Genomic DNA, 71676 nt, shown 5'->3' on the forward strand with positions numbered 1-71676 from the left:
GAAAGCAATGATGTAAATGTTTGAACATGGATGTAATCAAATTTTCAGTTTTATGGATATGGATTTCTTATGGTAAATGTTGGATGGCCAATATTTTTCATATGTTCCTTTGCAAAGCATTTCATTTGCATCATAATTGCATGATTCATTTAAATAATATATGGAAAATAATAATAAATAATATATATTTGTCAACATTATTTTAATAAAATTCTAACTTATGCATTTGACCCACAAAGAACAAAATTCCAGAGAAACAAACCCTACACAAATACAACACAAGAGCTCGCTCTAAGATCATGGGGGACGAATATTTGAAAAGAATGGATAAGATCGAGAAAAAGCTTAAGTTCATTATATTTATTAAATTAAATATTTTATTCCATGAATGTTACGACTGGCCCATAATCTCTTCTTATCTTTTCTCTATCTTATCCATTCTTTTCGAATGGTCGTCCATCATGATCTTAAAGCGGGCTCTTGTGTTATATCTATGGAGAGTTTGTTTCTTTGGAATTTTATTCTTTACGGGCCAAATGGATAAGTTAGAATTTTATTAAAATAATGTTGACAAATGCATATTATTTATTATTATTTTTCATATTTTATTTAAATGAATCATGCAATTATGATGCAAATGAAATGCTTTGCAAAGGAAAATAGAAAAAATATTGGCCATCCAACATTTACCATAAGAAAATCCATATCCATAAAACTGAATATCTGATTACATCCATGTCCAAAACATTTACATAATTACCAAAAGGAAAAACCAACTCTATCATACTGGTCCCGAACTGTCCTAAAGTGATCAATCAATCGCTCACTCAACTCATCCCTCGAAAGGATCTCTCACCTGAGTTCTTCTGTCTTGTCCGCCATCGCTCATGCCCTAAACGTTACTTCTCTCATCTGCCTCAGTATCTATTCCATTTCGGCTTCTTTTCTTTGAAGGCTTTGCGTGCACAAATCATTTCTTTCCCTCATATGAAAATACTCTCGCCTCACAGCTTCATATTGTGCCTTGTAGCCCTCAATGGCGGTTTTCATCAAGTCACAGTCGTTTCTCAACCCTTGGATAGTGTGTTCTTGCCTTCGTACTTTATTCTACACAATGTCATTGATGCTTTGAATTACTTGCATCTTGGCCATCAAAGAAGAATTTGCTGCGTTCGATCCCTCAAACTTGCTTCGCCATTCATCTCACTCTTCCAAAGCCATCCATACCTTTCTTATTGTCTCTTTCTTCATTTCTTTTAGCTCATCCTCATGTCCCCGCTTCATGTTTACCATCTCTTTCTCAAGTTTTTTCCTTGTCAACTCGCTCTCTAATAGGACATCTTGGGGTTCTGGGTTTACAAGATGCTTTGATGCATTTTCTAGGGGGCACACGACATCTTTCACCCTTTGTGCATGCCAAGTCACATATCCTGTGGTGACTTCATCGGTAAACCTCCCTTGATCTATCCTGCTCGTTTTCTTCCAATCTTGCAAAATTTTCTCAATTTTTTTCAGAGTTTTTGACTCTCCGTATGCAAACTCTAACTGATTAAGCTGGTGAATCATAGGTACGAATTGCTCGAATCCAAATTGTCTTTGTACCATTATCGGTGCATAACTAATGGCTCCCCATGGTCCCATCAGCGGCACCCATGGCTTGTCCCCACACTTATACATCGCTTGCATCTGTGGCATCCAAGGGGCTCTCCAAGTTATTTCGACGTTTATCAACCTCCTAAGCCTTGCGATCCACTCTTCTTTCCTCTTGCTATCCGGCCATTCACTCTTGCAAAACTCGAGGACAAGACAACTCGTAGATAGAAAAGGCTTTCAAAATTTGCTTACCTTACATTCAAAATGGCTTTTAATCCATAAGGTTAGAAGTTGGGCACACTCGATGAAATGCCCCTCACCTTTGTGTCGATAGTAATTCAATGATCTAAAGGTTTCGGCTAAGATGGATGGAGCCGGGTTGATATTCCTTGTTACCTGGTCGAAGAAGTCTATAACTGATACCTCCACATGACCCAGAACCTTCGGAAAGACCACTAAGCCATATATTATCATCGCGAAAGTTAGGAAACCTTGCTAATCTTCCATGTGTTTTCTAATGTACCCATTCAATAAGCTCCATGGAAGGCATCTGTGTCCCCTTTCTTTTTCAAATGTTGATCCACCTCTCCAGTAGTCATACTTAGCAATTTGGCCAACTTTCGCCGGTGTCCAGTCTTCTGGGCCCTCCAATATATCTTATTTGGCTGCATCTGCTCTATTTAGAGTAGAAAGGAGTATTCTTCTATAGTCAGGGTCATGTCCACCTTGTTAAACACAAAGCAACAATACGAAGGATCCCAAAACTGGACAATAGCTCTGAGCATTTGGTCATCTACGGGTACATAGAGGAGCCATGCAATATGTCCATACTTGCTCTGAAAATTATCTCGGTGAACGCGTCTTCACTGTTCCCAAATACTTATCATTTTCGTGAAATCATTTTGCTGAAAATCAAGGTGAACTCTCTCTAGCAAAGTTGAAACATGTCCTTGAGTCAAATAATCTCCTTTTTCTTGCTGAGCTTGCCTCATCTGTAACTCTATCTCATAGTCATTTCTGTACTTATTGAGTGGACTTGCTGATGACGATGTCATGGATGTAACCGAGATTTCTTCGGTTGAGTGTTGTGCAGCCAATATTTCTCCTATATGCAATTGTGATGTATGCAAATAAGCATGTAAAATGCATATGACAAGCAAAATAAACTTAAGTTAGTATAGTAAAAATAATAAAATGTTAAAAATAATGAGAGAATAATAATTAGAATCATAGGTATTACTAACGTCATTAGACATTATCTACTCCACGATACTTTATTATCTCGTGGGAAAATTTAAAACAGAGGGAGTAGAAGAAGTTCCTTCATGTGTACCTATTTATAGGGTACACTCTCATGGGTAAGGCCCTACCTAGGAATAAGCTGCTCTTGGTATTCTATATGCTGAGCTGGGATTATAGACGGAGCTAAAGGTTCCCAAATCGTTCCTCACTATCGTCCACACGGACTAGTAAGGCACCCCGGTCCTCACCCATTACAGCTTTAAACGAACTAGGTTCGATTTGAGTGGGAGTCTTCACTAGCCCGTGCAGAGGTTATCACCTCACGAGAGCGTAGCTACTAAACTCCCTCCTAAAAATGGACATAGCCCGGGTAGAGGGCTTATGAATGAATGCAAAATGTGCTGTGTGTGTGTGAAGGAACACAATGATTTTGGACCAATAATCTCACATCCCTCTATCCTAAATCCCCACAATTATTAAAAGCTATAAAGTAATAAATACGAAATAAACAAATGCATCAAACAAAATATGCAGAGCAAATCATTAATACTAAGGAAACATTAATTATTTAAAGCCTTGGATAACCTATTATTATTTAATGGTTCGACTCTCAACAGTCCCCAGTGGAGTCATCACCTGTCATAATGTGCGAGTTTGGGAACCCGACAGTCAGACGTGATGAAGACACACTAAGAGTCGCCACCAATCTTTTTTCTAGGTGTGATTAGCTACCTATTGACTCGATTCTAATCGACGAAGTCTTAAATTAATTTTAAGCCCGTCGAAAGAATCTTAAATTGGTCTACGTTTTTCTAGATCTAGGTTCAGGAGTACAGTTACGCCCAAGGAAGGATTAGCACCCCCAAGACGCTCGTTCCATGAATGGTACCATTTTTAGATTATCCTATTGGGCTTTAATCTTTAAGTTCATTATATTTCCTTAGCTATAATTTGCTTATTTTATCTCCAATTTATTAAATTATTTTATTTGATTCTAAAATGAAACGCAAATGTGAGGTAAGATGAAATTCATGGCGTGAGATAAAAAATATCGGACGAATAACCTTTTATCGAGGACGTTCTCTCGGATCCGCCCTTCATACTGGTGGGATCTAGGGGTATTCTCTCACTTAGGGAATTATTCGAGAAATTCACCTTCGTAAATTCGACGAATAAATCCCATAATCGGGGTTATCATACATTTTTTAAAAAATACAATATTTTCATGAATTTGAACGTATTACGACCAAAAGTCTTTTTATTAAAGATATTTTTCGAGCCCTCCCATCATACTGGTGGGATCCGGGGACATCTTTTCACCTAGGGAGTTTTTCGAGAGAAACTCGCTTTCGCAAGATCTTCGAAAAATCCCATCATCGGGACTTAACTAGTGAACAAAAATGTCTATATGCCATGATATGCATGATATGATAGAAATCTATACTAGGCTTGTGAAGCTTATCTTTATTTTATTTTTATTATTATTATATTTTTTATTTTATTTTTTATATTTTATTAATTTTTTAACTAATTTTTATGTAGTAAAATTTTTAATTATTTAAAATAAAAATCTCAAAATCTCGAAATGGAGGCTCTCCCATCGTATTGGTGGAGCTTTAATTCGGATTTCGAACCTAGAAAAAATTAGCCCGGGATTACAACTCCTTGCATCCCGACCAATCATCCCATCATCGGTATTGAATTCATTTTTATCCCATTTTCATCATCTCTCTATTTTTATAAAACTATTTCTTTGAACAAGTTTATCATCCACAAATGAGAATTCTATTTATTATTTTTTTATTTTTCATAATTCATTCCTATGTTACCTATATAAATTCACATACTTATGTGTTTTACAGTTTTATCTAAGATCCCAACCTTCCATATAATTTATGTTTTCTTTTGTCATTTAAAAAAAATTTATAGTATATCTTTTATTCTAATTAAGCTAAATTAATTATTTTCCTATTTAAATAATGAATCTAACACAATATCACAAAGTTAACATTAGAGAAAGTAAGAGGTATACCTTCAATGGGCTGACAATAGTCTAACCCAGATAGCCTGCCACAACTAGCCTACCCCACAAAAGCCCACTAGATCTCCCCTGAAATGCACTGATTCAATGCTTAACCGGCAGCCACTCCCAAGTGCCCAAGAACAACGCCGTTCAAAGTGATGAAAGAGAGAAACTCTTTGGAAGGCCAAAAAACGACGTCGTTTGGTGTTTTTAGACTCTAACTATGTTAGCTATTTTTTGCACTTCACTTTCTACTTTTTCTCCTCTCAAAGCCGCCGACCCTTCGCACCCCTCTAACTCTCCAGTCGCACCTTTCCTTTTTCTCCCTTCCTTCTGCTATCGTCGACGACAACTGAGCTCCCAAGCTTGCAGCGCCGGCCCGGTCCTCTTCTCTATCTCTTTTTCCTGCCTTTTGCTCGACAACTCTAGATCTCTCTCAAAATGTCACCGACCGACTCTCCCCTTTAGTGCTGATTGGTTTTCTCTCTCTATCCTTTCTTTCGCTCGACAACTCTAGATCTCTCCCAAAATGTCGCCGACCGACTCTTCCTTTGGGGCCGATTGGTTCTCTCTCTCTCNTCTTCCTTTGGGGTCCGGATTGGTTCTCTCTCTCTCTCTCTCTCTCTCTCTCCCTTTCCTCCCTTTCGTCGGCCACCCAAAAGCTCTAGATCTCTCCAAACGGTAACCCAAAACCCCCAAAATCTCTCTTTTAACCGACGGCAGGAAACCCAAGACTCTTCTCCTGAAACCAACAACACAAACCCCTCCAAATCTCCCTAAAAACAAACTAAAAATTTCCCAAAAAAACACAGCCACTTGCTTTCTCTCATTGTGAATTTTTTTATTTTTTTATTTATTTTTAATTTTTTTGGTATTTTTTTATTATGGATTGTGGTTGTTTCTAGTTGCTAGACTAGAAATTTGATTTGCAGGTTGCTAAAGATTTTTTAGGGTTTTTTTATTGTTGTTCCTCCCTCGTTGTTGTGGCTACAGTACCTTTTTTATATGCTCAATTTTTTTGGTTGGGTGTATCAATCGAGTGTCATCTCCACTACTGTGCTAGACGCCATTTTTATGCGTTTGGCGTTGCAATGCAGGTACTGGCGAGGTGCGTCCACGCCCTGCCAGTACTCTTTTTTCATTTTTCATTTTTTCTTCTTTTTCTAATTTTTTCATTCATTATTTTTATTTTTTTGTTTTGTTTTTTTTAAAATTTATTTAGTTTTTAAAAGTAGAAGTCAGGTTAAATAAAATTTTAAAAATTTAAAAAGTATTTTTTATATAATATAAATTTTATAATTAATTATAAATTATATAAAAATAAAAATGAATAATATTGAGATTATTTTTAATAAATAAGGATATTTTTAAAGCAAAAAGAAAATTTTTCTTAAAAAATTGACGTGTTTTTAAAAGAAAAGCTCTTGAATTTTTTTTGAAATTTTTTTTATGTTAAATTTTTTTTAATTAAAAAATTATTATGAAGCTTTTAAAAAAATAATTTTTAAAATTAAATTAAATTTGTTTGGTAAATTTATTTTTATAAATTTTTTTATAGATAAATCATTTTATAATATAACTTATAAAAATTTTAATTTTAATTAAAATTATCATAAAATGTATTTAATAATTAACTATTTATTAATCACAAGTTTTTTTATTTACAATGGAAACAAGTTAACTTAATTTTTTTATTTATTAAAAATAAATTTTAAAAATATAAAAAATATTTTTATATAATATAAAATTTATAATTAATAATAAAACGAATAATATTAAGATTATTTTTAATAGATGAAGACATTTTAAAACAAAAAGAAAATTTTCCTAAAAATTCATATTTTTAAAAAAAATTAAAAGCTTTTCGAAAATCTTATTTGATTTAAACTAAAAAAAAAACAAACAGACTAGATATTTTCAAAAAAATTGCTTTTTTTTTTACTTCTTAAAATCTTATTTAACTTGACTTCTACTTTTAAAAAATAAATAAATTAAAAAAATCAAACCAAACAAACTCTTTCACATGTTGATTAAAAATAAACCTTACCCTGCTAATTTGTTATCCAAGTTAAATTAAAAAATAAACCTAACCCTGCTAATTTGTTATCCAAGTTCAAAAGAAATCTATTTACAATTTAACCCTGTAAATTTAAAATCTATTTACAGAAACCAATTTCTTTAAATAAGAATCAGGCATTTTCTATAAACTCAATTTAACCTGAGCTGCTGGACTTATCTTCAAGGGAAGATCAATTGGCACTGGCAAGATTTTTATCTTTTGGGGCAGTTTAAGATTAAAAGTCTTACTGCTATTAAACAAAAGGTGCCATAACCATAAAAATTAATTATAAGAGGGGCGTTCCTACACCTCCACATGGAAAACCAAGAACAATAATTAAAAGCTTATCTTTAAAGTTGGATGGAATAGTTCCACAACTTTTGTCTTTGTAAATTCAGATCATTATCCATTCCAGAACTACAAATGTGCAACAAGAGAACAGGGCAAAACAAGCTTGAATCTAATCAGAAAATTGTTTTAAAAAAAGAAAGAAAACTTCCAGCATAGGAGCAGCAGCTGAGAAAAAGATAGGAAGCAATGAATCACAGCCTTCTTCCACGTCTACCACCCTTTCTACGGGTACTGTCAGTGGGAATGGGAGTCACATCCTCTGAGGTGAAGAATACGTTACATGTCAATTTACAGGAGTTGAGGTGAATGAACCTAACCTAAGAAACCATGAGAAATAAAAGGATGAGCGCATTGTACCTATGCGACCAATTTTCATCCCTGAACGAGCAAGAGCTCTAAGTGCTGACTGGGCACCAGGACCAGGTGTCTTGGTCTTGTTCCCTCCAGTTGCTCGGAGCTTGATATGCAAGGCAGTAATACCCAACTCCTACAGATAAAAACATGAATAGGCATAAGTTTACTGCATAACTATGTATTGCACCACAATTCAGAGGGTCAGTGATCAAGAAAAAAATTCAGAGAGTGAGCTATAAGACCTTGCAACGTTGAGCAACATCTTGTGCTGCAAGCATGGCTGCATAAGGGGAAGACTCATCCCTATCAGCTTTCACCTTCATGCCACCTACAATTGAAAGACACAAGGAATGAGTTAAAAAAATAATATTCACTGAAATAACTCCAAGCTGAGTTATGAAGATCAAGGCATGTTGCAATGTTAAATTAACATTTTTTTATCACAACATTTTAACTGGATTTTATAGTAGTAAGCAGTTGGTTCCTTTTCATAAATCCAACTTGGGAGTTGGGCAGTAAAATTATTAGAACCAACGAAGACAATTGTAAAAATCTAGAGATAACAATAACAGCAGAAACCCAGGATAGCAAAAGAAATCAGTTTTCAAAAGGCAAGCATCAAACATACCAGTGATGCGAACCATTGTTTCCCTCCCAGACAAATCAGTCACATGCTGCAAATACAAACATAGCATTTTAAAGGTAGTGAACTAACAGAAAATCAATGTAAATAGAAGAGGTTATTACTTACGATAAATGTGTCATTAAATGAGGCAAAAATGTGAGCCACCCCGAAAACATGCTCGCCCTCTCGTACAGCAGGTCCAAGATTAGTATTCTCCTCCTTGGGCTCCCTAACCTTTCTCCTTGACTACAAAATACCACAAATCAATCAATACATCACATCGGCTATCCTATTTGCATCTCAAAAAACACCACCGACAGAGAATGCGAGGTTAAAACCTAATGCAATTAGTAAATGATTCCGATTTAAACTTGCCCATTTCAAGACTAAGACAGAGCATCGCACATTTCCTATTTTAATTTTACTTCAGTTTATCTAGCATAGAAACATACTAGAGCTGGTGCAAAGTAAATAAAATCAACCTTTCAAAAATTAAAGAAACATAAAATCACATTGTTTTTTAAATTTAGTCTGTAAAATTGATTCCTTTTCAACTATTTTCTATACACAAATCCCAAACATTTTCTCAGCCGCCGGACAAGCTTTAGTTACCGGCGAGAATCGAATAGACGAGAAGAGAGACTTACCATGGCTTCCGGCTAATGAATGAGAGCTGGAGAAACTAGGGTTTCTGAGAGCGCTTTAGCTGATGCTTTAGCCTCCAAGGACTCTGGCTTTCGAAGGGAAGCTTGGATATCAGCGGCTATGATTTATAGCTAGGGTTTTGGTGGCCGTGATCTGAAATGACGAAAAGGACCTTGCATTGGTTTGAGGTTGGAGCAGGGTAAATGCGTCCTTGTAAATTTACTTTTTGCTGATTGTTAATAAACGTTTTTGTTTTCCAAGGTATTTATTGAATAAAAGAATAATAAGTAGGGTTCTCAAATTGCCCTAACCCAAATCTTATTTGATAGGTTACTCGAGTTTTAAAAATAGTCTATTAAGTTTCTATTCGAAATCCGTATTTAAATATTTTAAATATTATTTATTAAATATTTATATCCATTAAATATTTGATTAAAATAGCATTTAACTCATTGGTTAATGCATGATCTCCTACTTAAGGAGTAAAGTTTGAATCCTCTCTCCCTTAATTATAAAATAAATAAATAAATAAATTTTTATGTATATTATTAATAAAAATTAACTTAATAAATTAAAGTAGTTCATAAAAAAATTTAAAATTTAAAATCATACTTAAAACAATTAATGAATTTTAATAGGTATTACATTAAGTAAAAAATTATAAACAAAAAATAATAATATATAAAACTAAAAACTAATATTTAAAATCATTATATATAATGATTCGGGTAGTGAGTGTCCTAAGACCACTATCTAAACCCTACCCGAACTCATGATGAGTAGTAGTTTTATTATCCAAATTTAGTCGAACCTAATTATAGGATAACTTAATATTGTTTAATAGGGTAAGGTAATATACAGGTATCAGATTATAATGTACTTATTAACATCCCTACAAAAGAATGTTTATAGGATATTTTATTTCCAAAAAAAGATTGGTATTTGAAAGAAATTATAGGCAAAGATAATTAAAAAATAAATTCTATGAAATAAAAATTTAGCAAGCCCCCATAAGTATGAGCCTTCTGTGAGGCATAAAGAATGAAAATAATTAAAGAAACGGAATATTAGTTCTACTTCATTTTTGAAAAAGAGAAAGGAGAAGTCTTGTACAATTTTTTGTATGGGAAAGAAATCTCAAGATTACAAGTTGTGATCAATTCAACAAGAAATAACTAGATTAATTAGTGGTGTCTGGATATACTCTAGTGGTAGTATCAAAATTACCTAACTTCTGATTTTGGTTTCCTTTTAGCTTATATCAAAAGTATTTTAATTGCGCAGATTGTGTTAAATTCAAGAGTTAGAGCTGGTGGAGATTTGAAGTAAAAGTTTTAGACTTGTTGTATCAAATAATTGCATAATTTTGCATTTATGATGATAACCTAATCCATTATAAAATTCCAAGCAAACCATTATAACTCTTTAGAATTTGAGAGTGGAAAATTTATGAATACATCCAAATGCTTCACTGAAAAAGCAATGGTGCCATGGATATTTTGGAACATTTTATTGACATCCCAGATGATGAAGGAGATATTCCGGAAGCTTGGCCTGCAGAAAATTTGACAGCTACCATGGATGATGTAGAACATATTCATGAAGCTTGGCTAGAAGAAACTTTTATGGACAACACGGATGATGGAGATATCCATGGCGCCAACAGAGATATCTCAATATTAGATGCTTCGTTTCTTGATTGAGTGAGATAGAACTCGAAAGGTAGACAGAAATAATACGAGAAAACGATTTTTTCTATCACTTTTCTAAGTTATGAAGCAAACATTATTTTCTTTCTTGAAACATTTTAATTATAGTTTTAACAAAACTCAGGTTAGCATCCCAGAATAGATCTTTCTCGTAGTCAATGTTCTTATTGAGCTTCTATCAGCAGCTTTCCTCTGTGAATAAACCTCAATATGCTTTAATTGCCATGTTAATGTCGTCTGCGGCTGCAATTACACGCATCCTCGAGATTGTTTGCAAGGCCGGAAAGGAAGGAGTCTTCTGGAGTTTGGAAAGCAAGTTACCCTGGTTTTACTATTCATCTCCAAGCCACAGGCCCTGAAATGATCGGATTAGCTTGCGCCATGCTGCAGTCTATTTTATCAGCAGTTGCATACACCTTTTACCTTCAACATGCTGAATATCCCTTCAAAAGTATCTTTTTGGCCACTTGTCTTCGCTCTAGATCTATTTTGCTCTAACGTTATGTAGAATCCCTTATCAGAAGGCCTTTCATAGAGATTATAACCTACACTTCGGCATTCCACGTTTCAACAGAATGATTAACTGTTACCTTACTTACTAGGCAGTTGCCTCCCCACCTTCTTCTTCTTCTTTTGCATTACGTTAATACGGGCGCAAGGCTCCTTGGTAACTAGAACCCAGGGGCCCGGCCTCGGGTAATCATCCCTCTAAGGGAGGGCATCAATCGACCACTAGGTCAAATCCAATTATTCTTTGGCACTTGCTATTTCTACTTGATGTTAAAATGTAGGGGGAGGAAAAGAGATAGAAATTTGAACAATAGTACAATTTATCCCTTGATGTTACTAGAGCCCAACATCCCACCATACATGAAACAAACTGGAATACATCATACGTGCATCTTTCATTGTGACAATGCTGTATTGAGACCAGAAAGATAGCTCCAGGGCATAACTCTGTCTATGTGTCTACAGCCATGCAATGAAAACCTTTTAGACAGTATGAAGCAGCACATTCATCATAGGATTTGAAAATGAATTAATAACCATTCCAAGAACTATAATAGTCATCTGATGATGCTAATGAATTAAACATATTCAAAATAGAACAATATAAGCAGAGATAGCAGTTGGTTTCAACAATACCAAATAAAACAACAATAATAGATATTGCTTTTGCCAACAAGATTATTGCAATCTTAAGAAATTTCATTCAAACGTGTTCCCCCAATTAAGTCACCCCAGTAGCCTAATGACTAAATTAAGAGTGTTTTATAATCCCAAAGCAAAATGGGTTTATACCTGTATCACACCATCACTGTATGCCCCAAAAGCCTCTTAAAATTACATCAGAACAGGCACTTCACCTTGGGTGCCACAATCTCAAGAAGGCCCTTGGGATTATCCACATGAACCCAATGGCCTGAATTGGGAAGAACATGAACTGAAATTTTCCCAGCAGATCCATCTCCTTTCTGACCAGCAAGCCTTTGAAGCTGATTAATCACATCTGTGTCCCACCGGTCACTTTTCTCTGCACGGACAATTGCTATCTCCAGTCCTTTTGGAGGGTGCTCCAACAGGGACCAATAGGACATCTCCCTACAAAATTTTACATTGATTAATTCACTAATAAGCCTGCAAAGAAAAGATGTGGGCAAATTAAAAGTGGGATAAGTTTATCAATGTGGTATCATTAAATATTATAACCTGTAGGAATGAAACATCTGGACAGCACCTTCAAGATTAAAAGCCCATGTCTCTTGTTCTCCGGATTTCTTGAGGTTGGTGCCTATCCACTCCGACAATGACTTAGAGAACCCAAGTTCAATCATATGGTTAACAAGCCACCTGAGAGCAGATAATATAAGTACACAAGAGGAGCATATTTTTGATCTACATATCATCCAAAAGGACAAAATTATTAGTCAAATTATGCTTCTCAACTTCACTGTCATATCACAGAACAAAGGATAAAATGATCTACCATCGCAATTCATGCTGAATGACTAAAGCACAACTGAAGTATTGGCCACTGACTCATTAATACTGTAGAGATGCATTAAAGTTCTTCCGTGGCTCTAAATAACAATTTTCAATGGGCAATTAATAGTTTAAAACAAATAGCAAAATGCCGAACAATCATCTTCCCTTGAATCCAAACCATCTTTAGATTTAAGATTCTAGTGATTTCATTTTAAGGCTCAATGATATATATAAATACAGGTTTGAGACGAATTATCCAATAGATAACAGGGCCATTAAACAAAGAAAACAATGCATGAAGATAAAAAAAACATGCCACACGAGGAGCAAAGGCTTTACTTCCGTGACGGCACCATTGAAGGTAAATTTTGCAAGGTCTGTAAAACATTTTCTACTTCACCATCACTATTTTCAGAGGTAACTTTTCCAGGGACAGAATCGAGTACCCACAGCTGCTCTGCACCAGTAAATAAAATAAAATAAAATTCGCAAAAATTAAGTTCTCAAACACATACAATCAGCAAAAGCAACAAGGATTTTTGGGAATTCGGGCAATGAAGCAGTAGATACCTGTTTGGGAAGTTTGACATTTTCACCATACTCTCTATTGACACAGCTCTGGGCAAATTGCAATGCAACTTTGCCACCCATAGAGTGGCCAATGACAACATCAGGCCAATCCCAGCCTTTGGAATTTACCAAATTTCCCAAATCTTTGGCTGCATTTACCATATCATGCGGTGGATCCAATCCTTCTATCTCCACTGACTTCCCATGATTCCTCAAATCCGCCAGCACCATCCTCCACTCTACAGAATAAATAAATAAATTAGAGACTTTTCTTTTATTTCCAATTTTTCTCAGGAAACAAACCGGAGGGGGGGTTAATTACCAGAAGAAGGGGAGGTGGAGAGACAGGAGGCGAGGTTGCGGGAAAAGGAACGCCAGTTGCGGGCGGAGCCGAGGAGGCCGTGGAGGATCAAAGCAGTGTGAGTGTAGGGTTTGTTTGGATTGGCTTGCATTTCTTCGTAAGCTAGGGTTTGTAGCGATCTTTTCGAGATAGTTTGGGGATGAGTCAGCAGGGAACTCGGTGAATTAAGGAAGCGAGTCGAGAGATTACTGGGAATTACTTTGTTTCTAATGAGTCGAGCCATGTGGTAACTGGCTTGCTTCTTCCGAACTCTGTAATGGCTGCCAGATCAATTAAAAGGAGAAGGGGAAAAACAAAAGTTCAACGATGTCGTATTAGCTGGGAATAATCAAAAAGTTAAACGACGTCGCGTTTAAGCAGAATGGAAAAAATTAAAAATATGACAGCTGTGGGATTTGAACCCACGCCCTTCCGGACCAGAGCCTAAATCTGGCGCCTTAGACCACTCGGCCAAACTGTCTTCCGGGCAGTTGTTCAACAGATAGTTAAATATTCCTTGTTTACAGCTCTACCACTTGAAAATAACTTAACTGCCCGTTAACTGATGGATGCAATCGCTTGACTTAAAAGTTCACCCTCAAATAAGTTCTATTAACTAAATTATTTTTGCTAAGTTTAAATTTATATTCAAATGATGCAGTTTAAATAACGGACCTTGATTACATTTTCGCTTGTTACAACTTCTTACAATAATAAAGGAACATACTACCTGATCTGCAGGAATAGATAAAAGGCAAGAACGAGACTGTATTAACCATTATGACATTTGCAATCATTAACCAATCATACATTTAACATTCCTCCCACATTCCCTACTTTTCTAGTCTTCTATTTTCCTTCTTTTTTTACTTTCATTTAATGGGGGGTGGAGGTAAGGGGCTCAATAGCTTGTCATCCTGAAAATTTGAGGGGGGAAAATGGAGAGTCTTCAACCTTCTTTAGTCAAATGGATCAATCCGTGGGTCATGTTCGCTAGCCATCAGCATCCCGGTGCACAGACAAGTTGGGCACATCACCTAAGTTAGAACTGACAATTAGCTTCTGAATTCTGAAAACTCAATAAACCATATATAGGTGATCTTAGGATTGTGTATATACAGTTTACCTTTCCTGAACCGGAGCAGTTCGGACACCTCTGAGTAGTAGGCACTTTCAAAGGCTGACCAGAAGCACTGGATAGTGAGATAGGATCAATGTTCAAGCATACGCCACTCGCTGAACATTTTGCACAGCCCAAATAACCTGCTCTTAGGATAACCACAAAAAACCAAATGAAAATTAGTAGAAACTCAGATGATTTTTCCTTTGTTGAGGGAAAGAGTGCATTAGGCAAAAAAGTACTACTTCAAATAGTCTGAAGGAATAAAATAGAGTTACCAGAAGTAAATAAAGGAAAAGAGCATGTCCTCAGAACAAACAAATACATACCATTTCCATGGCAATATTTACACCTTTTCTTCTCTTGTTGCTCAACATTGTTGGCTTCAATTAGCATCAAGGCTGAAATTACACCCACCACCCCTCCTGAAAAGGATGCCACGATGGGATCAACTTGACTGAATCAAGAAACCAATAAGTTTTCAGTGTAATTCAAAGACTTTAATTATCCAATTCCATGGTCATTTGCACCAAAGCAGTAGTTACTCTAGGTTTCAAAATTAGTAAATGAGGATAAGCGGATGAATACCTCAACTGCAATGGCAGATGCATGTTGCGTATAAAGTCTTCATATGAAGTACCTCCTAAACCTAATTTTAGTTCCAGCTGCCATGAAAAGTAGATTACAATAACAAAAACAACCAGTGATTAGAGACAAATATATTTAGATCAACTGTGATACAACAGGACATGCACTTGGCATTCGAATCAAGTGAGACATTGGTTGGTTGTAGTTAGCCTAGGCACTAAATCTAACCGATTAACAAACACAGAATAAAGGACTTGTTCAAATGAAAACGAGAACATACATCACTTCAGTCCAGCCATGGTAACCTTTACTTTGGTCCATAGCCCGTTCTCTATTTTTTCATATATTTTTCATATATAAGTAACTAAACTCTCATAATTTAACCATAAACAATTAGAAACAAGTCTATGAATGCCATATATGATAGTTAAAAGAAGGAAATGACAACTTTAAATCAAATTTAAGCATGAACACTACAACTTGTATTTATGAAAAACTAAAAATAAAATTAAAAGTACTTAGCACCTACTGTTGGTGCAATAAGACCTCCAAATACAATTATTCCAGATATAAATGCTAGGCTTGTGAAGTAAAGCTGCTTCATGGTCTTCGGTGTCTGCTTCAACAGAAAGATGAAGAAGATTAGTAAACAATGAAAACATAAAATTCATCACTAACAACAGATCTCAATATAGGGTTGTTTTTTTTATAAGGCATGCTATTTCCCAGATAGATAGCATTGCTTTTTAAGGCATGTCTTCCCTATACGTGCCTCTACTAATTAAGCATAAAATGTCAAACTGACAATATATCTGGACCTTAAACTCACCACATAAGAGAGAAAAGGAATTGAAGACGGAATGTCGGGCATCTCATCTATTTCTTCATTGCCATTCTCATTGATAACTTTCACATTCTTTATTCGCTGTTGTATCCGCAATCTCCTTACCTATACAAATTATATTTTAAAATGAAAATAAAAAAGAGAACAACTCAATCGAATGCAAAAAAGCATTATCCTATTTGGCAACCCTTTTTGACCCTATTTTATGGACGGATGGTAATAACCCAAAACTACTTCCAAGTCTATATGTGCATCAGATAAACAGCTTCAAGGAGCAATGCGAAGGATTTATAATACTGACTTGTTGTCACATACAAAGATTCCTTCTCTATACAATATGTACTTTCAACCCTTACGAAAAGACCCAGATTAAATCAAAACAATTTTTTTATAGATAAAATAAAACATTACCTCTTCCATGAGAAGAAAGATCCTATTGCGCCTACTCCTTATATTATCTTCAATTTCCTGCAGCTGCATCTGCCCAAAATCCCGAACAGTCTCCGGTCCCTCAATGATGCAAAAGTTACTGAAAGTTGAGAAACAAAAAACTTTTCATTCATTTGAAATTAACAATGAGAGCAACCAAAAGTAAACTCAAAGTAAAAAAAAAAAAAATTACTTATAAGACAATCAAAATGAGAAACCCATTTAAAAAGTAAGTAGTTAGTACATCGGGATTTAAAAAAAAATCAATAATTCAACAACTTTCAGCATAGAAATATTCGAGTTTTCCATTGCCATGCAGTAGCAATGTAATTCTGATTTTCTGGGTTTCATTACCAGAAACTTGACTTCGATAAACAAAAAAAAAATTGATAAGAAACGAAAATGAAAGGGGAATTGAGGAACGAACCTGGTATTGTTATCAGCAGAAGGGGAAGGGTTGTTTTTAGAGGAAAAACAGAGGAATGAAGAAGGAGAAGAATGTCTAGGTGAAGAGAGGAATTTAGAATTTCCATTCAATGGAATCAGGGTTTTGAAACTTGGAGAAGTCGTAGGAAGAGGAAGAAGAGGAGAGTAGAAATGGAAAGTGGTCATTTTTTTTTTCTTTCTTTTTCAATTTCTCATTGAGTTAAGAATTAAGATAGGGTTTTTACGTGATATTGGCCTAACTTCTTGCTTCCCCTTGTTGTCTCTACTCTCTACCCTTACCCATCACAATGTAAGGGTCCGTTAGTTAATTTTTATTTTTATTAAACAAATTATTTTTAATAGATTTATATTGATATAATATTTTAAAAAATTTTAAATTGCTCAAAAAAAGTTAAATAAATTTTTATTTTTATTACCTTTAATTAAATTTTTATATTTTTATTTTTAATTCAATAAATTCTTATAAAAAAAATAAACTAATTACATTTTACATTTTATACTTACAAGAGACTGATTGAAAATATTTTCAGTTTTATCTTTTTATTTTACATCATTTGGACATGATGTTGCCTTGTTACAGGCTTTTATAAATAATGAAACAACAAAGTATACTCACTAATGGACTCGTTACAAGAAAACGCACTCTCATCATAAACAACAATCCAGAATCAAGTTACAGATTCAACAAAGTAAAAATGGTTTAAATTGGCCAGCTAAGCTACACTTGTTATCCTTTGGCATGTATGTGGATTTTTCAGCTTGAAATCACAGAAGCAACTGAAAAGCATTTCACAGTTAAGAAAACTAATGCAACCAAAGCAAATAAAGGAATAAGCCTGGTATCTGAAATTAATGTATCAAAAGTTAAAGAGGATATGCCTGAGTTGCTGATACACGATAATTTTTGTCGGTAGAATTCTTGGCATTATATGGACACCCAGCAAGACAATTTCCACAAGCTTTGCAGATATCCAGATTTTGATGCATCAGTAATCTGGATGGGGGCTCTCCAAGATCAAAATTCATGCTTAACTTCATTGAATCCTGAACCATTTCTTCTACCTCTCCGTAATCTATTTCTTTCATAACTTTGGCAATGGGGAACTGGCCAGGAACACTTCGTATTCTCAACATTGTCGCAGCAGAAGCTTCACCAACTATCCCAGTCCCATTCCCATTCCTTTGGCCGTTTCGAATTTCTTCTAGTAAGAACTGGGTTTGGCGGCATTATTCCCTCATTCACTAGTGAACCTCCACCAATCCCACAAGCCACAGTTGCCAGTGAATCATTTGGGTTCATTAACCTGTAATTTCATTAAATAATAATAATCATAATTTTGTTTACACTATAGTTAAGACAAATTATGACTTTAATCAGGTTTCAAACTCATGTCATAACTATGAAAATGATTGTCAGCGCCAAGAACAGAAGCACAGTCTTCCTATTAAAATATCCTCAAATAATTTATGTTGTGTGGAACAGGAGACTGACCTGAAACAAAGCATCCCTTGGGCCAAAGCTGACACCTATAATCCGACTCTCCATCCTCACAGCTGACATGATCCTTAGCTTCCCATTTTCTGCCCTTCTCAGCCAGGCATACCTTGACTCCTGCCAACCGACAAGCAGCAACAGAACCCCCATATCCAGACCCCACAACAACAGCATCATAACCATCTTCTCCATCGGGAAGCATTTGTTTTAAATCTGCTGGTTTCTCCATTTTTTTTTAAACCCAGAACTGAAAGTTTCGGGACCTTCCAGTGATGTCTATTGACTTTAAGTCATGAGCAATGAAGAGAAGACAAGAAGCATTTCAGTTTCATATTCAATTAATTTATAGGATAAACACTGCCCCATAGGAAGTAACTGGATGAAGAAATTTTCTTTTTTTTTTTACCATATATTTTGTTCAAGGAGAGCTATAACATCATTAATTCTGCATGAAGAATCCATTGCATTCACAAGGAGACAATGGAGTTGGCATATCATCTAGACCTATGCTCCTTGACAATGTATAATTAAATTTCTTTACAGATTATTCAAAGAACAGAGAAACGATAGAAAATGTTTCTTTCTTGTCAACCAATTTGGAAGTATATAAGTAAATCATGGTAACAGAAAAGAATTTTCCTCTTGTTGTTAACAGCATTTAAAACAGCACAGACATACTTATTGGTTTATGCCACTTATAACCGTTGCTGCAGTAATTTATTGTGTATCATTTCCAAAAAAAGAAAGAAAGCATCATACTATTCCTTCTCTTTTCCAATTTTTATGTGTATCTTCGAAAATGAATATAAAATAAACATGACTGGACTTAGACCTCTTGATATTGAAGAATCATCAAGGTTTTTATTTTTATATATATTTAGGGGAAGAAGGATTCAAACTTTACTCTTTTTAAGAAGAAAATCATGAACTAATCAATGTGCCAAATGCTCCGGTGTAAAAGAATTATCAAGTTTATATATCTTTAGTTTAGAAATAGGATCTTTATCTAGGAAAGAGAGATAAAGAAGGTGGCAGGTGGGGGATATGGGAAAATAGTGCTACGTATCAAACAAAGTCTCGCTCAAACTCTAGCAATTTCAACTGACTTCTGCAGGGCTTGAAGAAGACTTCTCATGATCCTTGGCTCACCAGGGGGAGACTGATCTTTTAAGGGTCCATTTCTTATTGCTCGAAACATTGGACCTGAACCATCTGTTGCTGGAAAGACTAGGCAATCTATATACACCAGGACATCAGTCTTTCCATCTCCAATCGTAATAAAACCAAGTCTAGCTCCACCTGGTATTTTGTCAATCTGTATGAACAAAAAGTGAAGAAACATTTATGGCCAATAGGAGTTGTAACTTCATTGTCCGTCTTATGCATAGCATGTTTATCCTAATAGATAACAAACAGAGCAATAAACAAATGACGTCCAATAAGAATCCCCAAGGTCAGGATGAAGTCATACATTAACATGTGCTGGTTAGAATATTCGAACCATGTTTACTGCAAAAGAACTGAAACTAATAACCCGGACAAGACTTGGGGAAAAAACAAGGTTTAAACACCAATATGATACAGTTAGATCAATAGGAATAATGGTTCACCATACAAAATCTTCCAGTTATTGCAAAACAAAAAAAAAAAAAAAAACACATAGGACAGCAGATGTCATCTTATATATTTCAAATTCACATAAGGCCTTACACTAAACAAATGTGGCATGAAGATAGAAACTCAATTTGTCACATATCTAGCAAGACATCTTTATATCAATTTGAACAACTTAAAGTTGTAGGCCAAATAAAATAAGTACTATAAAAATAATAGCCACAAACTTGTTTGTGATGAAATAATAGCCATAAACTTCAATTCATATAAGATGGTAAGCACAAACATCTGGTCCATCAAGAAGCCAAAGCTAGCATTGACATGCTAAATTGGGAATGACGAGTAGTGTGATTTTCAATCCTTTATATGTGATGCACACTTTAAATGTTCCTCCGAAATAGACCTGAAGAATAGTCTTCTTAGCATTATGACTAGACTGAGTTAACATACCAGTTAATTCCTCCAAAAAGGGACTTAACATACCAGTGGCAAATGAACTTTAACTAATGTCAGTAGCCTGTATCACCTTGGCTGATCTTACCCATCTAGAATATGAAGTTTTGAGGGCTATGGCTACTGGTGAATATACGCATTGTCACATTCCATGAACATGTGCCTATGTGCAATTACCATTCAAAAACTTTTAAGTTAACGAGAATTCTAATGACAAACCTTTAAAGGTATTGGAAGTGGCACATTCGCTCCTTGGCATAGACTGTTGGCCCACTGTTATAGAAACAAAGAAAGAATACAGACAAAACTCAAATACTCTGATAGAACAGTCTACTTTGCAAGAATCGCAGATTCAAGGACGCATCTTAGAGCATTCACTTGGAGTTTTTTCAATCTGTTTCTTTTCAGTTGTATTATTTTTTCAGCTTTTGCTTTGTGACTGCCCTGGATTTTGGCAGCTTGTGTGCTTTGTAGCGAGATTGCTTTGGCTGAAGGAAATCTTTATTTATCCAAAAAGACAAATAGTCTGATGAAAACTTCAATGTGATTCTACGTGTTCTTTTGTATCACTTCCACGACATTGAAGGAAATGGACAGAAACATCCATGGCAGGAAGAACTGGAAAGTGAATCTATCAGTAGAAAATAAAAAAGAAATTCTGAATTTTGTTTATTGTTCGGACGTGTGAGCAAGCAAGACTTTCCTTGAGTGGCAAATAAAACAGCCAAGTAAACAACTTGGACATTGAGTATGGACATTACCAAAGCAAAACCTGAATGAAACTTTTTCATTTGTCAATTACTGGTAAAGCATTAATATGGACAAGCTTTTTTTAGAATAAAAAATCCATTTGTCAATTACTGGTAAAGCATCAACATGTACAAGCATTTTTTAGAAATAACATAACAAAATTCAGGGAAAAAAACAAAGCGCTTTTTTTTTTAATAGAAAGAACAACAAAAATATCCAGGAAAAAAAATATCATTGAAAAGAACATAAAAAAATCCAGAAGAAAAAACAAGCTTTTAATCCAGGAAAAAAAACCTCCGACCAACTGAGCTATTCCAGCTTTATTGAGTTATTTCAGCTTTGTTGCCTTAATTAGCATCGGATTCTTGCTAAACGTAGTGATTGTAAAGCTGAGAATTACCTGAAACAACAAGGTTTCAAATCTCTGAAGATCAGTGTTGGAAGGCAATTTCATGGTACCAAGAGAGATTCCGTCTTCTTCGTCATCAGCAGCGGGCACAATGTCATCCTTTCCTGCGGAAGCCTTTCCCATTAACTTCACAATCAGGTTTCGTTGGCCGTAATGTCCACTCAGCTTGGTAAAAGGCAGCCGTTGCTTTTTATGCTCGAGGAATACTAGGGGTAACGAGGAAATAACCCGCTGGAAAGAGTGTTGCACCGGCGGAATGGCGCCCGTGGCGTGGAGGGGCTGCCTCGAAGCGCTGGCCATGAGAGAAGTTGGAAAGGAAGAAGAGTGCGAAAGAGAACCTCGGATAAGAATAAGATCCATTAGGATTTTTAAGAGGCGGTGAGTGGCTCATCATATGCTTGCCTGGCATGTCATGTCAGCATAATATAATGCAATTGTCGAGTTCCCCTTTTCTAATATCACCTACAGTAAAAGCCCTCTACCACTCTTCTTTGCAAGCACAATCTCATACACAGTTAAGATATCCAGTCCCATATCAGTTAACAAAATTGAACAGGAAACCCACCGTAAATCTAACATTGCAAAAAACTTTTTAAGTATGAATTTGTATGAAAAACACAACGAAAAGTGCTTTCTTTTTCTCTTTTTCCAGTTGTGCTTCATGAATGAGTTAAATCGTTAACTCACCCTTTTACTCAGTTTAAACTTTGTACAAGTAAAACCTAGTCAAAACATTGAGAAGAACCATAACTGGTACAACAGAATGGCAGAGCTAGCTCCAGACAGTCAAGATTTTACAGTGCGCGTGAGCCACCCTGCCATTCCTTAAATCTAAGAACTGCCCAATTGAGGTAAGCAACAAGTTTGATGATGATTACTAGTCCTTCCTTCATTAAGTAGAGGAGCAAGCTTCAAGCTTAGGAAGGAGACTTCGCCAGGCATCTGCAATGCTATTTGCCAGTCGAGCCTGTCCCTTTGCAAATTCATGAAAAGCAATCCCCATGTCTTGTGTTTTCTGTTCCTGGAAACGTACAATCTCTTCATTCATCAGTCGCACAATTGTCTCAAATCTTCTTGTCGCCTCCTCACTCTCTGCCTTCAACTGCAATCACAAAACCTATGTTAGCAGAGACAATAACGAATGGCCTCAATAGGCATATATTAGTGGAAGCTAGGATAAAGTGGCTTGCCTCCCTATACTCATGCTCCGCTTCTCCCACCCTATCAGAGCGTGTTAGCATGAGCTTGTCACTGCAAAAAATAGATATTGCTCAGATTACAAATTCAATTAACAAATATAACTTATAAAGATTGTCAAAGCATGCTGCTTGTTCACAATATCAAAGGCTCATGCACAGAGGCCACTGCTAATGGCAACACTAGATAGCAAAAACAAAAAAGGGAAAAAAAGGCATAAAATGCGGATGACCAGGAGCATACAGATTTATCTCCTTCAACTTCATTGTTTCAGCCAGTTCACACTGTTGCCTGAATGCATTGGCTCTCTCTCCTATTGTGGCCTGTTATAAACACAGATGCAAGAGGATCAGCTCTACAATTGTCACAAATCTTTCCACTTCAATTTTACCAGCACATAGGATGAAAAGGGAGCTAAAGTCGGAAGAAGTGCTCCCATCAATGATTCAACAATACCATTACTTTCCCATTTAACTGTTTTCAGTATTGTAGGTAGCAACACATGGTTCTTCAATATTTTCTTCAAGGAAAGCTATGCCTGCTAAGGCAGATGTCAGTTATCAAATATTACACAAGACCACAGCCCCACTCACCTTTATGGACTGGACGGCACGAACATAATCCTTCAAAGGTTCTTCAAAATTCATCAAGAGTTGATGGGCCTGTAGCCAATTTAAAGAATGTCAAAATGTAATGTTACCAATGTGAGCCACTTAATATCGAAAAAGGTTGGGTATCATTTATTAGGCAACAATTAGGAATGCCTGTAAGGCTGCAAGACAAACTACCAAAGTGCAAGGCTCAACTTAAAAGTCAGCCTACCTCTTTCTGCAGCTTAACTGATAGTGTCTCAGATTTAGCCCCAAGTTCAGAAAATGCCTTCCCAAGAGCTTGTCCTTCACAAGCACCAAGAAGCTTGGCTGCCTTACCAAAATCAGATAGTGATTGCCCCAACTCTGAGAATAGACAGAAACAATTTGTTCAATTGTATTCAAACCAAAAGGATATAAACACTTGAGAAAGATATAAATAAGAAGCATAAAGTGTTCAGAGCCTCAAAATCCTCATTACCTTTGTGTCTCTTTACCAGACGATATGCATGCTTCTGAGCTTCAGTTAAATGATTCTCAAGCTCAAAAACATAGTGTTTAAGCTTCTCATATTCAGGATTCGATTCTTCAACAGGTTTTTCCTTTCCAAGAACAACATCGCTCACTTTAGACTGTACATCCTGTTAAATTTCAAGACAAGTTAATGCAAGATTAAATAACATAAAAATTTCAATAACATGAACAAGTTATAGAATAAAACATTAATCAGCCAATTATTACACATTAAAAAAGTAAAAAAGGGATACCAAGGTATTATAGAAAGCAAGCAGTGAGTTCCCTGAGAGCTTCAGATAGGATGCAACAAGTTATCTATGACAGATTTATAAGTTATGTTAGAGGTCTTCTCCCTTAAAACGTGGCTCAGATAACAAGATTAAATTTTGTAGAAGAAATTCATTATTATGGCAAGAACTTTTGTTTATGGTTATTCACCAATCAAAATATCTACTAGAAAGAAATGTTCAAGCTAAAGTTTTCTGACATCTCATTAGTCATTAGATATTTTATTTGCATCTGTCTACTCTATAGTCATTCTACTGACATCCTAACTCATTATATTGTCACGAAGAACTTATTTACCTTGAGAATTTGCATGAAATCCGCTGGCTTCTTCTTAAAAATACCAGTCTCCTGAGATCTCAGTCTCTCCATTGTCTGAAAAGCCACAAAGTTTACATTCAAATTTGTGTTCTCAAAAATGTAGAAATTTAAAAATAAAGCATCAAATACACAAAGCAGGAACAGAAAATTGAGAAACTTGTCACCAATTGACCAGAGAACAAGATTTTACATTAGTCAACATGGCAAGTTCCCCCTGAACAGATCTGGCCTACTTAGGTAACTAAAATCATAATCCTTCCTTGTCAACATATATTACCAAAAGAATCTCCAATGCCAAACATGGCCCTAGATGGAATAATAGTGCTGGTCTCTTGGATAACAGTTCATTTAGAAATGTATATGGTGCAGTCTAAATGAATCACAGGGCTGAACAATAATGAAGACAAAAGTGAACATATTGCCTACCCCCCTTCAAAGAAGTTAAATTTGTATAATTCATGAAGACAATTTCAGATAATAACTATAAAATATTCCCTTTACAAGAAATTTTTAAGAAATGTAGTCTCCATCTCAATGATTAAAAATGAGATAATGCACCTTACATGCAAAGTCACAATTATCTACAACACCCAACTTTCAAAATATCCAGAAGGATGATCTGGTGATTATCATTAGAACATGCATAGAAAAAACAAAACTGAACCATTCAAAGCAAAAAACCCTAAAAGCATCACCTCTTCATCCGCCTGCAGAAAAGTTCTAAGATCTTCACTTTGTTGAAGATCATTATGTGCAGCAATCCGATTAACAAATACATCCAATGCTTGACGTCTCATTTCAATAAATTCAGCACTAAATCGAAATTTCTCTGCAATTGCGACATCCACAAAATTAGATTACTTCAGACACAAGCTTACACATTTAACCAGAAAAATATATTTACAATTACTCAAAAAAACATGAAATATTGCAATCAAAGGAATTGATCGAAAACTTACTGCTTTGAAACAAATCAAAATAAAGGTAAAGAATGCTCAATTTGTTTACCTACAGCACTCTTCTCGGGAAGAGGAGGAATAAAAATGCCTTTGTACTTCTCGAAAAGGCGATCACGTAACCAAACAAAGTCATTGTAACGCCTAATAACAATCTTTTCCGGTCCTTGGTATTCTGGGAAATTGGTCTGTCCAAACAGTGAAATTNCCCCCAAAAAAAATCCAATATTTTTATTAGTATTGAAGAGAATTTAAGAACGAAAGAAGAAATCAGTTTAATTATTAGCAACGGATACCTTGGTGATGACGCGATAGGATATATAAGCTTGGACGCCATTGCCTAACTTGACGGGATCCGTCACGGAAACTGAAAGATACGGTTGAGACGACGGAGATCTAGGGCTCTGCGACGACCCCGATAAGCTTCTTTGCTGCTCCATTTTTCACACAACCAAAGAAAACAAAAAAGATTGTTAATAATAAACGAATAGGCGAAAATCAAAGGACAATAGAAAGGTCGTTAGTGGCAGAGTTGTAATTACAGCAGTAATCATGGTTTATTTCGGAATTGTGGAGTCCGGTAAATACAGAGGTTTTTTTTTATTATTATTATTATTATTTTCTTCTTCTTCTTGGCAGCGAAGAGTCTTGCTCTTTTTTTTTTTTGGTTGCGCGGTGGTTGATGGGCTGAGACGCTTGAAAAGAAAGGGACAATTGAGGTCCCGTCAACACTCAACACGCTATCTGAGAGTCTGGCTCGAGACAAGAGGTTCGGACTTCATAACCATTTGGGTGACACGTGCAAAGCATGCGTATTATTTTTTTAACAAAGTAACCCCATTTTCAAAATTTTAATCAAATTACACTTAAGTTTGATAGCTTTTAAAATAAACATTCTATCTTAAAAAAAAATCTGTCACTGAACATATAAATTCATTCGTTAATCAATCATTATGATTTGGAAAAAAAAATTTTTTAGCCTTTAAAAATAACGTGTTTTTGTAAATAACTCTCGAAATAATTTTAACTGTTTTTAGTCACCAGAATAAATTTTGAGACAAAAATGCCCTTAATGAGCCATCTTTGTTAGCGTGCACTCTCAAACAGGCAAAAAATAAAAAAAAAATAAATATGCAAAGAATTTTGACAACATCTAATTTTGTGCAAAACATCCATTTTTTTTTTTGTGAAGGTTGTGCAAAACAAAATAATATTGCATGAGATGGTTTTTCAGAGATTTGGGATATGACATTTAGATAATAGGAGAAAAGTGATATTAAACCAAACGAGGAACCGATCGTGATGAATGGAAAGCTTGGCTAATGATGTGAAACCAGAAATCCTTGATACGGTGGTGAATTGAAAGGAGAAAGATGTGAATCCAAAGCAGGAAATGGTCTTGCTATAACAGGCCATATGTGAGAGGCTGTGGCATGGCAGGGTTTAAAGTTTGTGAAACGTCATGTTGAGAATGTGTGACACGTCAGCATTCAGAATTGGTGAGACGCTATGGAGGGAATCTGTGACACGCCAGAATTAAGAGTTGGTGACACGTCATGGTGGAAATCTGTGACACGTTAGCGTTCAGAGTTGGTGAGACGCCATGGAGGGAATTTGTGACACACCAGAGTTCAGAGTTGGTGACACGGCATGGAGGGAATCTGTGACACGTCAGCGTTCAGAGTTCGTGAGACGCCATGGAGGGAATCTGTGACACGCTAGAGTTCAGAGTTGGTGACACACTAAGGAGGGAAGTTGTGACAAGCCCGAGTTCAGAGTTGGTGAGACACCATGTTTAGAGTGTGTGACATGGCATTGCATGAAAAGCTGACACACCATGGTTTAGAGTGTGTGACACGGCATTGCTTGAATAGCTGACACGTCATGGTTTGAAATAGAGAGAGGAGAAAAAAACGGGCAGTTAACGTGGTAATCGTTTGGACTTCCACTGAATTAATTCCCCTTAGTGAAACAAATAAATAAGAACATTATAAGGTCATTTTTCATTTTAAACAGTTATTTTTTAGAATTCCTAACATCTGTGTGATTCATTTCTCATTCCCGTCGATATCGGAGTGTTCAAGAAGGCTTTTTGCAAGCGTAACGACACCACAGCATCAGCAACAATGTTGACTATGAGTGAAGAGGTCAGTGAGTCTTAAATTAAAACATTTTTGTGTTTGTTAAGTTTTTACTTTTTTGTTGGGTTTGTTTGATATGTTCTTGTTTTTTGTTTTGTTTTGTAAATATTTAGATTGTGTTTTCTTGCTGGTTTAATAGTTTTTGGGGTTAAGTTGTAGTGGTTTAGGGGTTTTTGGTGTTTACCGTGTCACGCCATTATAATTGTAGTTAGTTATTGGCGTGTTAGCATTAACATGTGACAACATTTGAATCGATATGCATGGCGTGTCACAACATTTTACTCGATATGCATGGCGTGTCACAATATTTTACTTGTTATGCATGACGTGTCACAATATTTTGCTTATTATGCATGGCGTTTCACAACATTTATTCCTTATTTATGTCTTCAATATACCTTGTTGCACATTACGGCTTAACTCACTAGTGCATATGTGCCATGTTTTGCAGATCCAGCGCAGACAGTGTGAGGATCTTAACAGTTTACTGATCGTGTCGAGGGAGAAGTGGGCGTTCAACTTTGCAATTAACACCCACTGTAAGTGGTCGCAACTGCATTACATTACAAAGACTCTCTAACAGAAGCGGGAGTACGATGCAGTGAAGTGTACGTGCTTCGGAATGCTCTTAGACATTTATCCATAAGGGTACTTTTGCGTCGGTCTCTTGCACAGTATCATGATTCGCCGGATCACTGAGAGCCAATCAATGGACCACGAGCTATGGTTTGCCATTGGTAAGAGCAAGGCGCGACTATCAAAGCAGGAGTTCTGCCTTATCATCGGGCTATAGTTCGGTCCAATACCCGATATGTTCAGACGACCGTACGAGGTTTCTGTAGACGAAATTCATGCCAGATACTAGAACGGGGCAGGAGAGTGTTAAGCTGTAGGCTTTGCTTGATACGTTCCGCAAGGGTAACATTTAGCCACCAGGAGACGCGACCAAGATGGTACTCATCTTGATCACGAATAACATTTTATTTGGTCAAGACTACCGTAGACGGGTGACACCTTGGTTGCTATCAATGGTGGAGGACATCGACGCTTCGAATGTTTTCCCATGGGGGCACTATGTTTGGAAGCTGACCTTGGACTACCTTTTGAAGGGGTTCGAAGTGCCTGGCTCAAGCGTGACAAAGGAAACTCGGTTACGTTACAACATTTACGGATTCGTATGGGTGATACAGGTATTATCACGTAACATTTTTCAATTTTCTTTTGAAAAAATAATTTATGGCTATACTCGTTTATGATTACAGTCTGATAATGGTTACATTTGACTTGCAGTTCTAGGCAATGGAGGCAATTTTGGCCCTCCGAAAAATAGTTACCCTCTCTGGTTCGAAGGACAAAGTCTACCCATGAATGTGCAGATGGGATTGCAATCAGAAGCCAAAAGACTTCCACACAGCATTTCAGAAGTTAGAGTCATTTATGCATGTGAGTGAACAACTACTAATTTTTGCTTTGTATTTGTATAATAATTTTCCCTATTCGATAATCACAATATTTTATTTGTTTATTTGCAGTTATGGGCACTAGAGACGGTGAAACCCATCGCGGATGAGGCTAGCCAGGAGTATTTTGTGAAACTTGATGTCCCGTTATCAGAGGGCCACGAGTACGTGCCAATAGAGCACATGGAGGATTTGTCGGATTGAGGCTTAGGTGCGAGGCAAAAAAGGAGAAGCTTGAAGGAAAAAAAGAGCCTCTGGTGGCACAAAGCGGACACACACCGTCGCTGCTTTAGTTAATGAGCTGTCGAGCCCTGAGTTGATGGACCAAGGAGATGACCATGGTCAAGGCAGTGAACAGCTGGTAAGCACAGTTCTAACAGTTTTGTGTTCTTCAATTCCATATGTGATTATCGAATAACATATCTGTATTTGCAGTTGGACCATGCGTCGGTAGCTCTAAAACCACCCACCGGTCCTTCTCAGACGCACAGTGGAAACTACTCGTTGGTAAGATCGGTTCTAACGGTTTGCGTTCTACATTTCCACATATGTTCATCGAGTAACATAGTAATTTCTGTTATTGCAGTTTACGGAAGTGAAGACAGGTCCTCAAGCACAGATAGGTTCGGCTCCACCGCAGATTGCTAATGAGCCGTCGGTAAGGATATTAAAGTTGTAACGGTTAATGTTCAACAATTCCATATATGATTATTAAATAACACAGTTATATTTGTTATTGCAGTTGACCCAGTTGAGAAGAGTCAATAACAGAGCAATCACCACCCGCTAACTCCGACGGATCATGCGCAAGCATGAAAAAGAGATGTTGGAGCTGAAGGCTTTAATTTAGTCATTGACTCTAGCAATGCAGACACTTGAGGATCGTATCGTTGCTCGGATTCTTGACGACCTTAAATCACAAGTATGTTATTCTATCTTCACTTGTATTTTGGTGATTTATGTTTAGCAACTGTTTAGACTGTGTTTGCTTGCTGGTTTGATGGTTTTTGGGGTTAAGTAGTAGTGGTTTAACTAGTTTTTAGTGATTAGCAGGTCAGGACATTTGTATTATAGTTAGTTATTAGTGTGTCAGCGTTAGCATGTGACAAAATTTTACTTGTTATGCATGGCATGTCAGAACAATTTACTTGTTATGCATGGTGTGTCACAACGTTTAACTTGTTATGCATGGTGTGTTAGAACATTTTGCTTGTTATCCATGATGTGTCACAACATTTTTCTTGTTATGCATGGCGTGTCAGAACATTTTGCTTGTTATGCATGGCGTGTCACAATGTTTTACTTGCTATCCATGGCGTGTCACAACATTTTACTTGTTATGCATGACGCGTCACAACATTTTACTGGTTATGGTTTGTGGTATTTTATGAGCTAACTAAAAGTTTTTCCCATTTTGTAGGGCGATCCTTCATCTCACAGTGTTGGTCTGAAGCACGATGATGCTGATGATAGGCAGCATCATGAACTTGGTGTTCACATTCACGATGACGTTCTTGGTGCTGACGGAGAGCACGTAACTCATGTTGATGATGTCGTCGATGAAGTTGTGGCAGGAGATGTCACCCTTCAATCAGATGATGCTGAAAGAGAGCATGTTCTTCTGCCTATGTCCATTATCGATGCATCTGTTGGAGGGGAGGGGGACCCTGACTTAGTCTTGGCTGAAAGAGAGCATCTTCCTCCGATCGATGTATTCTTCGAGGCAGCAGCAGGAGCTATGGTGCTTTATCATCAGAGCACTCCTAATGCAGTTGAGACACGGTCATCGTCACCAGAGTCATTTATTGTCCATCATGGTGCAGCAGAAATTTCAGACCAAACTAAGCGGGCACGGTTGAAAATGGTGAGCAAATACATGGCAATCCTGTAGTCGACCCCTTAGTGAGCCGTCGAGATGTGAAGGATATAATCGTAAAAGCCTACAAAGCTTTCAAAAAAGACGAGTTCGCGAGGTAAGATTATAAATAACATTGCAAATATTGTTTTTTAATGAAACATTAATCCACCAAGACTTATGAAATTCATTATGTTACATATGCAGGCGTAACGTAGGCATCTTAGGGGATCAAGGGGCTGACTTTTTCATAACCTTAGAGGATCCCAATGAGGAAATGACAAGTGAACATATCGACGCATGCCTCAACGTACTCTGCAAGCGGATGATAGGGCCGAAGTTGAAGCTGTACATTACCCATGCATGCGTGGTTGACACGACATTCTTCGTAAGTTTATTTAAAAATTGTTCAATTCTATAAATACTAAGTTTTTTGATTACATGAAGTGTAAGCTAATGTTTACATGTTTCACAAGACACCATCCGTATGCTACACATGGCATTTTCGATAGAAGATGCCCGGGCCATAATGTAAATTCTAGATAAGTTACGAGGGTATGTGGAGGGTGAAAGGCCGATATATGAAAAAAATGGGAAGATGTGGATTTCATCCTCGTGCCTTGCAACAATGGTGGGCATTGGGTGGTTACAAAGATCGACTTAGTGAGGTGGACGATCAAGGTGATGGACTCCGCAAGAACTTCAGATGCTAAGGATAACGGAGTTCGTGTAGCTCAAATGACACCCTTGACAACAATAATGCCAATCATCTGCCACCAAGCCGATTATTTCAACAGAGCACGTCGGAAGAGACAGGATTTGACGCCGATGCCATTGGATATTCATTTGCTAAAAGTTAAAGTGCATCGGTAGAATGGTAGTGTCAGCTGCAGTATGTTCATGATAGGGTACATGGACGATATTTTATAATCGAAATAGATCGGAGTTAAGCAGAATATGATTGCAAAAATGCGTCAGCAATACGTTTTAGAAATTTTTTTCAATAGTTGTGAGAGCGAACCCTAAACATATTGGTCCTTGTCTGTACATTTTTTTATATAGAATTATTTTTATACAATTAACTTTATACATAATTTTTTTGTATACACAATTTATTTTATACAATTCATTGTATACAAAATTAATTCTTTTTGTATACACAATATATTTTATATAATTAATTTTATACACAATTATTTTTTTTGTTTATACACAATTAATTTTATACCAAGAATTTTTTTTCTTTTGTATACACAATATATTTAATTTGATACACAGTCGCAAGAAGTCAGTGTGTGACGCCATAAATCTGTTACCAGTCAGCGTGTCCCCATTTACATCTGCTTGCACTTAGCATGTCAACCCATAAATCTGCAAGAAGTCAGCGTGTCACGTCGTAAATCCACTAACACTCAGTGTGTCAGCCCATAAATCTACTTCCAATCAGGGTGTCAGAACAATTGGGTAATGCCGTGTCATGCCATAAATCTACAGATACTCAGCGTGTGACGCCATAAATTTGCTTCCACTCTGCATGTCATAACAATTAGGTCGTCGCGTGTCACCCCATGATACTGCACCAAGTTAGTCGTGTCTCGCCATAAATCTGCTTACACTCAGTGTGTCACGACTGTGACACGACAGGGTTCAAAATTTATGATACGCCACGGTTAGAATATGTGACACGACTATGACATGCCATTGCTTGAACAGCTGACACGCCATGGTAACCGTTTAGACTTCCACTGAATTTTAAAAAAAAAAGTCGACAGTTAACGTGGTAACTGTTTGGACTTCCACTGAATTAATTTATAAATGAAACGAATAAATGAGAATATTATAAGGCCATTTTTCATTTTAAACACTTATTTGTCAGAATTTCTACCGTCTGTGTTATTCATTTCTCATTCCTGTCGATATCGGAGTGTTCGACAAGACTCTTTGCAAACGTAACGACACCACAGCAACAACAACAATGTCGGCTATGAGTGAAGATGTAAGTGAGTCTCAAATTAAAACATGCTTGTGTTCGTTAATTTTTTACTTTTTTGTTGAGTATGTTTGATATGTTCGTGTTTTTTGTATGTTTTGTTTTGCAAATGTTTAGACTGGGTTTTCTCACTGGTTGGATGGATGGTTTTTAGGGTTAAGTCGTAGTGGTTTTACTGGTTTTTGGTGTTTTACCGTGTCACGACATTGTTATTATAGTTAGTTATTGGCGTGTCAGTGTGACAACATTTCACTTGATATGTATGGCTGTGACAACATTTTACTTGTTATGCATGGCGTGTTAGAACATTTTACTTGTTATGCATGGCTGTCACAAATTTTTACTTGTTATGCATGGCGTGTCACAACATTTTACTTGTTATGCATGGCATGTCACAATATTTTACTTGTTATGCATGGCGTGTCATAACATTTTGCTTGTTATGCATGGCGTGTCACAACATTTATTCCTTATTTATTTCTTCAATATACCTTGTTGCACATTATGGCTTAACTCACTAGTGCATATGTGTCATGTTTTGCAAATCCAATGCAGACAGTATGAGGATCTTGACAGTTTGCCTCTCCAAGAGACGGGGGTTTAAATGCAGTGAAGCGTACGTGCTTCGGAATGCTCCTAGAGGTTTATCCACAAGCTTTGTCTATCAAACTTTGACCTTGCTTGCATGGTTGAGTTGATTGTAGCCCAGTATAGTTTTCCTAGTACCCCAAGGGAAGCATACATGGGTTTGTCAACCCTCTGCATGAGTCTGGAAACTCCTTTGGTTTCAGGGATCGAGGCATCTCAACTGGTGCTCCTGTCTTTGCAAAATCAATAGCCATATAGTGAAGAGTTGCCAATTCTAGGCTGAATCGAGACCTCGAATCATGGACCTAGAATTGGCAACTCTTCACTATATGGCTGTTGATTTTGCAAAGATAGGAGCACCAGTTGAGATGCCTCAATCCCTGAAACCAAGAGAGTTTCCAGACTTCATGCAGAGGGTTGACAAACCGATTTATGCTTTTTTTGGGGTACTAGGAAAACTGTACTAGGCTACAATCAACTCAACCGTGCAAGCAAGGTCAAAGATTGATATGTGGATAGACCTCCAGGATCATTTCGAAGCACGTACGCTTCACTGCACTGTCTTTTAGAGAGTCTTTGTGATGTAATGTAGCTGCGACCACTTACAGTGGGTTTTAATATTGAGTATGAATAAGCATCTGAGAGCCGGAATCCCTCAAATAACAATTGAAATATCATGTTAGTTTATTCTTCTTATAACAGATGTTACTTTTTTAAAACTTTCCTTAATTTTATTAATTTTGTGTCGTGTCACCAACAAGACTGCAATAATTTGGCGTGTCACGCCAAGTCTACATGCACTTAACATGTCACCACAATTGACCCCTGCCGTGTCACCCGTCAAGACTGCAAGAAGTCAACGTGTCACGCCAAAAGTTTGCATCAAGTCAGCATGTCACATCATAAGTTTGCTTGCACTCAGCGTGTCACCACAATTGGCCCCTACCATGTCACCCGCCAAAACTGCAACAAGTCAGCGTGTCACATCATAAGTCTTCATTCACTCAGCATGTCACCACAAGACTTACAGGCAGAATGCTCTTAGTCTACTAATCGATATTGGCGAAATTTAATTACTCATGAAATAAAAAGGAATTTCATTATAAGAACATAAACAGTTAAATCAAATGAAATAGAAAGGAGTTAAATCAAATCATTAATTGATTAATACAAGTGGTAATAAAATGTGAGAAATGTGGTAACAGTATAAGGACTTCACAAGTTTATTCAATGTTCAAAACTACGAACAAAATGAAATGAATACTCAAATAATCTATCTACAAAATTAATAAAATAAATAAAGACTCATCTACAAGAGAAAACTAACAAACACTAAAAAATATGAATGAATGTAAGATACTGCCAAAGGAAATTGTGAGAAAGGTATTGCACATAGGTTACACATTTAGTTAAGGGGACAAGCTGTCTTCATCCACAACACACCCTACATTTTCAGACATTATCCTCCGTATTGGATAGTTGTTGCGTGTGTGACCGGGTTGTCTGCAACTTGAACATGCTTTGGGTCAGCGTTTTGTGGAGGCACCGATTCACTTGGAGATGATGTCGGATTTATGGATGGAATTGTAAATGGGGATGGGCAATTCTGTCTGTTATGCCCATATGTCTTGCATTATGAACATTTTCGTGCTCGACTGCCTTCACCAGCCAATGGAATCTTTCTCCTCCTAGGTCTTCTCGCTTGGCCTTGCCTAGGTGGTGACAAAACGATAATTTATTTCACATGAGAGGGGATGTCCCACTCACTAGGATGCCCTACCGGTCGAATGGATCCCAAATAACCCTCCACCAAAATGGTTGTCTTGTAGTAGTCAGCATAGAATTCAATGGCTTCATGTTTGCATTTACTAAAAAATACAATAAACTCAATCTTCAAGTACAATGTAAATGTTATGTCAATTAGAGTTCAAATAATAAATAAAGATATTCTAACCTTATTGCTGCAATGGCGTGGCTGCATGGCAGTAAATCTGTTTGGAATTCACAACATGAACAGGTTTGCAAGTTCGTCCATCTTCCCGTCTTTAACTTCGAACTCCATTCGATTGATAGGCTTAACTACAAAGCGATGTGCATCATTGAACCGTAGGCTTAAGTGCTTGGCAACCCAAGGGCTGAGAGGTGTGGTCACCTTGACAGCCTCCTTGTACCAGTCATGGAACCAACGCTAAAACATGTCTCTGATGAACTTGATCAAAACAGTGATTGACATTTGTCTTGCATGCTTCAAACATGAGTTAACACATTCCGTAATGTTGGATGTCATCATTTGGTATCGCCTTGCTGGTGAACATGCACATGCCCATCTCTCAAGCCCTATTCTCATAAGGTCAGCGTGGGCTCCCGGGTGAATCTGTTGTAGCTGGTTCATATGTCTGTTGAAATCGGTCACCTTATAGCAATCTCGAGCAAGGGTGAAAAGCATACAAACCTTGTCGCGCTTGAACTTGTTTTTAAAGTTTTTTTTCAAGTGGTAACTGCATAAACTATGGTGCACTTCTAGGTATGCATTTTGGATTGCTTTCTTAATGTCAAGATGCTGATCAGAAATGAACATAGTGTTTTCAAGACAACCAACCGCATCACGTAGCTTGCTAAGAAACTATGTCCACGAGTCTTCGTCCTCAACATGGCCGATGCCAAACGCAACTAGATATACGCACTAGTTTGCATCTTTGCATACAGTGACAAACAGAACACCCTTGAACCTGCCTTTGAGATGTGTCACGTCAATTGCAACCATAAGACGCATTACATCCCTAAACCCCCGAATACAAGCCCTGTATGACCAGAAACAATACTTGAATCTTTATGCCTCATCAATAGCCACTGTAGTCACTATCCCAGGATTTTCTTGTTCCAACATATAAAAATACAAAGGTAGTTGTAATACCCCGTACTTTGATATGGTGACTAATAAAGCTTATTGGATGCCAATTGAGGTTAATTATAATATTTAGAAATGATGAAAGATGAAAGAAATAGTTTGGGATAAAATATTTCGCACAAAAGAAAATAATAATAAAATAATGATATTTTTTATCGAAGAAGAATTTGTGAGATAAAAAGTGATTCAGAAGTCAATTGAGGCATAGTAAGGTATTTTAGGTACTAAGGGAACAAGAGGAGATAAGAGAAAATTTTTAGAATAAAATAATATTAAAATATTAATATTTTATTCAGTGTCAAAAATTTTCTATGAAGAAGGAGTATATTGTCAATCTAAGTGGGGGAGAAGAAAAATGAGAGAATTTTGGAGAAAAATGACGTTAATGGGGCTGCGTGTCTTTATTAAGTAAAGATAGCGCGGGTAAATAAATATTTTAAATATTATGGAGACACCGCGTTGGAGTACAAACTTCATACTTTGTTTGTACATGTGTAGAAGAAGGTAATAGAAGGAAATTGGAGTTAAATGAGCGTTTGGAGGACTAAATTAAAATGAAAGGAAACAAAAAAGACAAAATGGTAATTTTATGTGAAGTTTGGTCAAAGCTTCCAAAGGAAGCTTTGACCCTGATTTTTTTAGGCCAAGACCTATCTTATCCTTTCCCCCACCTAATTTTTCTTCTTCTTCATCCATGCTCCACACCATTCTTGAAGCTTCCATGCCATTTTCTCTTTATCCACCATGAAATCAAGTTTTCTTCACTTTCCTTACCATGTTTTCTTTTCCTTTCTTCTCCAAACTTCTTGAGCACTAAATTTATAACCTTTAACCCCAATTTTCAGCACATCTAAACCCTAGGAGGAGAAGAAAGAAAAAGAGAGAAAGGAAGAAAAAGCTTGGTTTTGGTGATTCAAGCAAGGAACGGTAAGAATTCTTGTTTTTTGCTTGAGTAGTCTTTGAAAATGAGTTAGTGACTTAGAGAAATATCTTGTAGCAGCAAAGATTGGCTTGATTGGAGAAAAATTGATAACATGTAAGCCAATAAACCCATGGGTACATGAAGGACTCAAAGTGGAAAAGGAAAACGGTAAGCTTAACACTATGTTTTAAAGCCTACGGTTAGTTGAATATTGTGAGGAATTACGGTTGTTGAAAGGATCTATTTGCCTAAGCTAGTTTAAAATTATTAAGATTGTATGGCATGTTGTTTGAAAGAAGTAAAAAAGGAATATTGTGGATGGAGGATTGAGAAACAAAGTATTGAAAGTTAGATAGATAACGATGCATGTAAACTAGGAAATAATTGAGTGAAAGTGAGAATGATTATTGCTACCATATATGTGGATTATGTGTGAAACTATAAGATGGATTTGGGCGAAAATTATTTAGAAAGGTTGAAGTAGGCACGTGACATCATAAATAAGTTGCTAGTGATATAATCTAAAAAATTACATAAGCAATGGATATAAGTAATTTTAGTAAAAATGTATTAAGAGTTAATTGAAGATGGTTTCATGATAGGATGAAAAATATAAATTTGAGTAAGGATTAATTGATTTAAGTGCTACTTGTATACGTATGTAATTAAATATATTGAGTTTGTATTATTGCTAGGAAGTGCAAAGTTAAGGTTAGAGTACTGTGGTGGCGTGCCAGAGTAAATAACGATCGACCGACCAGTGAAAATAGTTAGAGACACCTCTGAACAAATAGCGATTTAATATCTCGTTGTTGCCAGGTGAGTGAACTTGCATTTCAAAATGTTTTGGGGAAATGTTTACGTGTTTTAATGAATCATTTGAGAATTTTATTTGTTTTTGCTTTAAAATTGCTTAGGAACTAGTCCTTGATAAAATGTTTTGATGTTGTGAAATGTGAAATGTGTAAAAGGATGAATCCATATGTTTTTGTATAATGTTGATATACATATATATACTATGTCATAAATGGTACCATTGTGTGACAAATGTAACCGTGCATGAGCTGGGTGAGATGTGGTGTCCGGCTATGTGTACAATGTGGTGGGATGCACATGAGCTGGGTGAGATGTGGTGTCTGGCTATGTGCACGATGTGGTGGGATGATGTCCGACTATGTGCACGATGTGGTGGGATGCACATGAGTTGGGTGAGGTGTGGTGTCTGACTATGTGCACGATGTGGTGGGATGCACATGAGCTGGGTGAGATGTGGTGTCCGGCTATGTGCAAGATGTGGTGGGATGCACATGAGCTGGGCGAGATAAAATGTTTTTTGGAAATTTCCTTTCTTTTCGATTTCATATGAATATGGTTCCTTCATCGTGAAATGATTTAATAACCAAGGGTTTAATGGAGGGATTTTAATAAGAGCTTGAACTAAGTTGCATTGTTTTCAAAAATGTGCATCATGATTTCTAAACCTTCCTTAACGTTGCTTGTTCCCTTCCTATGTTCACTCACTGAGTTTGTACTCACGTTTTTAAAATTCATGTTTTAGGTTTTTTGAGTTAAAGGTGATTGGATCCTAGGACGAGGTGCTCCTCCCTATACATTACTCGATAGGTTTAACGTGACACTCAGTGTTATCAATCGTACATAGAGTCACTCCGCTGACGGTCAAGGTCTAATTATGTGTATATGATTATTTAATGTGAAACATTAAGAATCATTTGTTAATCTATTTATGAATATATTGGTGGATGATGCCATTATGAATGTATGATTGGGTTTTATGAATCGTTTTCAAAGAAACGGTATTTAAACATTTCGAGCTTTGGATTTTAAAGGAAGAGGGATTAATGTATAAGATTAATTAAGTAGGCTTGCTTGGGCTTAGTGGGATGAGCCCATTGGGCCCTTGCACCAGTCATGGCCCGAAAATTGGGCTGTGACAGTAGTAGTTGAAATGACTCCTCTAGTGGACGAAAAACAAGCCTCTCTGCATACTTTTTCGCTTGCCAAGCCTTACCATACAAGCATTCTAATCCCTACTGAACCCTCATCTCACACATTATGTCCTTAGGTCTTAATACGACTCCATTAGCCCGAAGCTTGTGTGACATAAGTTCACCAATTATCTTCGCACTCGTAGTTGGAAATCGCCCTTACAAACCATCAATAGTATAGGTGTGTACTTTCTGGAATGTCCGCACTTGCCAATATTCTCCTTTGTCAGGTAACTTCATTCCACGGACACTGAACTTGCATGCCTTGTCCTTGCAACTAACCTCATAACGACCTTGACATGACCTTTTAACTCTTATCGCAAACTTCTCCTTTATAACCAACATGTTCAGAGCTCGTTTCAACTTGGCCTTCGACGAAAACATCCTTCCTTTGTATAAGCGATCATCTACACATGTCGACTCCTCAGTGGTAATTGTTTGGAAGGAGAACCTTTCTGCACCTGCAATTTACCACGTACGAGATGTCCCTGTATTTTCCCTTTCCTGATAACTGTCATCGACCAATGTATCAAGGGAACGAATCCCGTTCTCACCAGCAATGGGGTTATTGTATATGGGGTCATCACACTGAACATCTCCTACATCAACACCTTCAACAGGTTCCATTTCGCCTTCAACATTATTTGCAATTGAAATGTCACTGTCATAAAGTCGGTCATCGTCCGAACTGTCATCATGCCGTTCTTCAAGCCGATTATCTGAATTGTCATTAAATCTATCTTCACCGGTAGTGAACAAATCCTCATTTCCCTCATCAAATGCAGTATTATCCTCCAGCGTCGCAGTGTCACCCTCTAACCTCACATTGTTGTCTTCAACTATCCTATTCTCATTTGACAATGGCATTACACACTCTACAGTTCCACCCGATCGTTGCATTTGTTGGATAAGAGCAAGTAATTGGTTTGATGCACATCTTAATCGAAATTGTGCAGCCAACTGTTTTGTGAATGTTGTTTATCTATCGGGCTGCACAAACTCCTGTGAATGATGTGGTAATTGTGAAGCATTGTAAATCTCATTTTGATTGAGCTGATTACCATGTTGTTCATTTGTTCTGCGTCCCTTAATGTTGACATACACAATCGGAACATTCCTCTGTTCTAGCAGAATTAATGCAACATCCTCATCATCCTTGATAATTGGTCGTGTTAGCTCTCTAGGTGTACTGATAAATGCATGTAACTCAATCTCGTTAAATTCTGAGTTTACCCCAACAACATCTTCAACCAGCTTCATCAAGCCCGCAAACAACAAATCACTTCTAACCCCCCTCACTCTTTACTCACCACCCTTGTAAATGCCATCCACCCACTGACCACCATGTCTTACCACAAGTCGCATAATTGGTACCCCACTAAAATTTTGAAAAAAAAAAAAATTTGTCAATCATTTTACACAATACATGCTGTGTTCAAAAATTTATCAGTCATATTATTACATGCCATGCATATAACTTAAAATGTAGTAACACGCCATGCATATAACGTAAAATGTGGTAACACGCCATGCATATAACGGAAAATGTGGTAACACGCCATGCATATAACGTAAAATATTGTAACACGCCATGCATATAATGTTAAATATTGTAACACGCCATGCATATAACGTAAAATGTTGTAACACGCCATGCATATAACCAATGTCATGACACGCTAAAATAACAGTAACATATGTTATAGATGCATGGTGTGTAACAACTTTGGGTAATGTTTCTAATCCATGTTTTAATTTACACCAAATGTTTCAGAAATTTAAGTGTGTTGCAGCAATAAACCCAATAACAAGTACCTTGATGTCATCTCTGCTATAGGGTTTGTTAATTTACGACAATATGGCCAAATGTCGAGAGATAGACCACAGCTTGATGGCGATGGTGCTCAATAGAGAGTTGATAAAGCTTGTACAGTTCAGAGATCTGAGAGAACTGATGACGATGGTGCTCAACAGAGACTTGGTAGAGTTGAGAGAGAAAGATGACTGAGCTCAAACAGCTGAGCATTTTTTTTTTCTCTCTGGCGAGAGGGAGATAGCTCAAACGGCTGACCATTTATTTGAAACGATGTTTTTAAGGGCATTTTGGTCTACTCATGCTTCTTTTTGGCTAGAAACAAATAACTTTATATTGATGGTTATTTCTGAAATCATCTTATCACAAGGTTCTTTTCTCACAATTTCCTCTTATGATTTCTATTAATTTGATGATGTGATAATATTAATTTTTTTATTTTTTATTAATTTTAAAAATTATTATTATATTATTTTATTAAATTTTTATTAATTTAAATAAAAAAAAAGAGAGCTCTAATCGGGCTCCTCCAAGGGAGCACTGAAGAGCTCTATTAGGGCTCTCAAGAGAAGCACCGAAGCTCCCTTGGGGAGTCTAATTGGAGCTTTGATGCTTTCAGGAAGCACCGATCTGGTCTTTCCATGGATGGTCGACTAATGTAAAGATGCTGTCGATCGACTTGAGAAAAAGAAAACATTAGAAAAAAGAAAAAAAAGACATTTTAGATATTTCATATCAAATATTAATATTGTTTAGAATTTTGAGATGAGATGTCTATTTTGAAAACTAATAAATTTTCATATAATTTCGATTAAAACTTAAAGAGTGAAGGTATTTTATATATTTTTTCGATAGATACTTTAATTTTCGCATTAAATTGATTGAATTACACAAATTTTCCATGCAACGGTGTCGCCTAAAAGTATAAAATTATTAAATGGTAGTCGATTTATACCCTGTGCTTTTTATGGATGATACAATTTTTGGTGTAACATTATAGTGGGGTGATATCATTTCCCTTGTTAAATCTGTTTATTAAAAATAAAATTTTTAAATTTTTATTTAAATTTGTCTGTTTAACTTAGTAAATGAATTTAATTTGAACTCATTTACAATGTGTTGGACAAACATTTGATTCATTTACATGCTAATATCTCTTTTCACCGTTTATAAAACTTGAAAAGTAAAATCCTCTTCTATCTTCTAATTTTCTGGCGTAAGCGCATTAGGAAAAACAAACTTCCCTCTGGTACAGAGTTTCATCGGGCTTATATTGAAAAATAAACTAGTATTAAGTTTGGACAACTTTGTTTATGAAACTAAACCAACATCATACAAATTTTAAGTGGAAGAGCATCTTAGCCTCCCACCCCATTATTGAGAACATTTCAGATTCTCCATTACTATTTGTAACAATACTTTTTATATTATATGTAATAGTTGATAATTAATATGATAAATTCTAATACATTCGAAGAAAATATTATTATTTAGTAAAATTACTTTAAATAATATCCAAATATACTTGTTAGCAAAATTCAAAAATAATATAAAAAACTCTAATAAAAAATATTTGGCTTTACATTCATGTATCTTAATATGTTAGCTTAGGATCGAATCCAAAGCCAAGGTGGCCTTACAACTTACAAAGGAAATATGCCCACATCGCTGAAGCCAATCAAAAAATAGTTGCATTTCAGAGTCCTTTTTACTGTTAAAGGATAGGCTGTTCAATCTTTTTCCATTTTTTAACTAGTAGTTATCCACAATAAAAGGACAATGAACGAGGCTGACGCGGCGCAAAGTGATTGGAGAGAAGAAGTGGACCACCAAGGATCCAATCGTAGACGAAGACGCCTTTTCACCGAGGTTCCCAGATAAGGCCTTGATCGGACTTATTTAGCCACGTGGGTTCCCAAAAAAAAATTCCGTCGGCCTCGTCACCATTGGAAAACGATCCAATGGGCCCCACTCCCACTTAACCCCAACCCAAAGCCCAAGTCCAACACACTTCTCTCCTTTTTCCTCCTCCTCATTCCTCGCCATATTTCTCACATGTTCGCTGATCCTACAATGGATCGCTTCCTCGGTGTTACCTCCGCATCCTCCGCCACCGCCAACGACGGAGACGAACTCACCGAAGATGATATTTTCTGGACCACCACCGATTTCACAGAACAAATCCACCACCAGCCGCCTTCCACCACCACAACCAATTCCCATAATCGCTGCCCGTCCTTTTCGCACAGTTCCGGAATCCTTGCCGCATTGCCGGAAACGAATCACTGCCAAATCCTCTATCGGAAACCGACGATTCCTTCTTCTTCACCAACCGTCAAGGTGGGACCAACGATTCCTCGACCAACGCCGCAGGAAAGAGAGTATTCTAGGAAGTTCCAGCAGCAACAGTCGGCACCGGTGAACGTGCCGCTTCTGTCGATGGCAGTGGCAAGGGAAAGGAATAAGAAGTTTCTGGAAGTTGATTACTACGATGAGGATGGAGAGCAGGAGATGCTGCCGCCTCATGAAATCGTCGCGAGAGGTTCTGGAGTGTCGCCGAAGACAACTTTTTCGGTGCTTGAAGGAGTAGGGAGGACTTTGAAAGGCAGAGATCTTAGGCAGGTCAGAAATGCTATTTGGCGTAAAACTGGGTTTCTTGATTGATTTTTCTATTTTTATTGAGTTTGGTAAATGGGTATATTTAATATTTTCCTGAGGAATTTCTTGTTTTAAGTTCAGGCGAAGTTGGACAGTGAAGTGGAAGATTGACTTAATTTTGTAGATTTTTGTACAATGAAATACTTAATCATGGAATTTTCTACTGTAGAATTCATGACATACGCTTACATCTTCCTAATTGTTGTTTTAGGTTCTGGCTTTGTTTTTTTAGGGGTGTTACGTGTTCACCTTTTTTTTTTTTTGTTTTGTTTCTTTTTCAGATTATGCGAATGTGTTGTCTAAAACTTTTGCTAAGGTTTTCATGAAAAAGTAAAAGTGAAATAATTATTACAAAGCCTATATGAGATAAAAATTAATAAGCATAATTCTTTAAAAAATCTTTTAAATTATTTAAAAAATGTTTATTCTTTTATTGTATTTAATTAAATTTTTGTACTTTTATTTTGAATTTAATAGATGTTTTTGACTAACTTATTAATTATCATTAATCAAAATATCACTTGTCATTTTATATTCATATAATATTGATACGGTGTTGATGTGAAAGGTAAAAATACAACAACAAAGTCACGTTATATAAAATGATAAATGGTATTTTAATTAACAATGATTAATCTATTATTAGTTATTAAGATTTATATGATTTAAAATAAAAATATAAAAATTTAATTAAATATAATAAAAAATAAAAATTTAAATAAATTTAAAATATTTTAAAATATTTTCAAAAAAATTAATAGTTCGTACACTTCACAATGATTAAGGAGCAATAGTGAATAAGGGGCACAAATTTTTACTAGCATAAGTTTCTATTAATAATCATGGAGCAAAGCTTCTCATTAGGATATATTTTAATCAATGGGTTGAATTATTATAAGCTTGTTAATTATCCTATCAAATCCATGTTTGATGTAACGTTACAATAACATGATTAATAGCAATTATTTTAGTTTTAAACATTTAATACTACATTAAAGACTATTTGTCTGGTGAAAATTGATATTCAAAATCTCTTTCTAATATTTTAAAAATTAAATTGAGTGGTACAAAAGAAGTTTATTATTTATTTTATCTGTTGGTAAGTGTTTTTATGTTTTTTTATATATACAGCAACATAGAAAACTTTGAAAACTATAGTTGAGAATAGATTATTATTGAATAAAATAAGGTAACTACATATTGATGGTAGGTCAGTCTTGCGTCATCATCTTTTGTTGTTTCCTATACAAAAGGTTCTCAATATGATCTTCAGTAATACTTAACTAGTGTGAAGACATGGTACTTACAAGTTTTCTGATTCATCGAGGCTTGATATAGGCCTCAACTGTACTTTTAAAAAAAATGGTGAAAGAAGGAATTCCAAACTTATTAATAAAGTCTAAATTGGATTCCCAATCCAATTTGAGATCATAAAAAAAAAAAATTTAAAGATAAAATTCGAATTTAAAATGATTCAAATACAAAACACAATTCCAATTTAAAACAATTTGAATTCAAAATAATTTAACAAAAATTATATTAAATGACTGCTTTTTATATAAAATGTAAGATAAACTTCATAAGATCACTTGTGATATGCTATTATTTTACATAACGCTTTAAAGTTCTTGTTTTAAATAAAATCTTGTATGCTATGGAGGTAAGTCCATAGCATGTTAACAATGAAATTTGGTTTTTTTTGAATTGTTTTTTCTTTTTGTTTCATCAAAATCTAGGTGTTGAGTAATTACAAATTTAAAAGGTCTTCATTTTTGGGTTTATAGTATGTTAAATTTGGCGTTTCATCAAAATTCAGATGTTGAGTAATTACAAAATTAAAAAGTCTTAATTTTTGGGTTTATGGTATGCTAATTATGGTCTACTGTGTGGTGTCCTAGAAAAGTCCTTTAGGTTGGTGCGATCCCATGTTTGTCAATTGGTTAATTGGTGTTCTAGAAATGCATTGACATGATGTGGATATGTTTGAAGTTATTATAGTGCTTAGGTTTTTGTTTTAATCGTGTAATTGTTAGGTATTTCTCCAAATTAGTGAAGATTTGGTGATGCTTAAACTAAAGACTTGTTTTCACCTGAACTCGTTTCTTAGCCTTTATAGTAGTTTTTTCTAACGTGGATAGTGTTGCATCCTTATCTTATAATCAATGATTGTTGCCTAGCGCTTGTTGAGTTTAATAAAAAAAGTGTTTTTTGTTATAGAATATGGATATATCACACAACATTAGACCAATTAAAACTAGAGTAAATTTAATAAATGATAAATGTATTATCCACATTATAGGTATTTCAAGATTCATCTAAATGTGGATATCATCTAAGTGATAATGTGAGATTTATCAAGAAGATAATGTAATTTAGAGATGTATATTAGTAGAAGATTGTGATAGCCATAGATCTATAAGGGGCTTCAACTAACCCTCATTTGTATCATAGTTATTTCTCATTCCAAGCATTGCTTTAGTAATATATAGAGCATTTTCTCAAAATCTCTCTTTTCTTCTTGTTTTTATTATTTCTTTTACAACACGTTAATAGTGTGATCACTAAAAGAAGAGGTAATTTTCTTGGTTTTTCATCAACCAATTAGATTTTGATTTTGTATACCGTCCAATCGGTCTGAAGCTGACAATGGACCTAGAGCATTTTTCTGGCCTTGAAGCGTCTGTGGGCCTTTGGGAACCTTCCTAGTTGTCGTAATTAATTTATAGGTCCATTTTTTCGTGTCTAGAATTATGGCAAATATTGAAAAGCCCATGCTCCACATCCTAGAAATGGGTGGAAACAATTATCTATCCTGGTGCCTTGATGTGGATATGCATATCCAAGGGCAAGTTCTTGCTAATGCAATCATTGTAGACGGGGAAAGCAAATGACAAAGATACGGTGAATGCATTGATCTTCATTTGTCGTCATTTGCAAGAGAGTCTGAAGACTCAATATTTATTCGTCCAAGACCTTGAGAACTTGTGGACGAGGTTGAGAGAGAGGTATAATCATACAAAGACAATTATCCTCCTTCAAGCATAGTATGACTAGAAGCATCTTGGCTACAGGACTTCAAATCAGTGTCTGACTACAACTTAGCCTTATTTGATATTGTTTCTCGACTAGAGTTATGCGATGTTAAGCTCATCGAATCAGAGCTATTAGAGAAAACGTTTTCCACTTTTCATGTGTCAAATATTGTATTGCAGTAGTAATATAATATCGACAGCGTCAATTTAAGATGTACTCGGAGTTGATTTTTGTCTTCCTGACTGTAGAGCAAACTAATGAATTACTATTCAAGAACCATGATCTTAGACTTGCTGGCTTGAAACATTCCCTAAAGTAAATGCTATCTCTAGTAAGAGTATAGGTTGATTTAAGGGTCGTGAACATAGGCAAGGGCATACCCCACTTAAAGCTCATTGGAAGACTTAACCGCCTTAGGCAATCCAATCTTGGTCTGAATCATGGTAAGGGCAAGAAGCCCACAAAAAAGCATGATGAAAGTATCTGCCATTCATGGCTGGACACTAGTTACGTACTTGTTGTACTCCTTTGCACTCTAGTTGCATACTTTTTCAAATCTATGAAAAATGTTGATCTTGACTCCCCTTCATTTTCGCAAAGAATTCAAGGTGATACTTGTGAACCAATACAATTGGCGAGTGTGCTGTTCCGATATTTTATGCTATTAGTGGACGCATCATGCAGATGGTTTCATGTTTGCTTGTTATCTACTTGCAACATCGCCTTTGCACATTTACTTGCGCAGATTATAAAGTTTTGGGCACGTTTCCTTAATTATCCAATCAAGATTATAATGATGGATAATGCTAGTGAATTTACATCAAAGAGCTTTGATACGTATTGTGCTTCACTAGGAATCGAGGTTGAGCACCTGGTTCCACATATTCATACTTAGAACGGATTGGCAAATCCTTGATTAAATGTATCTAAATTATTGCCCCATACTTTTTTATTAAGGACAAAACTTAACTATTCAGTGTGGGTCATGCTGTTTTGCATGCGGCAGCACTAATTAGATTGCGCCCCACTGTTAACCTCTTGTAATCTCCCATGCAGTTGGTTCTAGGCTATGAACTAGACATTTCACATTTACGCACTTCTGGTTACGCTATACAAGTGCCTGTAGCATCGCCAAAAAGGATTAAAATGGGTCTTCAACATCGTTTGGGCATTTACGTTGGGTTTGATTCACCGTCCATTATTAAATTCTCGAAACCAACAATGGGTGATCTTTTTAACGTTAGATTTGTGGATTGTTATTTTGATGAGATAGTGTTTCTATCGATTAGGCTACCTAAGGCTTTTATGGCTGAAAAGCAAAAACTAGTTGAGAATTTCTCCTTGAATGAGAAAAATCTATCTCATTTAGACCCAAGAACTCTTGAATGTGAAAACGAGGTGCAACGTATAATCCATTTACAAGTTATTGCCAATAGACTTCGTGACGCATTTAATGATAATGCCAAGTTCACGAAGTCTCATATTCCAACTATGAATGCTCTAGCTAGGATTGTTGCTCCTAAAGGACAAGCTGAAATGGATCAAATGACCCACTCTTGAAACATGGATAATCGATAAGATCAAAAGACACTGTCCCTCAAAAACAAAAGAGGAGGAATCAGGAATCCACTCCAGAAATGCCTAGTATTGAGCTTACTCTAGAAGAGCCTTTTGCCATTGAAGAGGCAGAACCCATGAAAAAATCACTAGCCTCGAGAATACTGAGATCTCTATTACATACTGTAATGAGATTTGAGATCGAAATGAGATAATCATCGATGATGTTTTCGCACCCTTAGTTGCTCATGAGATTATGAACGATGATTATGAACTACGATCTATTATCGAATGTTGTTAAAGGCAAGATTGGCCTAAGTGGGAGGAAGCAATCTAGGCTGAATTGGCTTCCCTAACTAAATGAGAGGTTTTTGAACCAATAGCTTGAACCCCCAACAATGTAAAGCTTGTTAGGTACAAGTGGGTCTTTGTTTGAAAACGAAATACGAAAAATGAGGTTGTGAGGTATAAACCCCGACATATAGCCCAAGGCTTTTCTTAGAGACCTGGGATTAATTATGATGAGACATATTCATCTATGATGGATACAGTTATTTTTCATTTCCTTATTAGCCTAGTTGTTTTTGAAAAACTAGAAATGTGTCGACGTTATGACAGCATATCTAAATGGTTCATCATACTTTGATATTTATATGAAAATTCTCAAGGGGTTCAAAATGCTTAAAGAATACACTCCTTGCAATTTATTCTCAATAAAGTTACAAAAATCTTTATACAGGTTAAAGCAATCCAGTCGCATGTGGTATCAACGCTTAAGCGAGTACCTAATTAAGGAAGGGAATAATAATGATCCTATCTGCCCATGTGTGTTTATTAAGAAATTGGAAACCAGATTTGCTATGGTAGCAGTTTATGTCGATGACATGAATTTGATTGGAACTCTAGAAAAATAATCTAAAACTGCCAAATATTTGAAAATGAGTTTAAAATTAAAGATTTGGGTAAAACCAAACTTTATCTTGGTTTCGAGCTTGAGCCTAAAGCAAATTGAATACTTGTTCATCAGTTAGCATACATTGAGAGATTACTTAGATGTTTTAAAATGGACAAAGCTCACCTATTAAGCACTCTTATGGTTGTGAGGTCTTTTGATCCCTAAAAGGACTCGTTCCATCTTAGAAAGCCTGATGAGGAGCCACTTGGTCCTGAAGTACCATATCTCAATGCAATTGGAGCTTTGATGTATTTGGCACAATGTATGAGACCAAATATTGTTTTTGTGATAAATTTACTGGCGTGTTTGAATTCTGAGCCAACTTAGAGACACTATAATGGGATAAAACATATCTTCCATTATCTTGAGGGAACGATAGATTTGGGATTATATTATTCCAAGGATTCCACTAACTTTGATTTAGTTGGATATGCTGATGCGGGATATAAATCTGATCCGCACAAGGTTCGCTCTCAAACCAGTTATTTACTTTGCTATAATGACATCGCAATTTCTTAGAGCTCTATTAAGTAAACGCTAGTAGCTTTATCCTTTAACCATTTCAAAATTATTTTGTATATAAAGCTAGAAAAGAGTGTGTTTGGTTGAGATCCATTATAACACATATTCATAATTCTTATTTTTTAACACCGGTTTCAAATTCTCCCACCATAATTTATGAAGATAATGCTGCCTGTGTTGCAGAAGTCAGGGGAGGATGTATTAAAGGTAATAGGACGAAGCATATCTTGTCAAAATTTTTCTATACCCACGAACTCCAAGAAAGTCAACAAGTTGATGTTAAACAGATTCGCTCCACCAATAATCTTACAGATCGTTTTATCAAGTCATTGCCAACGTTAACATTTGAGAAATTAGTATATGGCATTGGAACACGACAAAAGATTGATTTGTCCTTAGAGTGGCAAAGTATCAATTACCCAAAATTAGTAAGTCCTAAAAGTGGTAGACCTTAGAAGTGGCAATATGACTCAATTGAGGGAGAGCAATTATAGATTAGTGCACTATACTCTTTTTCCCTTTTGTCCAGTTTTTTGTCCCATTGGGTTTTTTCGGCTAAAAGTTTATAACGAGGCAATAATAACACATCCAATTAGGCCACTATAGTGATGTTTTGTCTAATGGGGATTTTTATGGAATATGGACATATTACACCACATTAAACCAATTCAAATTAGATAAATTTGATAAATGATAAATGTATTATCCACATTCTAGATATTTCAAGATTCATCTATATGTAGATATTATCTAGGTGATAATGTGTGATTTATCAAGAAAATAATGTAATTTAGAGATATATCTTAGTAGGAGATTATGATATCCATTGATCTGTAAGGGGCTTCAACTATAAATAAGGGGTCACCCCACCCTTATTTGTATCATAGTTGTTTTTCATTTCAAGCATTGCTTCAGTAATATATAAAAAGCATTTTCTTAATATCTTTTTTTTCTTCCTATTTCTATTTCTTTTATAACATTTTTAACATTCTTTTTTTATCCTAAAATGAATAATATTGACAAAATACCAAAATAAACCCTCAACTATACAAAAAAAACCCTTATTCTTTTATTGCATTCAGTTAAGTCCCTAAACTTTTATCTTCGATCAAATAAGCTCATCTTACTAACCATTGACTAACCAACGACGTAGTTGGCTATTTTATATCACATCATTTGCCACATGGCATGTTGATCTGTCATTTTGACAACGTCAATGTCACATGGAAGATGACGTGGCAATAAAACTTGCCACCTAAGCTATTGGACATATCCTAATCTTATGGCTACTTTGAAGCATTGCTAAGATTTATGGTCAGTTGCAACTTCTTCAAGAATACTTGAAAAATGCTTGGAATTGACTTGTTGTGAGGCTGGCCATGACCAATGAAGCAAATCCTTTTGCAGCTACTTTTTCTTTATATAAATCAGGGTTTCCGCTTTCCTGTGATAGTAGAAGCAATAAAAGTATGAAAAATAGCTTTTTCTGAGTAACTTGGTGGTTTGAAGACCTTTTAGTTTTAAGTCTCAATTTGATTAAAATGTTAATAAAATCTATGGTCTCTCGAAAGTACAATCATGTATTCCTTTTCCATTACAAGAAGTCAAAGTTTTATACCACTTTGGTTGATGAGAAATGCAAAGTTTTTTAGAAATTATGATTGATATTCTTTACACTCTTGATCCAAGTTATATTTCTTGCAAGAGTTTGTTCGAGATTTGTCGAATGGTGTTGAGTTTGAATGTAAGCAAAAGTAGTAAGAATAAGTTGAAGAGTATGATAGGTTCTCAAATGGATCAATCAATGTTAGATAATCTGCTAACAATACTAAACTTTACACAAACTTTCCTTATAGGTTTACCTACACCCAAGGCAAGTCAAAGAAAGACGAAACTAGTGAACAAGTTGTTCTTTACTTTGGGAAACTAGACATGTCAGTTGACAATGAGAATCTCAAAGTACATTTACAATGGATGCAATGAAGGATGATGGAATTGGAGAAAATCTACAAGAAAATGCATACCTAGATAGCCAAAATCATGAAACTAAAAGTATCAAGCCATAAAATTGCAAGATCCTTATCCAGGTTTTGTTCATTAAGAGAAATGTTGCATAATATTTGTATCTTTTAATTACTTTCTTGTCTATGAATAGCATTGAGGAATGATTTTTAAACTTTTCCTTTCTTTTCTACATATATTAAGGTGACTAAGAATGTCTCCTTTGCTAGAGAATGAGATCTTGGTTTACACAGTTAGAGAAAATAGAGAAAACTTTTTTCATCTTCCTTCAAAAAAATTTCAAACCATGAAAATTATCAAAAAACATGATTGAAATCAGCACCAAAATTCAGAACAACCTTCGCTAATTCCTTACACATAATGCAATGTTGATTCTACAAAGTTTAATATGATAATTTCCATTTACATCTACAACTCAATGTGAAATAGAGAATGGTGGCATAAATCTAATTGGTTAAGATTGTATTATAATTTTAGCATATATTCATTTATTTAAAATATAGATCAAATAAAAAATAATGTTGTCAAATACATACTTTAGTGGTGAAAAGTGATTCTAGTAATGATGTATTAATTTCAAACAAAACTAAATGATAAAAAAGATAAGAAAATTAACTGAGGACTATTTAAACTTTTAAAAGATGAGAATTAAATTCCAAGAGTTCAAATCATTAGGCCATAAACTTGAATAACTTCTTACTATTGTATAGTGAATTTCATCTATATCCATCCATTTCATTTATAAAAAAATAAAAAAATAAAAAAAAATAAAAAAAAGAACTAATGAAGTTAAGGACAATGAATATACTTTTTCAAAAAGGAAACCATCCATAAAAAAACACAGTTTTGTATTTATCAAAAAATTACAAATCATTATTCTATATTTGAAGGTGCATTTAGATTACCTTGAGTTCCAATGCATGAAGTTTTACATGTTTTTTGTCCCTTTCTTGGTCATCATAACATCCCTTTGCTCTTTAAGTTTCTTGGATGACATAACTTTATTTTCTTTCCACCTCAATCCACGAATTTTTTAAACATGATTATACGTGGATGGATCAATTACTCCAATTTTCTATTTGTTGAGAGGGTCTATTGATTAGGACTTCTAGGCTGTATAACAATATATATTAATTGAAAGTTATGTAAACAAAATACTTATAAGAATTAACAATTGTAGCATCTACTTACATTCCACATATGTTCACCAATGTGTGGTATCAGAAAATTAGGAAATAATATGGTCTATCTTAGCCTGCTTCACTGAGCATCAAAATAAAGAACACTTGGATTACTAAAGCAGGAAAAAAACCTAGGAATACAAGAAAACCAAAACTCACCATTAAAATAAAACAAGGGATGCATAGCACATGAGGTGAAAAATGCACCTTTTAACCAAGAAGATTTCTTAATTCTTTTTTAATTTTCTATTATGTTAGTTGAATGTAATTATTACATTTTTCTCTTTCTTACTTTACCATATAAACAATGTACATATATAAGTTCTTTGAGCTTTGATTTAGTAGAGAAAAACCTTGAGATATTTTTCTCAAGGCTGCACCATCTTGTTCCTTTCTTCTCGTCCTTTTCTGACATGGTATCAGAGTAGGTAAGAATCTAGTTGGTGGTCAACGTGTTTCTACAGTAGCAAAAAAACTTTTTCATCAGCAAAGGATAGAATCGTTGCTTATTTAGCATCAGTTACTTGGTTTCCTTGCTACTATATCATCAGTCAGGTCCATTTAATCTTTATATTGACATTATTCTTCAGTATTTGGTTCTTGAGAGTATTTTATTATCATTTGATAAACTATGGCTGAGAACACAGAGTTTCGAACTCAAATTGGTACACAGACTAGTACACAAACCAACACTCAAATCACCCAAATTTCACTTATAGCAAATCCTCAGTCACCTTATTACTTGCATCACACTATTAGTCCTGGTTTAATGGTTATTAATCCTAAACTCAATAGCAACAACTACATAGCATGGAGTAGGTCTTTTTGGCTTGTAATGTCCATCAGGAACAAAACTGGTTTCATTAATGGTGCCATACCTAAACCTAAAATCATAGATCCCCTTTATCTACCTAGGACCCATTGTAACAACTTATTGGTTGCTTGATTCTATTACATAACCAATGGCTTTGACCATCTTTTTCATGGACTCAGTTGTTAAAATATGGAGTACCTTAAGGTAGAATTTTGCCTAACTGGATGATACAAGGGTACGCAACTTGCAATATACCTTGGGAAACATAAGTTAAGGCATTAAAACAGTGGATGCGTATTTTATTGAGTTGAAGGGAGTATAGGAGGAGTTGAGAAGTTATAAGCCTTTACCACACTGCTAATGTGGAAAATGTGATCTTAATTGCTTTAGGAGATACACAGACCAATATTAGAAGTATATGGGTTTTAGATTTTTCAATGGACTTAATGAATCATTCTCAACTATTAGGTCTCAAATTGTCATGATGGATCCTATTCCAACTCTAGACAAAGTATATAGCTTGGTTCTAAGAGAAGAGACATAGAGGAATCTATTAATCCAAGCATAACTAGTCTTTGAATCATCTGCTATGATGGTTGTAACAGATATCAAGAAGAAAATGAGAAAGGATGTTTCAAGCAATCATTATGGGAATAAAGGACTGTAGTACCCCGTATTTTGATACGGTAGCTAATAAAGTTTACGGATGCCAATTGAGGTTGATTACTGAGTTAAAAAGGGTAATTCAGAAGATAACTTGTGAAATCTCGATCTCCATAGGCACATAACTAGAAGTAGACGTGATAATGCAGACAAGGGATAATTTCGTTATTTCTCTTGGTGAACCTCTAAAAGTAGTTTTCTAATTTTATTAAGGTCCAAGTAGGCCTAAGGAATAGTTTGGGATAAAATATTCCTCATGCGAGAAAATAATAATAAAATAATAATATTTTTATCGGAGAAGAATTTACGAGATAAAAAGTGATTTGAAAGTCAATTGAGGCATAATAAAGTATTTTGGGTGCTAAGGAGACAAGAGGAAATTTTTGAAATAAAATAATATTTTATTAATAAAATAATATTAAAATATTAATATTTTATTCAGTATCAAAATTTTTCATGAAGGAGGAGTATATGGTCAATCTAAGTGGGGGAGGAGAAGAATGAGAGAATTTTGGAGAAAAATGTCATTAATGGGGTCACGTGTCTTTATTAAGTAAAGATAGCGTGGGCAAATAAATATTTTAAATATTATGGGGACACCGTGTTGGAGTACAAACTTTATACTTTGTTTGTACATGTGTAGAAGAAGGTAATAGAAGGAAATGAGAGTTAAATGAGTGTTTGGAGGACTAAATTAAAATGAAAAGAAACAAAAAAGGTAAAATAGTCATTTTGCACCTCGAGTAAAAATTTTAAGTTTTCATAAACTCGAGTAGTTTAGATCATTGTGGACCTTGTCCCAGTGTGAAAAGAATAAAAAGATTGCACAAAGGATTGGAGAAGAACAAGTTAACTTGCTAAAGGGCATTTTCATAATTTATAAGGGAATTGGATAAGTTGGAGCTATAAATATCTTCTCCTTCCAGTAGCTTCTTCAATTTCTAGCAGCTTCTTCTTCTTCCTCTTTCCATCTCACGTTTGTTTCCCTCTCCATGGAAGCATGGTATGAAAGTTTCATAACTTTCTTTCTCTAGCTCCAATTTTCATGCCTTTGTGTACCTTTTCATGGAACCCTTGTGCTCTTTCACTCTTTTACTTCAAAACCCTTGAAAAATCCCACTTTCATACATTCTCTCACTAGCTAGGTGTTTAGAGATAGAAAGAGAGAGAAAGCTCCCATAATAGCTTGGAAAATTTATTGGAAAGAATTTCAAAGTTACAAGCTACCAAGGTGAGTAATGAAATAGAATTTATTTTTGTGTTGGGAATGATTAGTAAGTAGACTTGTGAATGTTGTAGTTGAGGTTATCCACTCATCTTAGAGTGATTAGGGTAGTGAAATAGATAGCCATTTAAATGGCAATTGGAAGCTAGCTAAGAGAAAGCTTTAGACTTTATAAATATGTGAATTGACAAATTGGTGATGCTAATGTGATGATAGGTTCCAACGAAGCCCCATTATCCCATTTGGACAATTAGGGAAGTTAGAGTCGACCAAAGGTTTAACAAATTACTGGTGAGTGAACTGCATTTCAAAATCGTTTTGGGAATGTGACTGTTTTGTACAAAGCATTTGAATGATTTTATACAACTTTTCTTAAAAACGAGTGCCTTGGGAACAAGCCTTTGATAATTGACTTTATGTTGTGACATGTGGTTGTTATGGATTCGTGCACTACTACATTATGTTAGTATATATATATATATATATGTTATGCATGATGGTTGATATTGTGTGATGATTATAACCGAGTGTGTGCACGATGTGAGGGGATGCACATGCCGGTGATGGCGTGGTGAGGGAGGTGGATGATGATAGTGCCCATGTGCACGATGTGGGGGGATGCACATGATGACTCCGGCTATGTGCACGATGTGGGGGGATGCACACGAGGACTCCGGCTATGTGCATGATGTGAGGGGATGCACATGAGTTGGGTGTGATGATGGTGATATTGGTGGTTATCTATGTATTCATGTATATCTATGTTTATGAAATAAAAGCTTATGAATATGGCATATGATTGAAATGCATGTGAAACTTGACATGTTGAACTTTGAGAAATTATATGTGTTTTATGTTGTTTTTGTCATTTCAGCAGGACGACCTTTTCTTGAGGAAATGGGAAATTTTTGTTGGTGCCCTGTTTATCGTTGCAGCGAGATTCATTCTCGCTGCAGCAAGAAACTCTCGGGTTTCGAGGGTTTCACCAGAATGGTTCTCGCTGCAGCGAGAAAGTTTATGTTTTATGGCTTGAATCTCGCTGTAGTGAAAAACTTTCTGTTTTGCTTAGTATCTTGATCGATTGCTGCGCTATTTTCCACTTCTTTGGTACCATAGTTGAGCATGGACCCTTTACATTAAGTAATTTAATCAATTAGGGTTTTCCTGAGGGGTTATGATAAACATTAAGTTAAATTGCATTGTTTTAAAATAAGTGCATCATGATTTTCAAAATTTTCCTATTGATTGCTTGTTCCCTTCCTTGTTCACTCATTGAGTTTCGTACTCACGTTTTTAAAATTCATGTTTTCAGATTTAGAGGCAGTTGGGACCTAGATTGAGTCGCATACCTATGCTCGTTTTCTTGGTAGATACTATGGCATTTCAATAGTTGTATCTTCACCTAGAGTCACTCCGCTGACGGTTTGGAGTCTATTACTTGTGAAAATGTATATGTTGGATTGATGATGACAGTACTTTGATATAATATAAATATGAATATTCAGTTGTTATAAAATATTACTGGAACATTTACTTTTGAGAGTTACAGCACTTCATTTTAAAGATGATGGATGGGAATGATAATCGAAATTGCATAAAGAGGCTTCCTTGGGCTTAGTGGGCTATGCCCACTAGACCCATGCACCGATCATGGCCCGAGAATTTAGGCTGTGACAAGGACATACCAAAGATAAATGCTATAGGCTCTTTGGATTTCCAGAAGATTTTAAGTTCATAAAGGGAAAGCTAGACTTCAATAAAGGAAAGGCAGTTGTGAATAATGTAGCAACAGTGAATGATATGATAGATGACAGTAAAGCAGAATAGGAGGAAGAGATGGCTAGAACAGGTTCCATGTTTCAAATATCCATTATCAAGCAATAGGTCAACAAGCTAAAGGAACTCTTGAATGAGAATAGTACATGAAGCACTGATGGTAAGGTTTTCTTCACAAAAAACTTAGTTGGCAAACCTCTCATTTATCAACTCAGCCTTTGTAGGTATTGTCTTGGGTCATCCTTGTTTTAATACATTTAATAACTTACTTCATAGTTTTAGAAATTTAAATGTTGATGTGGTAAGGCAAAGTTATTGAATTTTGGACTCTGGTGCCATTGATCATGTATGTTATTCCCTAAAGAACTCTATTTATGTTAAACTAGTTAAAGACTACTATGTTCAGTTGCGTAATGATAAAAGGGCAATAGTTTCTCATATAGGAACCATTAAATTAGGTCTAAAGTTAATCCTTAAGAATGTCTTTTGTGTACCTAAGTTCAAATACAGTCTCATTTTAATAGGTTAGCTTACCAAAACTAAAAAAACCCTTGTTCTCTTTACTGATATGCATTGTGTTATTCAGAACATACTCTCATGGACAATGATTGGGGTTGCTAGGGTTTTCTCAAAACTGTACTTGATACAAGAAAATTTAGATGATCAAGATCTCTCTAAGTTTGTTTTTGACAAACTCATTATATTTTCTTTTACTTTTTTTTTTGTTAAAGCTCATAAAACAAAGGACAAATGTTTTGATCTTTGGTTCTTTAAGCAAAGACATGTGCCTTTGGAAAGAATGAATGTTATGCAAAAACAATTTCCATATATTAAATTTTCAGATGGTTTGATTTATGAAATTTGTCCACTTGTTAAGCAACGAAAACTTCCTTTTCCTGTGCATACTCAAAACACAAAAACAACTTTTGAACTAATACATCTGGATCTTTAGGGTCTATATGAGACACCAACATTGTCTAATCAGAGATACTTTTTCACTATAGTGGATGACTTTACATGTTTTACATCGATATTCTCACGAGAAGCAAATAAGATGTTTTGTCAATAATTCCTTTTTTTAATAACTATGTTCGAAGGCAATTTAGTTCTTTAATCAAGTGCATTAGATCAGATAATGCCTTAGAGTTAAGAATGATAGATTTTTTTTTGATAAAATTAGGATCATTCGTCATTTTCATGCGTTGAAACTCCTCAATAAAATGGAATTGTTGAGAGAAGGCATTAGCACATCTTGATGGTAGCTAGAGCCTTAATGTTTTAATCTAATCTACTTATCCATTTTTGGGGAGATGTAGTTTTAACTGCAATGCATATCATTAACAGAGTTCCTACCAAATTGTTACAAAACAAATCTCCATTTAAGTTATTATATAACAAGTTACCTTTATATGAGCATTTCAGAGTATTTAGGAGCTTATGCTTCGTGTTTACTCTGTCACAACACAAAAATAAACTAGACAAAAGAGTCGCCAAATGTATGTTTTTGGGATATCTTAATAACGTTAAGGGCTATAGAATAAATGATCTTTGTGCACATAGAGTTCTAATTTCAAGGAAATTAATCTTTCATGAATTAATATTTCCATTTCAACATGAACAGTGTGACAAATTAGCAAATCCATTTTATTAAACATTTGAGATGGATGTTGGATATGTTGATGATTTTGATACTAATTTTTCAAATTTCCCTTTTCATGAGCACACACCTACTGAGTTAAGTCAAAATGGACCTATTTTAGCTTCAGAAATACCTGAAACCTCAAGTTCAAGTGATTCCTCACCAAATTCACATAATACTGCTAGTTTGCCTATTTTAATAACAGTGAGAATGATGCATATTGTGAGACCCCAACCTCTATAGGCTTATAACTAAACATAGATGTAATAATACGAGCCAAGGGTAGTTTCGTCATTTTCTCTAATAAGCTCCCAAAAGAAAGTTTTATGATACTTTAAGGTCTAAATAGGCATAAGACCGCATAAATGACGTGTAATGATGAAAACATGAAGAAAACTAGAAATGACAATAATTTTCATGGTAAGGGCAAAATGGTCATTTTTCACCTCGGATTAAAATTTTAAGTTTTCATGAACTCGAGTATGTCTAGACCATTATGGATCTTGTCCCAGTGTCAAAAGAGCAAAAAGATTGCATAGAAGATTGGAGGAGAGTAAGTTAATTGGTGGAGGGGTAATTTGGTAATTTTAAGGGAATGGATAAGTTTGGCCTATAAATACTTTCTTCTAGCAGCTTCTTCTCCCATTTTCCAGTAGCTTATTTTCTTGTTCTTCTTCTTCTCTTTCACATTGCTTCCAACCTCCATGGAAGCTTGATGTGGAGCTTGTATAATTTTCTCTCTCTAGCTCTAGTTTTCATACTTTTGAGCCCTTTTGACTAGAACCCTTGTATTATTTCACTCTCTCACTTCAAAACCATTGATAAATCTCATTTCTGTACTTTCTCTCACTAGTTGGACGTTTTAGAGAGAGAAAGAGAAAATTACACCATTTATTGGAAAGCTATTGGAAATGAATTTGACTACAAAGGAGCCCTAGGGTAAGTGATGAATTAAGCTTGATTTTTGGCTGTGGAATATGACTAGTAATGTAGATTATGAGCTGTTTTATTGTTGAGTATGTTCATTACTTTTTAGTGATTAAAATAGTGAACATAGATAGCCATTTAATGTGGCAATTGAAAACTAGCTAAGAGATAGCTTTTAGGGTTCATAGTGTGTGAATTGACCTATTGTTTATGCTAATGTGATGGTAGGTTTCAAGGAAGCCCCATCATCTCATTTAGACAATTAGGGGAATTGGAGTCATCTAAAGGCTCAACAATATACCGGTGAGTGGACTTGTATTTCAAACTTGTTTTGGAGAATGTGAATGATTTTATCTAACTTGACTTTGAAAATGTGCCTTGGGAACAAGCCTTTGGTGAAGTGATTTTATATTGTGGAAATGTGCTATACAATATGCTATGTGTTATCAAAATATGATAGTAAGCATAATATGCATTGGGTACTTCTTTGTATGTTGATGTGGACCCGGCTATGTTGATGTGGACCCGACTATGTGCGAGTAGGAGTGCACATAAGCCGTTGCTGACTCGGCTATGTACGAGTGGGAGTGCGCATAAGCCGTTGCATATGAGATGAGGATGATGGGAGGGTGTATACGATGATTGATATATATATGTATATATACATATATATGTATATACATATATACATATATGGTATATGGTTGTAAATGCAAAAATGTGAGCATTGATTTGTTGAAATTTGGGAGTTTACATGTGTTACATGTTGTTTTTGTTATTTAGCAAGATGGCTTTGTTTTAAGGGAAAAGGGAACCTTTTTTCTGGATGTTCTAATTCTCGCTGCAGCGAAATTCATTCTCGCTGTAGCGAGAAACCTTCAGGTTTTGGAAGGGTAGGTTGGCTGGAAACTCGCTGCAACAAGAATGCATTTTCGCTGCAGCGAAATTTATTCTCGTTGCAGCGAGAAACTTTTTGTTTTTGGATTACAATTTCGCTGTAGCGAGATTGAATCTCGCTGCAGCGAGAAACATTTTGTTTATGGGTCATAATTTCGCTGCAGCGAAAAACTTTCTGTTTTGGTCTCCTATCTTGTCCAATTGCTGCCCTATCTTTCACTTCTTTGCTACCATATCGGAGCATGGACTTTCAACATTAAGGATTAAATGAGTTAAATTTAAAATGAGGAAGTTTGGTGAGAAACCCTCGGCCAGTCAAGAAACCCTCGGTTAGATGATAATTTAAATCAAGTGTTGTTGCAGAAAAAATTCATTCTTGCTGCAGCGAGAATGCCTTTCCGCTGCAGCGAGGACCCATCGTTTATTGACTCGATTCGCATGAATGCTATTAAAGTTTTCACTCTCCAAATCCTTTATTGAGCATGGACTTCTTCCAATAAGTGATTTTTCTCATGTGGGGTTTACATGAGGGGTTTAATAAGGTCAAAAATAAATTGCATTGTTTTGAAAAAGAATACATCATGATTTCGTTAAACATTCCTTATGGTATGCTTGTTCCCTTTCTTGTTCACTCACTGGGTTTATACTCACTGTTTTCAACTTCATGTTTTCAAATCACGAGGCAGCCGGTAACTAGGACGAGGTGTCCTTGTAGATTTGTATCCATCTTTTGGTAGGTGTCTCGGCATTCAGTAGCTGTACATTTGTCTGAGTCCCTCCACTGGAAGTCGAGTATTATTTTTTTGTGTATAGACGAACCTAATTTAAATTGTTAAGATACATGTGGTAGACAAATGTATATACACTTGTTTATTATACCAGTATGAGATGGCAATGTTTAATAATATTTTGATTCTAAGTTTTGAAAAATGACTTAGTAGTTTATGATGGAATGATGAGCACGTCAGATTAATAGGCTTGCTTGGGCTTAGTAGACTACGTCCATTGGGCCCATGCGTCGGTCATGGCCCGAAATTTGGGTCGTGACACATGACAACAAGATAATCAGAACTTAAAAAATGCCTCTGTTGACTTTCCAATTAGAAAGAGTACAAGGGTTAGGCATGCCTTTGAGTACTTAGATGCTTATTATGTTGATATGCCTTCACAATTAAACACTGTCACAAGTTATCCAATCGCAAAAAAAACTTATCAACTCAGCTTCTTTCACCTACACATAAAACCTTCATTACATAATTATTTTATATATATGAGCCTCATACTTACCATCAAGCCGCCAACCATTCACATTGGAAAGATGCAATGGTAGTTGAACTAAAAGCTTTGCAAGATAATAGGACATGGAGCATTGTGCCTAGACCTTTAAATTCTCATGCCATAGGGTGTAGGTGGGTTTATAAGATCAAGCTGAATGAAAATGGCACTGTTGAAAGATACAAAGCACGCTTAGTTGTTAAAGGCAATAATCAAGTAACAAGGTTTGACTATCAAAATTAAGCTCACAAGATGAAGAGATTACTTTTAGCTCTTTAAGAGCCATGGGGCATAATTCAATTTGATTTGAGGATTCATCTTCACTTGATTCATTATTTGCGTTTGCCTTATTGCTTATTGAGCATTGATTCTCAAAAGGCTTGTCTTACAATTCCTTTTCTTTCTTTGTTTCTCCATACAACTCTTCTAATTTTTTTCCCAAATTCTTTAGCACTTTTGCATATGAATACTTTGTTGTATTTTCTATAATCAAGTGCACAAACGAGAGTGTGCATGACCTTGGAGTTTATTTGTACTCTTCTCGTTTCAGTTTCTGTCCACTTATTTCTATCTTTAGGGGTTTTCTCACTATTTACTGAATTGGTATTCATAAGGATGAAAGGACCATCAGTAATGACATCATACATCTTAGAGTCATAAGTCCTAGCATAAATGGACATCCTAGTACTCTTAAATTGATAACTAGTTCCATCAAATAGAGGAGGCCAATTTGTGGATTGAACATCAACATCATTAGAATTTTGAGCAACCATTGAATCTTTCCTTTAAGATGTTAAGCCTTAAAATCAAGGGTTAAGTTTTGATACCACTTTGTGGTCCAAAAAAAAAAAAAAATGCTAAAGGAGGGTAAATAACATTTAAAAATATTTTCAAAGGAAATATTTTAAACTTAAAATTGAGATGGAAGCTTTGAATACTTGTTGATGTTAGTGAACATTGAGTAAAGAAATGTTAAAATAAGTAGACAAAACTCAATATTTATAGGGGTTCGGTCCACCTGACCTATATCCACTATCTTGATTTTCTTAATCAAGGATTTTTAACCCAACTTCATTAAAACTAGTGGAATTAACAACTTTTACCAAGTTTTTACAAGGTGAGCTTTTAACCCAAGTTCTAAACCCTTACAATAATTCCTTTAGAGTGTATCGCACACTCTAATAAAACAAGAACAGGAAAAAGATGAAGTATAATGATCATTTAGTTGATCTAATGCGTACAAGCTTAAGCTCAAGCAAGTTTACAAAGAGTTGGGGTGAAATATAATTTCAAAGGGAAGGTTTTTGGGAATTCTAAGCTCAAAATAACTTTAGATGACTTCTTTTATCATTTATGACCATTGAAGAGGCTTTAAATACTTGGAGATCAAATTTGATCATTGGAGACAGAAATTAGCTGTTACAAACAGTTTTTGGCTGTTATTTTATCCTTTAGTACTTAAATTCAAATGTACAGATAGTGCTTCACTAACCGGTTAAAGGGGAGTTTTAACCGATTAAGCTTTCTTTGACTTGAAGACTACTTCTCTGTGTTAATCAACTAACAGTAGCTTTAACTGATTAATGAATTTCTGTTTTCAAGCAGCTTTAAACACTGTTTTTCACCAATCTTCATTTAATTGATTAATGCTCCCTCTAATTGGTTGAGGCTTCTCTCATTTCATCCTTAACTGATTAAAATTGACTTCAATCGATTAGAAAATCTTCAACTTTGAATCTCCTAGTTTGGTGCCTTTGAATGGTCATCATTCTTTTGAATTTAGTTTTTGCACTTTTTCATACTTCAAGTTTTGACTTTTAACCAATTAACTCCTTGGGTTAATTGATTAAAAAGATTCTGTTTTTCACTTAATATATTCTTAATCAGTTATGCCTTGTGATAACTAATTAAGGCTTTACTTCCTTTCTTTGATGTAACACCCTTAATAGTTTTAACTGATTAAGGCTCTATGTTAATCAGTTAACATTATTTTGACTTTACATAGTCCATTGTTCTTTGCTCTTTTAATTGATTAACCATTCTTGTAACACAACAAGCTTCTTGACTTGCTTTCAATCAGCCATTCTATTAAGGGATTTAAACTTTGTCTTGCAAACTTAAATAATGTAATTAAACACCAATGAATGAGGACTGTTTTGTTATCATAAAAAACATATGGAGTCAACATTTTGCACTGCCATCAATATTGAGTTTAACAAAGGACTCTTTAGGCTTTTTCTAAGTTATCAACACTTCTTGCTTCCATTTGGCTTGTTCTCTTCTCAAATTATCCCAAGCCTTTTTTGAATAGGTCCATATTTGTTGCCAAGCATTTTGTGGCCAATAAAAGAGCTATCAAAGATCAATAAGTTTCGTTAATACCATAATAACCACACATTATGAATGAAGATTATGCCCCATGATATGGAGTCTAACATTTCATTGTTGCACATATTATCCAATAACCATTGTTTCAGGTCAACATTTCATTTGCTGCACATATTCGTATATATCCTTTCAATGCTCACTAATCATCATTTCAAAACATTTCTCAGAAATACAGTTTAAATCCAAGATATGCAATCATTTGGATAAACAATTTTGTAGTGCCATATACAAAAAATTTATGAGGAGAAAATGAGAGATTCTTTTTCCTTGAGGTACCGGCACCTTACCTTAGGTGACGATACTAACCTTGCATTCACATCCCTTATAGTGGGTTGCATTCATTGCAATTTAGTATTTACCATACCTTTATATAATTAGTCAAAATTTTCACATAACTTACATCAACCATAACAACTATAAACCACAGGAATGCAATATCTATCTCATTTACGTCGTCTTACCTATAGTGAGTGGTGCTTGTTGTAACTCAAAATGGATAGTGGAAAAATCCTCATTACCTCAAATTCTTTTTGAGCTCATGTGAGTGGCAAATCAATGTCACCCATGTTTGAGTGGTCCTCACCCCAACTCAGAATGGATAGAGAAATAATCTCGACTACTTTAGATTTTATTTTTCCTTTTGTGAGTGGCATATCATTCTCACCCATGTTACTCTTAACTTGAGAGTCAATCATAATTGTAATAAATCTCATGAATTCATATTCAATTCCACTAATTCATTACATTCATACTTCATCATGTATGTGGAAGCTACATAACATACCATTTCATAGTCATGCATTTCATGCCATGACACATTTTACTCAAGCATTGCTATAGATGGGAATACCCACATCCACCTAAGCACATCATCATCATAAACATGCATTTATTATCCATTCATAACTTAAGGGTGGGAATGATAACCTCTACCCTACATTCATTTATCATACATACCATTCTTATCATCATACCATTGGGATCGTTTTGATAAAAACCATTATTGAAAACTAATAAGTAGTTGAGATATTTACATACATAGTAGGTTCGAAAACCATCTTCGAAAACATTTGCCATTAAACACTTTAGATTTATCAAAAACCTTATAGCATCATGTAGACACCATTTTGTGTTCAACCTTATCTCATTATTAAGCTATTATTAGGTCCAATTTTTTGTTGGGTCCAATTTTCTGTTGGGTTAAAGCTCAAAGAAGCCTTACTTGCTTTTAGATGGGCCTTTCGGTCCATTAAGCTTGAAAGGCCTTTAAGCCCAATTGATAATAAAATATATACATAAAAATAAAAATAAAAAACATAATTTTTTAAAAAGAAAGAAAAGAAAAAATAAAAATTGGTGATTTGCTGCCATACTTGGCATGGCAATTAGGCAACTATGTTGTAAAATTTTCACACAAGTGCACGTTATCACAAACAAGTCATATAATAGAAGTAGAGTATCGTTCCCACAAGGATTTGCTCCTAAATTTTTGCTAAGTACTAAAATCTTATAAAAAAAATCAATCTTATTTAAGTAACCAAAATTTACAAAAAATTAATTAAAACAAAAGTAGAATAAACACTAAATTAACCAACAAAAATTAAATATACTTGAGAAAGATAGTAGACTAAAAACCTAGGATTATAGGTTCATTTAACACTTCATTTGATACCAACTTCTCTTATTTTTTATTTTCCTGGATAATTTTACTAACCTAGGATCTAAGACTATGTACAGTCTCCGTTGCGATGCTTGCACAAATACCTAACTTAATTAGTTCACTTTGTGTCTATAGGAATCAATTAAATTAAGTTCATTAAGCTAGTGTCTTAATTTGGCTATGCATGGCAATTGGCATATGCCTATCCGAATTGTGAATCAGATAACCTAAGTGTCGTGAATATACACTATTCAAATCTTAGTCCAAGCTAAAATCTCTTTGTTGAGTTTTAATTAGATTCACAAATAAATTAATTGTTGATTAGGCAATTAAAGTCATTAAAAACATATTTGAATAAGCAAAACTAAACCCATTCATAATGAATAAAAGAGAATCTAATATTCAAACTACATGTTGAAATCCACCATAATCTTAGTAAAACAAATTAGTTCATGATATCTAACTACAACATAATCCAAAGAAATTTAGCCATGAATTCAAGTTAAAGAAAATAAGAATAACACAAAATAGAGAAAGAAACTAATGTTGAAGCTTCGTGATCTTGAATCTCTCTCAATTGCTCTTGTTTTCTTGCTTGATTCTTAGCTCCAAATTTTCAGAAAAGTTGCTGCTGTTATCTCCTTTGAGGGCTATGAATAATTTTATTTTTGGAAAGCAGTGTGGCACTGCGATGCCAATGTTGTCATTTGTGGTGCTACTTCTTCAGCATCGTAATGCTGTGGCCTTAGGAGTTTGTATGATGCATTCTAATTGTCCTGTGCTATGCCCATGATCTTTCGAGTGCTGCGACCCAAACTCCATTAACGCTACAGCCTCGGGTAACTCAAGGCTGCGGCCTCTAGTCAACATACTGCCTTGTGTAGAATTGCAACTTTCTAGCATCTTTCAACATGATTTTCTCCTTAATTTGATTCGAACTGGATGAAGGGATAAACATGAAAGTTGTATCCCATTCTTTTATCTTTCCAATGGATCAAGAATCACATCAATTGAACCCTTGTAACTTAAGTTATCCTCAAAATATTGTAGTATGTAAAAATGAAGCCTTCACCATACCTGTACGATTTTAACTCAAATAAACCTTTCTTATCAAATATCTTACAAAAACCATGAAAAAAAAATCAACAATAACTCTTCTTAAAGTAAATTAAAGCAAAATAAATTAAAACTAAACTAAAATAATTTAAATTAACTACTCAACATGTAGTCAACTTATATTGGAAAAACATCTAAAATGCTAAAATCCAAACTTAGAACCTCTAAGATCTAGCAACTTAAGCCCTCAAAATGTGTAAAAATAACTCTATATAATAAAGTTGTCAAGCTTCTGCAGAAGCTAGCTAAGGTTGGACTGCAATGGTAGTCAACCTTGTTTCCCCCAATAATCAAGTAACCCCATTTTTTTGAAAAGGTTTTTCACTCTTACAATTCACCTTTTGCCTTCTCCCCAATTCATGAAACAGACTAAAAAGTTTTGAAAAAAAGTCAAGTGCTTGGTAGCTTGCCAAACCCAAGAAGCGTACAACTAGTAAAGTGCTATCAATGGCAGCAAGTAGGGAAAAGAGGTTTTCTAAACCCTTTTCCTCGCTTATTAAATAAGGGGTAGGGAACAAAAGAAAAACTAGAAGAAACCCTAACAACCAAAAAACCTTAGTTTTCCCTAGCGGTCGATACCATACATAAAAAAAATCATCAAGCAAACAACCCCCCCTCCCCCAAAAAGAAGAAAACAAAAAAGAATAAAAAAAATGAAGCAAGAGAGAATGCTCTATCAAGACAGGTACGAATTTTTAGTGATTTGTGGGGATTTGAGGCTAAAGTTGATGTTTAAAAAATAGAAATAAATGAGGGAGAGAAAGGAATTTATGGGCGATGACGACGACAATGGTGGAGAAAGGTGGCAAAGAAGGGTTATTTCTTTGAGTTTAAGGGAGTTTAGGTTAAAGAGGGATAAGGGTTTTAGATAGAGAAAAGAAATGGGAACATGAGGCTTGAAAAAAAAAAGAGTTTAAATAGGTAGGGTTTTTAGGAAGGATAGACGCTAAGCAGCACTATTTAGGGTGCTAAGTGAAAGCTATCATTGGCATTCAAACAACGCCGTTTCATAAAGTCTCTTTACATACCAAGTGGTGTGCTTTATTGGGCCAACAACAAGTTGTTAAAGCAGGCCTATTCTAGCCTATGTGAAAAAAGAGGGGAGCCAACCTAGAAAGCTTTAGCTCGTTAACTCATCCTAACCTAGTCTTTTTAGGCCAATTATGGTCCAAGTTAGGTAAAAGATTCCTCGGGCCCTGATGTTTATTTTTATTTTTTTATTGTTCATTTTTATGTGGTTGATTATTTGTATGATTTTTATTTTTTTAATGATGATATTAATTATCATGCTAATGTAATTACATATTTATAAAATATTTTGTTACAAAAGATGACATGTGAAAGTAGATCCATGAAAAATATATAATATGAAAATGAAGCAAGTATGTAACTTAGTAAATTGCATATGATATGCCTAAGATGAGCAATAATTTTTTTTTTGTTTAAGAAGAAAAGAAAGAAAAAGAAAGTAAATGGTGCTTCAAACTAGTTAATGGAGAATATGTGTGTTATGTACACTACCCTCAAAGATAAAGTGTTTTCAAAAGTAACCCTTTTTTTAATTTTAACTGTTTCTAGCCAAGAGAAAAGATTTTTGGACAAAAATGCCTTTAATGAAACCTCCTTATATTCAAGTGCATGTGTTCAAAAAAAATGTTGTTACATTCCATGTTAAAAAAAAATTGTTGCACGTCATGTTTAAGGTGTTTAACTCGAAGAGTTTATGTCATAGTAAAATACAAAGATAGAGACCAAGTTACATGCCATGTTTAAAAAACAATATTGTTACACACCATGTTCAAAAAAATATTGTTACACGCTATGTTGAAAAAAAAGTTGTTAATGCCATGTTTAAGGTATTTGATTCTAAGAGTTTATGTCTTAGTGAAATACAAAGATAGAGACCAAGTTATATGCCAATGTTGAAAAAAAAACTTGTTACGCAACATGTTGAAAATATGAGTTATTACACACCATATTTAAGGTGTTTAACTCCATGAGTTTATGTTCTAGTGAAATACAAATATAGAGACCAAATACATTTTTAAACAAAGGTTGGATAAAATCATTCAAATGTTTCATCCAAATACATTTACATCTCCCAAAGTAAATTTTGAAATGCAAGTTCACTCATCGATCTTGTTGATTCTTTTGCTTGACTCTAACCTCAACTAATACTCCAAATGGACATGTGAGGCCTTGTTGGAACCTATACACACACAACATCACAACTAACCCAAATTGGTATTAATATAATCTAAAAGCTCTTTCCTAATCAAGTTTCACTAGTTATTCCTAACTAGATTCCAATTGCCATTAAATGGCTAGTTATTCACACTACTCTAGTCACCCTAAGAGTGAATAAACAACCTCAATGATAAAACACTCACAAACCCCATTGTTAGTCATTATCACCAACTAAAGAAATTTGACCTTAACTTATACTCACCTTGATGGTCTTTGTAGTTGAATTCTTTTTCAAAATTCTTCAAGCTAACAAGGGAAATCACTCTCTTTCTCTACATGTCTAGCTAGTGAGAGGAAGATGAAAGTAAGGCTTTTTAAGGGTTCTAAGGTGAGAGAGTGAAAGAGCACAAAAGGTTCTATGAAAAAGTGCTCAAAAGGATGAAATTAAAGCTAGAGAGAGAAAGTTATGGAAGCTTTAAGGGAGGCTCCCATGGAGATGAAGAAACGTGAAAGGGGAAAGGAAGAAAAAATGGTTGGAAGCTGCTGGAAATTGCTAGAGCTTTAGATATTTATATCTAAAGTTTATCCATTTCTCACATAAATTACCAAAATGCCCTTAACATGGTGACTTTGTCTTCCTCTAATCCTTTGTGCAACCTTTTACTCTTTTGACACTAGGACAAGGTCCATAATAGTCTAGAAATACTTGGGTTCATGAAAACATAAAAATTTAGACTTGAGATGCAAAATGACCATTTTGCCCCTACCTTGAAAATTATCATTATTTTTATCTTTTTCGTTTATTTACCATCATAAACATCATTTATTCCTTCCTTAAGCCTATTTAGACCTTAATAGCATCAAGAAAACCCACTTGTAGGAGCTCACAAAGAGAAATTATGAAATTACACCTGGTTCGCATTATCGCGTCTACTTTTAGTTATGTGTCTATGGAGATCGAGATTTCATAGGTTCACTTCTGAGTTACCCTTTTTAACTCAATAATTAACCTCCATTGGCATTCGTAAACTTTATTAGCTACCGTATCAAAATACGGGGTACTACACTTATAACGCTTTTTCACAAGAGTAAACAGAACCCTTACAATGCTTTTTCACAAAAACAAGCAGAACCTTTCAATAATGGTTTTAAGTAGGGTCAACCATAAACCTATAAATATTTTTTCAAGATTAAGCTATAACCTTTACAAGATGAGTACAAAGTATAGAAAAAATGCCTCTACAAAGATTGGGTGATAAAAAGTTTAAGCTTGGGTGCAACGAGTCTAAAGGATTTTTAAGTGAATGATTCTTTAAAGCTTGATGAAAGACTAAGATGAAGGCTAAAGGGGGAAATTAAGCTTTAAGATTTCTCTTTAGGGTTTTTCAAGTGAGTGCTAGTCTCCTCTTATCTTCAAAATGACTTAAGGGTGGCTTTTATAGCTAGAATAAATTTTAGAGTTGTTAGACACAAGTTTTAATTAAATCTTACTATTGTTGAAGTTTGAGGGTCAACTACAACATTCATGGTCAACTATGTTATTTAAATTTTTCAAATTAAGGTTCCATAGTCAAGGATAACCTTCCTCTGCAAGATTCAATTCTCAAGAACATGTTTTTTGTGAATCTGGGCTGAGGTAGTTGACTATGGTGAAGTTAGGGTCATCTATGTCTTTCATTTTCCCTCTTTTTCATGTATTAGGCTTGCCAGGGTCGACTATGTCTGTGTAATTCTTCAATTTTTTGAGGTTTCCATTTCAAGGTCGACTATAAACACACTAGGGTCGACTATGGCTTTGTATTCTTTAAGTTTTCCACTTTTCAACTTTTGAATCGTCTTGAGCTTCTCCAAGATTGACTTTTGACTTGTGTCTTCAGGATTCTTTAACTTTTTTAGTGCCTCTCTTAAGCTATTTATTCCTTGCCTTGTTCCTATACTTAAATAATATTTCAAGGCATGTATGCTTTTTGTTTACTTAGTTGAATAT

General features: G+C 35.2%; 6 protein-coding genes, 1 long non-coding RNA gene, 1 other non-coding gene and 1 pseudogene across 10 annotated transcripts; 3 read left to right on the forward strand and 6 right to left on the reverse strand.

Annotated features, from left to right (window-relative positions):
• LOC18598283 (40S ribosomal protein S14) lies at positions 7183 to 9007 on the reverse strand. The gene is made up of 6 exons (XM_007027751.2): positions 8895 to 9007; positions 8374 to 8493; positions 8251 to 8296; positions 7865 to 7950; positions 7626 to 7755; positions 7183 to 7527 (listed from the first exon to the last, which is right to left on the reverse strand). Exons 1-6 carry the CDS (start codon positions 8895 to 8897, stop codon positions 7460 to 7462), a joined length of 453 nt encoding a protein of 150 aa, XP_007027813.1. The 5' UTR covers positions 8898 to 9007; the 3' UTR covers positions 7183 to 7459.
• On the reverse strand, positions 11677 to 13789 carry LOC18598285 (protein ABHD11). Its single transcript, XM_007027754.2, has 5 exons — positions 13480 to 13789; positions 13158 to 13396; positions 12927 to 13039; positions 12312 to 12452; positions 11677 to 12203 (listed from the first exon to the last, which is right to left on the reverse strand). Exons 1-5 carry the CDS (start codon positions 13739 to 13741, stop codon positions 11951 to 11953), a joined length of 1008 nt encoding a protein of 335 aa, XP_007027816.2. The 5' UTR covers positions 13742 to 13789; the 3' UTR covers positions 11677 to 11950.
• On the reverse strand, positions 13899 to 13978 carry TRNAL-UAG. Its single transcript has one exon. It is a non-coding gene; the product is annotated as a tRNA-Leu (tRNA).
• Positions 14154 to 17216, reverse strand: LOC18598286. Its single transcript, XM_007027756.2, has 8 exons — positions 16906 to 17216; positions 16461 to 16578; positions 16035 to 16154; positions 15735 to 15821; positions 15206 to 15282; positions 14947 to 15074; positions 14624 to 14760; positions 14154 to 14534 (listed from the first exon to the last, which is right to left on the reverse strand). Exons 1-8 carry the CDS (start codon positions 17088 to 17090, stop codon positions 14457 to 14459), a joined length of 930 nt encoding a protein of 309 aa, XP_007027818.1. The 5' UTR covers positions 17091 to 17216; the 3' UTR covers positions 14154 to 14456.
• On the reverse strand, positions 19372 to 22059 carry LOC18598288. 2 transcript variants are annotated; one of them, XM_007027759.2, is made up of 3 exons: positions 21638 to 22059; positions 20707 to 20760; positions 19372 to 19735 (listed from the first exon to the last, which is right to left on the reverse strand). In XM_007027759.2, exons 1-3 carry the CDS (start codon positions 22004 to 22006, stop codon positions 19502 to 19504), a joined length of 657 nt encoding a protein of 218 aa, XP_007027821.1. In that variant the 5' UTR covers positions 22007 to 22059; the 3' UTR covers positions 19372 to 19501. The 2 variants fall into 2 exon arrangements, with proteins under 2 accessions (XP_007027821.1, XP_017977262.1); XM_018121773.1 differs by lacking the exon at positions 20707 to 20760 and having other exon boundaries at positions 21638 to 22051.
• LOC18598289 (sorting nexin 1) lies at positions 22195 to 26265 on the reverse strand. Its single transcript, XM_007027760.2, has 11 exons — positions 26054 to 26265; positions 25808 to 25942; positions 25564 to 25699; positions 25251 to 25384; positions 24535 to 24609; positions 23915 to 24074; positions 23666 to 23799; positions 23437 to 23505; positions 23087 to 23166; positions 22837 to 22897; positions 22195 to 22748 (listed from the first exon to the last, which is right to left on the reverse strand). Exons 1-11 carry the CDS (start codon positions 26063 to 26065, stop codon positions 22539 to 22541), a joined length of 1206 nt encoding a protein of 401 aa, XP_007027822.2. The 5' UTR covers positions 26066 to 26265; the 3' UTR covers positions 22195 to 22538.
• Positions 37503 to 41530, forward strand: LOC108662171. Of its 2 annotated transcripts, none has more exons than XR_001927962.1 (3): positions 37503 to 37543; positions 38071 to 38194; positions 41219 to 41530. It is a non-coding gene; the product is annotated as an uncharacterized LOC108662171 (long non-coding RNA). The 2 variants fall into 2 exon arrangements; XR_001927961.1 differs by lacking the exon at positions 41219 to 41530 and adding an exon at positions 38934 to 39104.
• LOC18598290 lies at positions 42758 to 44062 on the forward strand. The gene has a single exon (XM_007027762.2). It carries the CDS (start codon positions 43250 to 43252, stop codon positions 43856 to 43858), a length of 609 nt encoding a protein of 202 aa, XP_007027824.2. The 5' UTR covers positions 42758 to 43249; the 3' UTR covers positions 43859 to 44062.
• LOC108661921 lies at positions 49834 to 51849 on the forward strand (annotated as a pseudogene).

This window comes from Theobroma cacao, chromosome 5 (assembly GCF_000208745.1).
Source record: "Theobroma cacao cultivar B97-61/B2 chromosome 5, Criollo_cocoa_genome_V2, whole genome shotgun sequence".
Lineage (NCBI taxonomy): Eukaryota > Viridiplantae > Streptophyta > Magnoliopsida > Malvales > Malvaceae > Theobroma > Theobroma cacao.

Bases quoted from the DNA above. Each gene is read 5' to 3' on its own strand.
- LOC18598289 (XM_007027760.2), bottom strand. The intron at 23,506-23,665 runs GTAGGCTGACTT...AATTGGCTACAG, and splicing joins CAGTTAAGCTGCAGAAAGAG to GCCCATCAACTCTTGATGAA. The intron at 22,898-23,086 runs GTATGCTCCTGG...TATTTTTTGCAG, and splicing joins AAGTTGAAGGAGATAAATCT to TGACAAGCTCATGCTAACAC.
- LOC18598285 (XM_007027754.2), bottom strand. From the start codon at position 13,741: ATGGCTCGACTCATTAGAAACAAAGTAATTCCCAGTAATCTCTCGACT. The intron at 13,040-13,157 runs GTATCTACTGCT...GGTGCAGAGCAG, and splicing joins ATGTCAAACTTCCCAAACAG to CTGTGGGTACTCGATTCTGT. The intron at 12,453-12,926 runs GTAAAGCCTTTG...ATCTGCTCTCAG, and splicing joins TCAATGGTGCCGTCACGGAA to GTGGCTTGTTAACCATATGA.
- LOC18598286 (XM_007027756.2), bottom strand. From the start codon at position 17,090: ATGACCACTTTCCATTTCTACTCTCCTCTTCTTCCTCTTCCTACGACT. The intron at 16,579-16,905 runs GTTCGTTCCTCA...CTCAACTTTCAG, and splicing joins TCTGCTGATAACAATACCAG to TAACTTTTGCATCATTGAGG. The intron at 15,283-15,734 runs GTAGGTGCTAAG...TTTTCATGGCAG, and splicing joins GAGGTCTTATTGCACCAACA to CTGGAACTAAAATTAGGTTT.
- LOC18598290 (XM_007027762.2), top strand. From the start codon at position 43,250: ATGTTCGCTGATCCTACAATGGATCGCTTCCTCGGTGTTACCTCCGCA.
- LOC18598283 (XM_007027751.2), bottom strand. The intron at 7,951-8,250 runs GTATGTTTGATG...TTTCAATTGTAG, and splicing joins AACAATGGTTCGCATCACTG to GTGGCATGAAGGTGAAAGCT. The intron at 7,756-7,864 runs GTCTTATAGCTC...TTTTATCTGTAG, and splicing joins ATGTTGCTCAACGTTGCAAG to GAGTTGGGTATTACTGCCTT.
- LOC18598288 (XM_007027759.2), bottom strand. From the start codon at position 22,006: ATGGATCTTATTCTTATCCGAGGTTCTCTTTCGCACTCTTCTTCCTTT. The intron at 20,761-21,637 runs GTAATTCTCAGC...TTTCTATAACAG, and splicing joins TTGAAACCTTGTTGTTTCAG to TGGGCCAACAGTCTATGCCA. The intron at 19,736-20,706 runs GTTTGTCATTAG...TTGTTCATACAG, and splicing joins CACTTCCAATACCTTTAAAG to ATTGACAAAATACCAGGTGG.